This window comes from Melopsittacus undulatus, chromosome 6 (genome assembly GCF_012275295.1).
Source record: "Melopsittacus undulatus isolate bMelUnd1 chromosome 6, bMelUnd1.mat.Z, whole genome shotgun sequence".
Taxonomy (NCBI): Eukaryota; Metazoa; Chordata; class Aves; order Psittaciformes; family Psittaculidae; genus Melopsittacus; species Melopsittacus undulatus.
In genome coordinates this window covers 56,190,364-56,262,452 of record NC_047532.1, presented here as the reverse complement: position 1 = coordinate 56,262,452, position 72,089 = coordinate 56,190,364, and positions in this window count along the sequence as shown.

The window sequence follows — 72,089 nt, the reverse complement described above, 5'->3', positions numbered from 1 at the left end:
CTGGGGTGCAATTCCCTGGGTCATCCATTTTCCCCTTCTTGAAAATGGGGGTTATATTTCCCTTTTTCCAGTCATCAGGAACTTCACCTGTCTGCCATGATTTTTCAAATATGATGGCCAGTGGCTGTGCAACCTCATTCGCTAGCTCCTTCAGGACCCGCGGATGGATTTCATCAGGTCCCATGGACTTATGTACATTCAGGTTCTTAAGATGGTCTCGAACCAGATCCTCCTGTACAGTGGGCCCAAGGTCTAGGTTTTCACAGTCCCTGCGTCCGCCTTCCAAGACTTGGGTGCTGCGGTCAGAGCCTTTGCCAGTGAAGACCGTGGCAAGGAAGCCATTCAGAACCTCAGTCTTCTCCAAGTCCTGTGTAGCCAGTTCTCCCAAAAGCTTCCAGAGGGGGCTTACATTGTCCTTTGTCTGTTTTTTAGCTGCTACATACCTATAAAATTCCTTCCTATTATCTTTAACATCCCTTGCCAAGTTTAGCTCCAATTGGACCTTAGCTTTCCTAACTTGGTCCCTAACTACCCGGACAACATCCCTGTATTCATCCCAGGCCATCTGCCCTTGCTTCCACCTTTTATAAGCCTCTTTTTTCCTGTTAATTTTTCTCAGCAGCTCCTTATCCATCCAAGGAGGTCTCCTGGCCCTCCTGCTGCACTTCCTTCTAGTCGCAATGCAACACTCCTGAGCTTGTAGCAGGTGATCCTTGAATATTAACCAAGAGTCTTGGGCCCCCTTGCCCTCTAGGGCTATATCCCATGGAACCTTGCTAAGCAGGTTCCTGAAGAGGCCAAAGTCTGCTATCTTGAAGTCCAGGGCAGTGAGCTTACTGCACGCTCTTCTCACTGTCTTGAGGACCTCAAATTCGACCATCTCGTGATCACTGCATCCAAGACTTCCCTGGAGAGTCACATTTCCAACGAGCCCTTCCCTGTTGGTGAGCACGAGGTCAAGCAGGGCACCTCTCCTCGTCGGCTCCTTTATTACTTGCAGAAGGAAGTTGTCTTCCACACAATCGAGAAACCTCCTGGATTGCTTGTGCTGGGCCGTACCGTTCCCCCAACAGATGTCAGGGTGGGTGAAGTCCCCCATGAGAACAAGGGCCTGTGAGCGTGAGGCTTTTCCTATTTGTCTGTAGAGTTCTTCATCCACAGGTTCCTCTTGATCAGGCGGTCTCTAACATATCCCCACAGTAATGTGTCCCATCACCGATTTCCCCTTAACCCTGACCCACAAACTTTCTGTTAACTGATCACCTGTCCCCAGACAGAGTTCCATACTCTCCAGCCTATCCCTAACATAAAGGGCAACTCCCCCTCCCCTCCTACCGGGCCTGTCTTTTCTAAAAAGCCTATAACCCTCCATTCCAACACTCCAGTCAAAGGAGCCATCCCACCATGTTTCGGTGATGCCTGTTATATCATAGCCCCATAGAGGTGCTCACATCTCTAATTCCTCTTGTCTATTCCCCATGCTATGGGCATTTGTATAGAGGCATCTGATCCGAGCTCCAAATGAAGCCGGCTCAGTGGCTGGAGCGGCTAGAATATTACTGCATTGCTCAGAGTATTTATTATAGGTGCTGGCAACTGACTGGGTGTGTTGGGATGGAATGATGCTCCCCTCCGCCATCACAACTAGTTTAAAGCATCCTTGGCAAGTCTGGCAAGCCTCCCAGCAAAGCCACTCTTCCCTTTCTTTATCAGAGCAGTTCCACCAGCCGCCAGTAGGCCTGGCCTACAAATGTGGGCCCCATGTCCAAGACACCCAAACCCTTGACTATGACACCACCCTTTTAACCATTTATTAACCTATCCAATCCTCCTTGCCTTTGGAAGGTCCTCCCCTGTGTCTTGGAGAATTGTCAAAAAGACTATCTGAGCTCCAGAACCCCTGACCACCTCTCCCAGAGCTCTGTAGTCCTTCTTTATACTCCTCAGGCTACTACTATCTATATCCCTAGCACCCACATGTATCACTAGAAGCGGGTAATAGTCCATGGGACTTACTAGAGCAGGCAGCCTCTCTGCAACACCCCTGATCCGTGCCCCAGGTAGGCAACACACCTCCCTTGTGACCGGGTCAGGCCGACAGATGAGCGCTTCTGTCCCTTTCAAGGCAGAGTCCCCTACTACTACAACCCGCCGCTTTTTCCTGGCGGCACCAGTAGAGATCTTCTGTACCAGTGCACCAGCCGACTGTTTCTGATGCAAGTGCATTTCCTCATCAGCCCCCTGCAGAACAGCAAAGTGGTTCTGAATGGGTACAGCAGATTTAGGAGGAAGCCCCTTGCTTTTAATTGCTCTCTTCCTCCTTTGGTTGTTTTTCTTTTTTTTACTAACTCCCAGCTTCCCTGATCAACAGCTCCCTTCTTTCCTCCATGAGTTAGAGGGGAAGGTTGAGGCCCCTGTGCTGTTTGGTCCTGGAGGAAGCAGTCCTGCTTCCTCTCAGCTTTCCTGACATCTTGCAGCTTACTGACAGCATGCCGTAGCTCAGCCACCTGCTGGAGGAGGACCTCCATCAGGGAGCAGTGAGTTCAGCCCTGCTCATTCTGCACCTTTCCCTCACAAGACCAGTGCAGTCACTCTCTACACTCCAAGCTCTGCGCCGCAACCTCCCCACTTACCGGCTCTGTCTGGTTGCCTACGCTGGCCACCACTGGTGCGGCCTGGGCAGAGTTCCCAGACCGGACCCTGGTCGTATGGCGAGTGCTCACCATCCCGCTCGCCTGCCTGCGCGAGCTGCCGCGCAAACTGCCTCGACCCGCTCTGTTTTCCCGCTCTTTTCGCCGCGCTCCTAGTCGCTGCGCTCCCTGGGTAGATTTGTAACCACTCACAGTTGGTGCCACTCCTCCTGTCTCCGCCCCCGGTGAGTCACCTCCTCGCAGTAGCTGAGCTCTTTGCAAGTCCTGTCAAGGACTTGAGGCTCCCTCCTCAGTGGCTCTTGTCACTCTGTGGTGAGGCTTCTGGACGCTGATCTCCCCCGGCTCCGATGTGGTGCCACAGGCGTCCTTTCTCAAGCCACCCCCCTCAGCAAGTGACTAACAATGGCCCAATTTCAAGATCTGCGGAATTTTTCAGATATTCTAGAGAGGTTTAGCTTCTATTCAGATGAGATTAGTTTTCTCTACAATACCAAAAAGGTATCTAGAAGTTGGATTACAATTCCTTCCTACTTTCTAGTCATGGGTGCATATAATCTTATTAATATAATCTAAAAAGCAGACATTGGGGATGGTAGAAAGCCATGAATTAAAGTCACAATTAGAGGCAAGCATTTCCAGCAATTAGCTTTTTAATAAGAACATAATAAATATAGTCTTTTAAGGTTTTACAGAAGAAGCTTTGGTTTAGTCAACATTTTTAGTTCCGTAATTTAACAACATAATTAAAACTCATTCTATTTTGTAAAAAAATCTGATATGAAGACTATAGGAATATACCTGGAAGTGCTCTAATGCTTCTGAGGAGGTTTATGCCACCAAAACAAATAAACAAGAAAACCACCACCACCACCAAAAAGCCTGTCACCTGCAACTCCCCCTCCAAAAACCCCAAACAAACAAAAAAATGCCAAGGTTAAAAAGAAATAAATTTTCCTTTTAGATTCTAATGACATGACAAAACAAATCTGAGTTAAACCAAATATCCATTTGAGTCTAGTAACCCGTCTTCAGTAGTGGGCAAAAGAACAGTTTAAGCAGTTCATGTACTATTCTATGTTCACATTTTCTATAAATGCATCATGCCCAAAATTTATGCTTTCAAGCTAACTTTTATAGTATTATAGAGTTAAAAACCTATTGCTAAGCTAATGCTACTGTTTCTGTTTCCATGTGACAGGTAATACCACAACTGAATAGTGCAAAGGTACAAGTCCCTTTCCATTTCTCTCATTTTCAAAGCTATGCAAGTAGGCACCGGAGCACCATGTCTGAAGTCTTTATTTGACAACAATACCTTAAAGGAGAATTTCTGATTAATTCTTTAAGTACTATTCTTTCACTTCCATCATATTATCACTTAAAATTAATTCTAGGAAATTAATTGAATTGAAAAGAAACCTCTACTGGCTATCATTTCTCTACTTCTGGGTTTAAACCACAGCTGGTATTTGCTCTCAACTTATTTTAATCCTGAACAGCCTGTGTTGTGTATAAGGCATACAACAAGCATTTCCTTTACCCTTACTTTTGATGAACTTGTCATTCAGTTTATTTTTCAGAAAAGCAAACTGAGTATCAAGGCATGGAACAAACACATAATGTACAGGTACATTCATAGCTTATGGAGATTACGAGTGTACTCAAAAGTACTTTCCCTATAAATGTGAAGTTCTTTCAGACTTTCATTAAGAGAAAAACAATTAGCTGTATGAGAGCTACAGATCTTTTTAATCATTTCTGCTCTACATGCCTATGCCCAAGAGGAATTTTGTATTCACACAGGGAATGAAACATCAAAAGCACAGATGCAATATTCTGCAATCGAGGACATTTTACCCGAGTTTTGTGTTCCAATGTCCAAGAAATACCAATAACTTTAAATTTATCCATAAACCCAACAGGCTCAGGTTTTAGAAATGTCTTATTCACTTCTATATCATCAATATATCGTTGAAAGTCTCAGCTGATCACAGAACAGTATTTAAAACAAACCAGAAAACTGTGTTATGCCTTTCATTTTTCTACCGCAAATAAGAATTAACCCAGAAGTTCAAACACCTAACAAGAGTTCAGAAAAAGACATTGTCAAACAGGAATCAACATTTAAATTTTAAGTCTACCACTAATAGCAACAGTGAACTCCATAAGGAAAACCCTCCCAAAACAACCACCATCAAACCCAAAATAAAAATACCTAAGCAAACTATAACAGCAACATTACTGTTAAGTGTTAGGATAAGTCAAATGCTTTTCCTTCAGAAATCAAAATCCAAGTTAATGCCCCCCCTCCATAATAAGTCACCTCTATGATCCCTTAATGAAAAATTGCAGCATACGTTAAACATTTCCTATCAGGACTGCCAGGCTAGCAAAATGTAAATTGACAAAATACTAACAGAGAATCCGATAGTTTCAGGAATCTGACTTCGGTTTTATCTGTAATAAATCAAACTTCAAAATCTTGAACATCTACAATTTCCTCTTAGAGCACCATTGCTTCTTGACTTGCCATCCAACTTGAATTCACCTAGAACAGTCATTTCAACTGCTGCAAGGAAGCCCTTCTAATACCTAGTCATGGTATCCTCTAGAGTACATCTTTCCTTCATATAAGGCTAAGTCTCATTTCAAAAATAAAAAAACAGCAGCTTCCTTTAATTTAAATTCAAAAGTCTTCCCTGGATTTTATCCATTGATCATTCAATCTCATGCAGGCAATTTCCTAGAAATAAGAATTTTCTTAATAGAAGTTGCACAAATTTATGTTCAAATAGTATGACTGAGCCTTATAAGTATGACTTTCCTCAAGGTAAAACAAGAGATAAGACCCACAAACACACACACAAATATTGTCCTCTATTTCTTATATTTGCAGACCAAACTCATGGTGATTTTAACTGCTAGCAAGACCAGGGAGCTCAGCAGCTGTGTCCTGTTTTCATACCCAAGTGAAGCAATCACAGAAACTCAACACAAAAGTACAAAGTGAGCCAGGTGTGAGTCTAACAGGTGAACAGGAGGGAATGTGCTCGAAATCTTGAATATGTTATTCAGGGTTCATATCTTTGGCAAATAAATTACTTGCACGTAATTCCAAGTAACTCCCTTGACATGTGAAACTGCATGCCCAGATCTGCAGATTTTATATTGAGAATAGACATAATTGTGGGATTAACTCTGTCAAGTCAAAAGTAATTACTTTCTAGTTATGCTTTTACTATTCTTTCAATAACCAATTAAAGTATCTGTAATTGTGTTTGCAACACAACTATAATGCAATACTCAATGTTTTCTGATTTAACCTTGTGAGTAGCGTACTAGACTTAACACCCAAAGAAGCCCTACTGCTCTTCATCTTGGAAATCAGGCCAAAGATTGCTTTCATATCAGTATATTTAATAAAATCCAAGCCTTACCCTAGGTCACTGAAGATGAAGAGTAAAGACATTTCTTAAAAATACACATTCATAGAATCACTATGAGTCTTCTTAACATGTTATTTTAAAAATTTTGTTAAACATCATTATCAAATTAATTCTACAAAAAGCAACTGTTCCTGGTTGCAAAGAAAACTTCTGATTACTCAAGAATAATGTAAGTGAGATTTTTGTCTATGAAATATAAACTACTGATTAAATGACAGGTTTCCTTCCTTCAATCCAACTGTTCTGAAAACGTACTTCAACAATAAGTCCATATGTTTCAAAAAATAATAAAAATTTGGAAGCATAGAATAGTCCAACAGCATTCAGTCAGTGTATCTTCTAAACATTGATCCACAGTGAAACTGCTTAGCAACTTATGGTTTCCCAGATTGCCTACGTTGGTTAGTATACTACACGTTTTGAGACAGATTAAACAGTCAGGTATGAAAATAAATCTATTTTACAATTAGGAAACCAGTGAGGATTCTCCCCCCACCCCCCCACCCCCCCCCATACACATGAACATTTTTTATTAAAAAAAAAAACCAAAACATCACTTTGTTTCTTAACTAACTATGTTAGCCATGGCTATAGAACAGAAATAAAGAATTACACAAATAATTTGTTCTTCCAACCACTTTGTCTTTTCCACCCAAGAGGAATGCATAAGGCTCTAATCACAGACTGATTTTCTATTTCACATTAACAGATTTTAGTCCCTTTTGTTTTCACTTTTAAGCAACACTAGTCTGTTGAAATGACTGTGCGTCATCTTAAATCACTGAAAAGCATACACAGAAAGCCACACTTTTTTCTACTAATTGAGTTTATCAAGACCAACACAGGCACAGTTGCTTTTCTCCTCTCCAGTTTTCGTTTGATTTTTCAACTGCACTAGTGCTGATGAAATGGAAAATAAAAGAAACTGTGGGCCACAGGGTTGGCAATGAAAACTCATTACTGAGAAAAATCGCACTGGGGGCTCTTGATCCATTACTAAAGACTCAAATGAGAGCCCTGTCCCCTTCACTGTATGTTTATAGTCCAGCAAATCCCAGAAAACTTTTCCCTTTCCATTTTCCATAGGCTTTATTCCTCTTCAAAACAGCCTGTAACTAGTAAAGGTTTTGCTACAGCTTTAGCATTAATTTATGTTTCATTGACTATAGAACACAAGTGTTCCTAATGTGATTTCTCCTTTCACCCTATAGGCAGTATGTTAAAAAACTGACAGAAGTGATGGAAGCCTGATAGAACAGCTTTGTGGATGTTTAAAGTCACACAGTTTCCATATCTTATGAAAATGTGTCTGAACGACAGTTTGTAACTTCTGTCATTAATAACAAAGCGATGTTACAGAAATATTTTGTCACATCAAAACCTGCTGCTAACAGGATCCATAGCAAGGAATAAAATCAGGGTCTCTTTGTTCACTTCCACACTAATATTTATGTCAAAAATGTTTTACCTTCAATGACTTGGTTCCTTATCACACAACATTAATTTCTTGCCCATAATGTTTTCCTGTTCATTTCTGAATTGACAGAATCATAGAATAGCTAGGGTTGGAAAGGACTTCAAGATCATCTAGTTCCAATCCCCCTGCCCTGGGAGGGACACCTCACACTAAACAGTGTCACCCAAGGCTCTGTCCAATCTGGCCTTGAACACCACCAGGGATGGAGCATTTAAAGCTTCCTTGGGGAAGTGATGTCCTACTTGCCTTTAAGAGGAGGAATTCCATATGCCTATGATTGGGGTTGACATGTTGAACAGTCTTGTGAAAAGGAAGAAGTCGTGTTAAGCTTATAGTCATCCAGAGGTGACATGTCCTGTGAGATCATCACATCTTCCTATATAGAAGCCTGACACATCCCAGTGCGTATTTCCATCCTCCTCATCTGCCATTCTCATATAATTTTCTGTTTCCTCAACCTATTCAAAAGCCAAAGTCCTTCAGTGTCTCAGTTCTTCCCACACTCACCTTGAAGTTTCACCTCAAGTTTTCCCACGCTGCTCTACCTTTAAAACAGAGAAGTATACTCCTTGTGAATCAGGGCCAATTAGTCTTAGACAAGATTTCTGACATAGGTCAAATCTGTGGATGACATCATTTTCCTTCCCCGCATACCCCCTCATTTATCAGGTTTGAACTCTGAAATGTGATTAGATTCAACTGTAAATTCCAAGAGTTCAGATTAATCATCAATGAGAACTAGTGAAATTATGACTTTCAGAAAACTGTAGGCCGAAACATGGACCACAGTAATCTCTCCAAGTATTATGTGAACATGTGAGCTCAACAGGGCAACAGGGGTTATTGAATTGCTATTTCTTCCCTCCCTGAAATGAAAAAAAACAAACCCCAAAGCCATTTAATTTGGTGTTCATCAAAATTGGTGGGATCGAGGATACAAAATTCTTTTCCAAATAAATTAAAAAAAAAAAACAACCAAACAAAAAAAAACCATCAAAAATTACGATGGCAGGTTATGACAGTTGTGAACTGAAGGGGGTAAAACCAGCAGAAAAAAAATCCAACAAGCCAAAAAAAACACAAACAGCACCCTCCCCCCCCAACATTTCTATCCCAAATATTCCCCAAAACATAAAGAAACAAAATCCAAGGCTCACTGAGGCCATATGAATTTTCTTTACTTTTTTCTAATAGAACTTCTGCACACCATGCTACATATAAATACGCAACATGGCCATTTTTCATTACTGTTGTGTGTAGACCTGTTTCCAGGTAGCAAATATCAAATTAACCTCTCTGAAACTACGGTAGGCTTTACTGTCTGAGTTTTGTTTGGTGGGTTAATTTTTCTTGGTTGTTGTTTTGTTTGTTTTGAGGGGTGGGGGGAAGTTTATTTGGTTGGACTTTTTGTTTGTTTGTTGTGAGGGTTTTTTTTGTTTTGTTTTGTTTTTTTTTTTTAGCAGAAATGAAGGCAAAAGTTATGGTCAGAGATTGCAAGTCATAAAGATGTTAAGCATAAAATCAACGTGTCCTCAGACACACTGATACAGGCATTAACCTATTGCTCATTTTTCATTAATTTCCCACAGTAAGAAATATAATCTCCCACTCTATGTAATTAATTAGTGATATTTCATTTATGCATCAGTTGGAAATATTAGAAAAATCTTAAATTAAAACTTATGTTTCCAACAAAAGCAAGACCCTCATTTGCAAGAACTGAGGCCACCAAAATGCTAATGGGACCACACTCTGCCAGTCTGAAGCTCAAGATTTTTGCTGGCATCCAAAAAGTCAAAAGTTTAACACCTGAAGCATTTAAATCCCTGGATTCAGGTTCTGCTCAATTTTAAGTCTCACTCTTAATTAATTTTATTTAAACAAAAATAATGCCTTAGAAATACTGTAAAGCCTCTATTCTCTCTAGTAAGTTCTAATAATAGTTAACAAAAAAAGATAAGACATTTTACACTACCTTTACAGACTGTAAATTAGTTGTTTTGCTATGCAACTACATCAGGATGTAAAGCCACCAGTTCCTTGCATAAGAACAGAAAACACATTCAGTGCAAAACTGACTTGATAACTGAAGCTCATGAAACAAGTCAAAATCACATAAAAATAGTAATACTTTATTTAAAGTTCATAACGTGTGCTTAATTACTTTTGTATTTAATTATATAACATTGACAATTCCAGGCCAGATGTGGCTGAAATCTTGACATCATTATTATTACACTGCTTAAATTAAATCACTTAATCATTATTTGAGTTGGTTTTACTTAAGCAAGCTTTTGTTATATGCAGTAAGGGCATAAAGTTTCTCTATTCATCATTCTCTCTTCACAGAATCATAGAATGGTTTGGGTTGGAAGGGAATTTAAAGATCATCTGGTTTCAACGCCCCTACCATGGGCAAGGACACTTTCCACTACACCAGGGTGTTCAAAGCCCCCATCCAGCCTGGCCTTGAACACTTCTGAGAATGAACATCCACAACTTCTCCGAGTAACCTGTTCCACACTCACAGTGAAACATTTCTTTTCTGTATCTACTCTAAATCTACCCTTTTTCAGTTTAAAGCCATTCCTCCTTGTCCTGTCACTACATACCCTTCCAAAAATTCCTATCCAGACTTTCGGTGGGCCCCCTTAGGTAATAGAAGGCTGACAGACGGTATCTCAGGAGCCTTGTTTTCTCCAGGATCTTCTTTCTGTGAATGCTTTTAAGCTGAATCTTGGAATCTTGCATCTATAGAAGTTTGCTAATATGATTATAAGGACAGTTATACACCTACTCATATGTAGAAAAATAGTTATTACAGAGGCATCACAAGAGCTAACAACTTTGGAAGCCCAATTTTTTATTTTCTTCCTTGAAAGGGCATCAAAATTGCCCAGTTTTCTTATTGTTGCAATCTTCACTGAATTAGAGCTATAACTTCTACAAAAAAAAGTAATTTCTGTTCTGATCCTGCCATTTTTGCTACGGACGTGTTACAGAGTAGTTTCAAACAGATATTAGGATTTTCTGCTGAGAAGTTTTTCCTTGATGTCATGGGTTCAGCAGTAGCTCATGCTCTGCAAGGGAGGAGAGAGAGATAGGGCGCCTGGTCTGGGCTAGTCGGGGAGGTATTCCATACCACAGAACATCCTGCTCGGGGAGGGGACTGGAAGCTGGCCGGGAGGGAAGGGGTTAACACGCCGGGCTGGGCTCGGGGAGGCAACTGGAAGCTGGCAAGGAGGGGAGCAGGGAGCTCTCTGTCTCTTCCGGGGCTGGCCTCGTGGTGGCGGGTGGTATCGTATTCTCTCTCCCTGTTTGTCTCCTCTAACATTGATTTGTTATTGGTACCGTTAGTGATTTCTGTTATACCTTGACTGCTGGACTGATTTTACCTCAATCTGTAGGAGTTGTAGTCCTCTGGCTCTCCTTCCCATTCCTCCGGGAGTGGGAAGGTGAGGGGGGGGGAGGGGAAACAAAGGGGGAACTGTGCAGATTTAGTTTAAACCACGACAGATTTTGGCGCCCAACGTGGGGCACAAACCCAAGAAATAACAACAAATCTGACAGGATTTCCAGTCATTTGTCACAATGTTGTTTTATTGGCTCTCATAGTTTTTTCTCTTGATCTCACGGTTTCAGGATTTTACCAATTACTTTTCATATATATTAGCTGTGTTACTGTTTATCAAGAATAGGGTTTGGGCTAAGGTTCTCGTCTCATTGTACTTTATGTTAATGACTCGTAATACAATAGAAGCATTGATCATGAAACTGATCTGGTTTATGCTCCCAGTATGGTCACCAACTATGTATTCTGGGAGGTATATAAGTGCTTAGGAATTTCACATCTTTTTTTTCCTTCTCGGGTGGTCAACCTGTGAAGGAGACATTTTCTATCCTCCCAGTGTTCTCTCCAGATGGTCTACAACATCATTTGAGGGTTTTGAAGTTTTTGAATGGCCTTTTAATACTGTTGAGACTTGTATGATGATTGTGATGGGGATCACCATAGTAGCACGCATACAGAGTGTGTTTTGCCCACAGTTATTTCATCTGATTTCAAGAGTTAAGCGGAGTCGGGTCTGGTCCTGTATTGGGGTTAAACGACAAAATAGGAGGACCAGGAGATCTTCCCAGAGGCTGGACAGTCATGAGTGGCAGGGTGTGTGGGATAGTAGGGGCAAGCATCTAGGTCAGTGGGCCCCTCCAGTACTTTGGAATTTTACTCCCAAACAAGTAAAGAATCCAGAAGAATTAGTAAAACACCTAAGTGAGGTGTGTTGTCGTCCTGGCCATACCAGAGATGGACAAATTACGGCAACGTGCTGGGGCTTGGCCTATGCTTATAGGGCCTTGATCGACACTACCCAACCCCTTCAAAAGGAAAAAGTTGTCCCTGGAGCTGAGAGCAACACAGAAGTCAGCGCAGCTGTTCCAACTCCAAGTACAGCAGCTACACCATCCCCAATGGCAAGTTCAGTTGCTACCCAAACTTCAGCTGTGACAGACAGTGCAGCTACCCCAGTAATGAGTACAGCGGCTATTCAACCCTCGACTGCGACAGACGGTGCAGCTACCCCAGCAACAGGTACAGTTGCTACTCAAACTACAATGATAATCACTTCATCTGAACAAGAGGACCAATTTGTACCAATATCGGTTGCTCCTGTACACAAGAGAAAAACCAGAAAGGAGGCAAGAAGGAAGAGGCAGGATGAAGAAACTATGCATCCACTACCTGGTCTAGTATCTGATCAGGGGTCATCATCACACGACGAAGAAGAAGAGGTGACTTCTCGATCTCGGACCTCAACTGAGCTGCAGAATATGTGAAAAGATTTCACCCGTCAATCAGGGGAGCACATCATCACCTGGCTGCTCCGATGTTGGGATAATGGGGCCGATGGTCACGAACTAGCAGGTACAGAAGCCAAGCAGCTGGGATCACTTGCTAGAGAAGGGGGAATTAACAAAGCAATTGCAAGAGAGAAAAAGTCCCTCAGTCTTTGGAGGTGGCTTTCGGCAGCTGTGAAAGAGAGGTTCCCATACAAGGATGATGTTATGAGTCATTCGGCCAAGTGGACTACTATAGACAAAGGCATCCAGTCCCTGAGGGAATCAGCTATCGTAGAGATGATCTACCACACCAAGACGAATAATGGGAATGTACCCATAGACCCAGATGAAGTTGAATGCACACAACCCATGTGGTGAAAACTTACACGAAATGCACCGTTGTCATATGCCCATCCATTGGCAACGGTAACCTAGAATGACATAGCACCACTAACAGTGGATGAAATGGTTCATAAACTCCGAGGATTCAAAGACAATCTTACCCCTTCCATCATCTCAGCTGTGGAAAAACTGTCTCAGGATCTCAAACAGTCGAGGGATGATCTGTCTGATTTATCTAGCTCCTCACGTGTGCCAATACATGTTTCAGCTATTAACAAAAGGCGTCCTATTGTTCGAGGGAGATAATATATAAGATACACACCATGGGCCACCCTATGGTTTTACCTGCGGGATCACGGAGAAGACATGACAAAGTGGGATGGAAAACCTCCTTCAGCCTTGGAGGAACATGTGGGTGAATTGAAGAGAGGAGCAAGGGCCATGACTGATCGCCCCATGAGAGCTGCAGCTTCAGTCTCTGGTGAACAGGTTCCCAGATGGAGCGGAAGAGCTCATTTTACTCCAGCTCCTGTGATAAAGAAGAATAATCCCTTTCAACACGACTTAGGTGTCCAAGATTGTGACGACGATGACTATTAGAGGGGCCCCGCCTCCACCCAGGTGGAGGTAGGGGACAATCGTATTTACTGGACTGTGTGGATCAAATGGCCTAGCACATCGGCCCCACAGAAGTATAAGGCTCTAGTTGATACCGGTGCACAGTGTACCCTGATGCCATCGAACTGTCAAGGGGTGGAATCCATCTATATTTCTGGAGTGACAGGAGGGTCCCAAGAGTTGACTGTACTAGAGGCTGAAATTAGCCTGACTGGGAAGGAATGGCAGAAGCACCCTATTGTGACTGGTCCAGAGGCTCCATGCATCCTCGGCATGGACTACCTCAGGAGAGGGTACTTCAAAGACCCAAAAGGGTACCGGTGGGCTTTTGGAATTGCTGCTTTGGAGACTGAGGAAATTGAGCAGCTGCCCACCTTGCCTGGTCTCTCAGAGGATCCTTCTGTTGTGGGGTTGCTGAAAGTCGAAGAACAACAAGTGCCAATTGCGACCACAACAGTGCACCGGCGGCAGTATCGCACCAATCGAGACTCCCTGATTCCCATCCATAATCTGATCCGTAGACTGGAGAGGCAGGGAGTGATCAGCAGGACCTGCTCACCCTTTAATAGCCCCATATGGCCAGTGCGAAAGTCTAACGGAGAGTGGAGACTAACAGTAGAATATCGTGGCCTGAATGAAGTCACACCACCATTGAGTGCTGCCGTGCCGGACATGTTAGAGCTGCAGTATGAATTAGAGTCAAAGGCAGCCAAGTGATATGCCACGATTGATATTGCCAATGCATTTTTCTCAATTCCTTTGTCAGCAGAGTGCAAGCCACAGTTCGCTTTTACGTGGAGGGGTGTCCAGTTCACTTGGAACCGACTGCCGCAGGGGTGGAAACACAGCCCCACCATCTGCCACGGACTGATCCAGACTGCACTGGAACAGGGGCAAGCTCCAGAACACTTGCAATACATCGATGACATTATTGTGTGGGGTGATACAGCAGAAGAAGATTTTGAGAAAGGGAGGGAAATAATCCAAATCCTGCTGAAAGCCAGTTTTGCCATAAAACGGAGTAAAGTCAAGCGACCTGCACGGGAAATTCAATTTTTGGGAATAAAATGGCAAGATGGACGTAGACATATCCCTACAGAAATAATCAATAAGATAACAGTAATGTCTCCACCAACTGATAAGAAAGAAACACAAGCTTTCTTGGGTGCTGTGGGGTTCTGGAGAATGCACATTCCAAATTACAGTTCAATCGTAAGCCCTCTCTATCATGTGACGTGGAAAAAGAATGATTTCAAATGGGGTCCTGAGCAACAACAAGCCTTTGAGCAAATTAAATGCGAGATAGTTCAGGCAGTGGCCCTTGGACCAGACCGGACCGGTCCAGATGTGAAAAATGTACTGTACACCACAGCTGGGGAGAATGGTCCTACCTGGAGCCTCTGGCAGAAAACTCTAGGGGAGACTCGAGGTCGACCCCTTGGTTTTTGGAGTCGGGGATACAAATGCTCGGAGGCCAGCTATACCCCAACGGAGAAAGAGATATTGGCAGCTTATGAAGGGGTTTGAGCTGCTTCAGAGGTGATTGGCACTGATGCACAGCTCCTTTTGGCACCCCGCTTGCCAGTGCTGGGCTGGATGTTCAAAGGCAGGGTCTCCTCTCCACATCATGCAACTGATGCTACTTGGAGTAAATGGGCTGCACTAATTACACAACGAGCTCGGATAGGAAATCCCAGTCGTCCAGGCATTCTGGAAGTCATCGTGGACTGGCCAGAGGGCAAAGATTTTGGAATGTCACCAGAGGAGGAGGTGATGCGTGCCAAAGAGGCACCACCATATAATAAATTGTCAGAAAGTGAAAAGCAGTATGCCTTGTTCACTGATGGGTCCTGCCGTATTGTGGGAAAGCATTGGAGATGGAAGGCAGCTGTATGGAGTCCTCAGCGACAAGTTGCTGAAACTGCTGAAGGAGAGGGTGAATCGAGTCAGTTTGCTAAACGGTTAAAACCTCTTTGGTATGGAGGACGACGGCTGAAGTATAAATATGGGGAGGCCTGGCAAATTGACTATATCACACTCCCACCAACCCGCCAAGGCAAGTGCTATGTGCTTACCATGTTGGAAACAACCACAGGATGGCTGGAAACATATGCTGTGCCCCACGCCACTGCCCGGAACACTATCCTGGGCCTTGAGAAACAGATTTTGTGGCGACATGGCACCCCAGAGAGAACTGAGTCAGACAATGGGACTCATTTTTGGAACAACCTTATAGGCACTTGGGCCAAAGAACATGGCATTGAGTGGGTATATCACATCCCCTACCATGCACCAGCCTCTGGGAAAATTGAACGGTACAATGGGCTGTTAAAAACTACACTGAGAGCAATGGGTGGGGGAACTTTCAAGCATTGGGATACACATTTACCAAAGGCCACCTGGCTGGTCAACACCAGAGGATCTGCTAACAGGGCTGGCCCAGCCCAGTCTGAACTTTTACATATTGTAGAGGGGGAGAAGGTTCCTGTAGTGCACATGAGGAATTTGCTAGGGAAGACAGTCTGGGTTACTCCTGTTTCAGGCCAAGGCAAACCCACTTGTGGGATTGCTTTTGCTCAAGGACCCGGATATACTTGGTGGGTAATGCAGGAAGATGGGGAAGTCCGATGAATACCTCAAGGGGATTTGATTTTAGGGGAGAACAGCCAATGAACTTAATTATACGTTGTTGCTTGCTGTGTAATGTTTCTATAGTCCAGCAACTAGATATCTTCAGGTCACCAGCAACTGGCCCTGACTTCCCTCTAACCATCGTCCCAACAGAGAATGAACTTTGATAGAACCAGATGAGTTCTGCAGTAAAGGAATGATCAACATCAGCAGGCAACAATCCAGCACTGCACACAGACTCTCCTGCTACAAAAGACTATTACAAACCTAACATCATGGACCAAATTGACTCAATAGCATTATAGGGATTGGTCCATGTATTAAGAAATGATTTCTTTCTATCTGTCTGGGTGTATGCAGATGTATATATAGATATATGTATATTTATATATGATGGTATATTAAAAATGTGGGATCTGAGCATGACGTGAATGGTATGAAATAAGGGGTGGATAATGTCATGGGTTCAGCAGGAGCTCATGCTCTGCCAGGGAGGAGGGAGAGATAGGGCGCCTGGTCTGGGTTAGTCGGGGAGGTATTCCATACCACAGCATGTCCTCTTCGGGGAGGGGACTGGAAGATGGCCGGAAGGGAAGGGGTTAACACGCCGGGCTTGGCTCGGGGAGACAACTGGAAGCTGGCAAGGAGGGGAGGGGGGAGCTCTCTCTCTTCCGGGCTGGGCTCGTGGCGGCGGGTGGTATCGTATTCTCTCTCCCTGTTTGTCTCCTCTAACACTGATTTGTTATTGGTACCGGTAGTGATTTCTGTTATACCTTGATTGCTGGATTGATTTTACCTCAATCCGTGGGAGTTGTATTCCTCTGGCTCTCCTTCCCATCCCTCCAGGAGTAGGAAGGTGAGGGGGGGGGGGAGGGGAAACAAAGGGGGAACTGTGCAGATTTAGTTTAAACCACGACAACCGAATACTTCTGTTCACACTTAAAGGAAATTAGCAAGTTGAAACTAGGTCTATAAGCTCACTTACAGCAGAAGCAGAGCAAAACCTGCCCTTAAGTTCTAGACAATTGGAGTACTGTGAAGGATTGTTCATAAGTCCTACGCAGATGACCATTCCGAATTAGATGGGTAAATCCGGTATTAGGTTACATACTTTAAGTCTTGAATTTGGGAAGCTGATTCCTTGGAATGCTTCTTTTATAGCAAGGAAGTACAGTCAGTCAGAGGAGAACACTACAACCCTTAAACTGTAAAGGAAAGAGGTCTGTACTGTACCTTCTCTGAGCGCAACGCAGTATATTAATAATACTTGAATAAAGAAAATATTAAAGCTACTAAATAGCTCTAAATTATTAAATTCTGCCAATTAGAAGTATAATTAATATTGTATGAAACCAACATATGAAGTGTTTCTTGAAATTTTATCTGAAGGACTAATCAAATTTAGTGGTGACAATATGGAAATTATCACTGCTTTTTTCTCTCCTGTGAAAGATAATTAAGTGCTTCCAAAAGAGCTGTAATTAGAACAGTGAAACTTCTCCCTTCTCTTTGCAAAAGGGATTCTGCAATTGTCCATATTTCACAAAAAGTGAGTGATCAGAATGAAGACAATTTTCATGTAACTTGAGAGATGAGGCTTTTAACTCCCTCCTTATTTGCAATAATGAATGACTTTTTTGATCAGTTTATCCAAAATACATCACATTAGGATAGACAGATTACAATAAAATTCAGGGGAAGGAACTGAACTGGGAAATTCCTAGCAGTATGTAATTGATTGATTTTTAGGGCCTGACTTCACGAACGAAGATTTGGGAAGGGCTTTACGCACGCTTACTACAAGCACTGGGCTTTGCAAGTGTGAGCAAGCCCTTCAGGCCTGCACAGTTGATTTTTTAGATGAGGCACAGAGTGTGCGGAACTGGCCCCACCGTGTACACCTGAGGTTTATCTGCGATGGCCTAGCAAACTTAGATGGTAGCAGCAAAGTCCTCAGGTCATAGGTTTGGTTAGAGTATCCTTCTCTTAAATGGATGGCCTTACAAGGCTAATCGAGTTCCATCTGCCCGTGTTTGAAGTTAGAGTTGTCCTTCTCCTAAGACGGTTGCTTGAAGGCTAGTGATCCCATCCTGCCCATGAATACACTCTGTCTGACCCTTCAGTTGAGACCTCATGGGAGACCCTACTGGAGGCATATGCAACCACCAGCAGAGCTCTCAACCTCACAAGGGCATGCAAGATCTTTCCCCATGACAAGGGGGTGTCCATTAAAAGAGCAATCTGTAATAATATCCAGGCAATAGGCATCAGTTACTATTACAATAAATCAGAAGGTTGAAGAGATACTAGCCAGAGTTGTAAGTTTGTGGGGTTTTGTATTTCTGTTTGCATTACACACACCATGTGAAGAGATGTCAATCGTAGTTACCATTGACTGTGTGCACACTGGGCTGTGTTGTTGTGAACAGAGACACCACATCTCCAGCCTCCCTAGCTTTTATAAAGGCAGAATTCCCTCTCAGCTCCTAAATGCAGAAGAAAACCTGATAGCGACAAAAAGCTTTGGAATACAAAGTTAAATTGGTCACACATACCCCTCACCTCAGATGTTGGAGCAAACAAGAAAGATTAGTTCACGCTCCACCTTTCTCCTAATGACAAGTTAGTCTACCAGTTAGTCCTGATAGCCTCTTACCAACTAGCCCCATATTCAGACAGTTTTAGTGGAAGTTTAAAGTATGTTTTTATCTCTTTTCTATAGATTATATCCAGTCCAGCTTTATTATACACTAAGTACATCCCTGTCATTGCACGGTGCCTGTTCAGGAAAGTTTGTTTTCTTTTGCAGAAAAGCAATTTTTTTTTTCCATCACCTTTTACTTCTTTACAAATCCAGGGTTTTTTTAATGCTCAGGATGAATATAAGGTTGCTTTATTTCAAACTGTTATTCGCTTATGGGTAATTGAAGAGCACATCACAGCATTATGTATACCATGTGGCCCTTCTATAAAAATTAACTTTAGGAATATAATACTCAAGAAGACTTGGTGGCAATATGTTCCATGTAATTAACAAAAGAATATGATCAGTGATGTGGGAGAAAGGTTAAGACTAATTTAGAACATTAAGCAGTCTAACAAAGGCCAGAAAATTTATATATTTGTGTGCATATATATACCTATTGTCTGGATGCTTTGGTTGAGCACTGAAGGCACTTTAAGCACACTATTTTCCTGTTTGATAACTTAAAAGGTATCTTCTAGTATGTTAGCTGGAAGCTAAGAGGAATGCTATAGAAGCTAAATAAACCAAATAGCCATCAAAGAATAGTACATACATCCCAGGGAAGCACTTCGCAAAATCAGCTGCCTTCCCGTCCTAAGACAGATGCTTTAGAGCAACCAGGGGAATAGAGTATATTTTTGAATTATTTATTAATAGCAAAAGTGAAGGTGTGGAAATGATTTAAAACCACCTCTTGCAGTGTGTCCTGCTCAGACTTGCAGAATGCACATGCAGAACAGAATGTGTACTTATAGAATCATAGAATAGGATTGGAAAGGACCCCAATATCATCTAGTTCCAACCCCCCTGCCATGGGCAGGGACACCCCACACTAAACCATATCACCCAAGGCTTCATCCAACCTGGTCTTGAACACTGCCAGGGATGGAGCATTCACAGCCTCCCTGGGCAACCCATTCCAGTACCTCACCACCCTAACAGTAAAGAATTTCTTCCTTATATCAAGTCTAAACCTCTGCTGTTTAAGTTTCAACCCGTTACCCCTTGTCCTATCACTACAGTCCCTAATTAATAGTCCCTCTCCACCATCCCTGTAGTCGTCCTTCAGATACTGGAAGGATGCTAGGAGGTCTGCACGCAGCCTTCTCTTCTTCAGGCTGAAGAGCTCCAACTTTCTCAGCCTGTCTTCATATGGGAGGTGCTCCAGTCCTCTGATCATCCTCGTGGCCCTCCTCTGGACTTGCTCCAAGAGTTCCATGTCCTTTTTATGTTGAGGATGCCAGAACTGCACACAGTACTCCAAGTGAGGTCTCACGAGAGCAGAGTAGAAGGGCAGGATCACCTCTTTCGACCTGCTGGTCACACTCCTTTTGATGCAGCCCAGGATATGGTTGGCTTTCTGGGCTGCAAGCGCACACTGAAGCCGGCTCATGTTCATTTGCTCATTGACTAACACCCCCAAGTCCTTCTCCGTAAGGCTGCTCTGTATTTCCTTTTTGCCCAACCTGTAGCTGTGCCTGGGATTGCTCCCACCCAGGTGTAGGACCTTGCACTTGTCATAGTTAAACTTCATGAGGTTGGCATCAGCCCACCTCACAAGTGAGTCAAGGTCCCTCTGAATGGCATTCCTTCCCTCTAGCGTATCAGCAGAACCACACAGCTTGGTGTCAGCGGCAAACTTGCTGAGGGCACACTCAATTCCATTGTCCAGTTCAGCGACAAAAATATTAAACAAGACCAGTCCCAACACCAATCCCTGAGGGACACCACTTGTTACTGATCTCCAGCCGGACATTGAACTGTTGACCACAACTCTTTGAGTGTGACCATCCAGCCAGTTCTTTATCCACCGAGTGGTCCACCTATCAAATTGACATCTCTCCAATTTAGAGAGAAGGATGTCATGTGGGACAGTGTCGAACGCTTTGCACAAGTCCAGGTAGATGACGTCAACTGCTCCACCCCTGTCCATCACTATTGTAGCCCCGTCATTGAAGTACACCAAATTGGTCAGGCAGGATTTTCCTCTAGTAGAGCCATGCTGGCTGTCACCAAGCACATTTCTCTTTTTCATGTGCCCTAGCATGCCTTCCAAGAGAACCTGCTCCCAGATTTTGCCAGGCACAGAGGTGAGACTGACTGGGGTGCAATTCCCTGGGTCATCCATTTTCCCCTTCTTGAAAATGGGGGTTATATTTCCCTTTTTCCAGTCATCAGGAACTTCACCTGTCTGCCTTTCTACTTGTAGAATGGCTAACTTGTAGAATGGCTAACTGCATCTCAACAGCTTGGGCCATGGGGCAATACATTGAGAATAGAGTTCAGTCACATGGAATAAAACACTTAGAGCTCTGGGCTGAATAAAGGTAAAATGTATTAATATAATATACACACAGAGAAATGCTGAAATGCTGCAGAGTCCAAGTCCCATTCTATTCCCCGCCCTCCCCCAAAAAAATCTAAAGTTCTCAAGAGGAAAACAGGCCATGTATCATTTCACTAGGGTGTTCATACATTGTCTTTGCCTCAAGATACCTATTATCTAAAAATACACCTTGGCTTCAGGCTGCATTCAATATAGATCACCCTAAATGCCTGTTGTAAGATATTAACCAAAGGATATAAATCCGAAGTCCAAAATAGGGGAAGGAAAAAAAAACAAAACCACCCCTCCAAGAAACAAACCACACCACAAAAAAACCGAACAAACAACAAAACAAAAAAATCAACTGCTTCCTGTCATCATGGACAAAAAGCTACCTTAATGTAATTGACTAACTTAGTAACTTCAGTATCTTATTCTCTTCTAAAGAAATTAATTGCCATGAATAAATTCAGGGTTTGGGAACCTGTCTTTCAGAGGTAGAGTCTTGCTCTTTGCAAATTCAGTTCCAGAATATTCATATATAAAAACAAACAAACAAAATTAGTAAAGTCCAGAGGTCTAGTCTTTTAATGAATCACCTCACATAAGCACAAAGTTTATACAAGGGACAAGAAGTTCTTACAAGCTACCAAATTACATCTATGGTAGTTCAACTGAACAGAAATCAAGGTCATGCCTTCATATTATCTTCTGTGACAGAAATAGAGACAGCAGAGCTGAACATGCCCCAGTGTGGTCATATACTCCCTGTGTTATTTTGGATAGCCTAACAAGAAGTGCAGCAATTTAAAACACTCAAAAATACATTGAAATACACATTAACATGAATCTTGTCAAGCAAAGTTTTCATCTATTTAGAAAGTAGTGTGGCTCAGTGTACCTGTAGAAAAAAAAAAACAACCAAACACCAAAACTCTTAGCTCTGAGGTTTTGATGCATCTCGGTTGTGTTTTCCACAGTTTTTGCTCACTGAACCAGTTCTTGCTCTTGGAGTGTATTCAGTCTCCATGTGGAATGGATCAGCCACCTTAAATGGTTCATTTGTAAAGATTTACAAAATTCACAAAAATTTACTTATAAAGAATCACTTATCCAAACCCTTGTTAATATTAATAAATATTTTGAAGAATCAATTAATAAAATGTTGAGCCTAATAAACACTTCCAAGAATATGCTTTCTAATTCTTAGTGCTCTGGAGAAAGGTATAACATTTGGGATTTGGGGAAATACATGTTATTTCTAGATGTGTCACAGGCCTTTGGAGTTAGATAATAGCGGCCTATTTTTCCCAACCTTACCTTCAGATCCTACAGATATTATGATAGACAAAAGATCCTTTAATAGACGTACCTAGTATCACATGATGTTAAGAAAACCATATTAGTATAGAAATGCACTACTAGGAAATGTATTTCTGAAACCCAACTGAAGAGCAAGAAAGTAGTATTCCTGAGTAAATTCTAAATGCTATAACCAAAAGGAAAAATATTCACATTAATCAAAACAGTGATTACAGAAACATGACCATCCTTAAAGAATATTTTAAATTGAAGTTCACTTTAATAGTGAAAAGATGATGTATTTGTGTTTACTACAAGAAAACAGGCAACGCAAGCAATGAGGAAATTTTATTTAAGATGAATACGTGTTTCTTGGGCATGTTTTTTGATACTTTGCAACCTGTTATGTATAACCTGAAGCTTACTTACTGAAGAAGTATTTCCAACGAGGTAATTAACCTTGAGCAAAATACATTGCTAATACTAGCCTTGTCTTAAATGAAGAATTACAGTTTTAAATAAAGTGTTGCTAATACAAAACAAAGGTTGAGTGAACTTTGTTTCACTTTCTAATACAGAACACTAGCAGGATTACTATCAGATATTTACAAAGCACAGATTCAACTCCCTCACTAACTGGGTGAAATATCCACTTATATTTTCAAGTTTCTTTTTACAAAAATACCACTAAAAATATTCACAGTATACATGGATACTTGAGATGGTGTTCTCTAATTTCACTTCCAGAATGAAACATAAAATCCTCTATTAAAAAAGGACAGGAAAGCTTTTGGCTTATTATCAACAGTTTCTGTAAGCAGCAAGCAGCTTTCTGCAAACAGAGGATGAGTAGCCTGAAACACCTCTTTCAAATGCAAAATGGTGAATGGTCACTTAAAATGCAAAGGTTCCACCAATCAAATGACAAATGAAAAAAAAAAATATTCAAATAGAGGGACAAACTTTTAAAGCTATGTTTTAAACTAAGCTTGTCCTATCATTTATGAAACATCAAATACAGTCCAAGGAGCTGAATCGGAGACAGATTCACAGCAATTTCATTCCAGTTTCCAAAAATGTTCATGTTGTGCTTCTCCCACCCTCTATCATCCCCCTAAAAGACAGAATACAAAGGAGTATTTCAGAAAGCTGGAAATTGTAGTGTGACAGGAATTCCTTATCACAGTTCAGTCCAAAACAGAGTGTGTTAAAGTGATGGATGAGAATTCACTTTCTGCATTTTCTCTGTGACCATTCACCACATTTCCTATCAGAATTTAAACACACGCAGCTGTGCTTGCTTTGATTGAAAAAGGACTAAATTGAAGACAATCCCATGGTAATTGCACACTTTATTTAAAATAAATACATCTGCATTCATGTACTCACACTTTTAAAGCTTCTATAGTGTATTTAAAACAATAGAGGATTTGATCCCCTGGCATTTTTTCCCCTAAAGAACATACTTTTAAATGTTATAGTTGGTCATTTTGCTTTTTTTTGTAAAAAAAGAAAAAGCAATCTAGTTTATCCTTGTTGAAACCTGAAGAACAGTAGTCCATCTACCATAGTGAAAATGAAGAACAGTATGTGCTGAAGCACCAGTGGATTTCCATGTCGTTTCTATGAAAATGCTAGACCTTCTTACAGTTTTCTGGTAGTTCTGTACCACACTGATTTCATCTAGTTGATTTTTCTCACACACACATATTAATGCTAAGCTTCTCTATCCATCTTTAACAAGATGACCTTGTGTCTACATTCCCCAAAAATTCTAGGCCATGTTTGATAACCACATACCCATCACATTGAAATTCCATGTAATGTCTGAGTAATTTATCAGCTAGCTGCTGCCAAAAGTATAAAACCACAAAAAAAAAAAAATCAAGAGTGCTCACCAAGTATAGTTCTACTCTGCTCACTATTTGCTCCAAAGCACCAGAAGCAGTTCAAGGAAAAGGCCTCATTGTAGTAACAAAACCACCCTCTTTCCTTTGGCTGCCGATAGGTTTTGAAATGATGCAGCTTCCCAAAATAAATTTTCAGCATTATCAAGTGACTTAAAGTAGCTCTACTTTTCCCTCTGTAATGGAATGGTATGCATTTCTGCCTTTAATATAATTCATTGGAGGGACTGCAGCTTTCTTTTGCACCTCTGTGGAGCCTCTCAGATTTTACTTGACCAATTCAGTATCATACTGAAACCTGCTGGGTTTAGTTTGCTACTACTCTTCCTATCCCAGGGATCATGACTTAGACTGTTTGACAGCTGCTCTCCCTTAGTCTTCCTTCAACCTTGACACTGATAAACTTTTCTTCTTACCAGTCATAATTAAATCTTCAAAAGCCGATGCCTAATTGCATTCTACTTTGTATGAAAATACTCTCCGAGCACATTTAAGCACTGTGCTCTGTTTCATCTCCTCACCAACAGATCTCTGGGCAGCTAATCTCCTACATCCATCAAGTCATGCATTTCAAATCAGCAAAAAAAACCCACAAAAAACTCAAACTGCACACTCACCTATCTTACTACCTATATTTTTTTGAAGAGAAGGTAAAAGTTATTTAATAATTTCTAAGCCTTCTTTAAATTAATGATGCTTTCAACTGCACAACAAAACTCAGCAGTACGCAAAAACTTTACCATGCTATTTTTCCTTTCACAAAACTGAGGGAAAAAAATAGTTTTATTCATCTTGATTTTGACTTTTGACCAACGTGCTGGTCTCTAAACGTACTGCAGCCTCACTAAGTACACAGACAGACTTTACTTATTGCAACAGAAAATTTGGAAGCAGGGAGCACTGTAAATTTCCTCAGTGGAAACCTCCAAAAGAATTATCCAGAAAATAAAGTAGGCAATTGTTTTAACACAGAAAATGAACTGGGGTTTGTGTGCTTTGGAACAAGCAAAACCATGGGTATCAATACTTGTATCCTACAGGCCTCCCAGTAACACATAAACCATCAAAAAGTTTCTATGGTAATACTGTACGCTTTCATACCTTCCTCATTATGCTAGGGAAATCATCTAAGATAACACCACTTCTGATGGAAGTCCAAAATATTTAGGCATTGAAGAGTTTAATATTTAATTAGACTTCATTAGGAAAGAAATCAGACCATTATCCTAACGTTAATTTATGCAAGGCTGAATTAACTCTCACAATAAACATTTGTATTCAGAGTCTAAATTGATTAGACAAACACACACTGTTACACAAGGTTCTGCTTCGTATAATGCTAGAGACCTACAGTTAAACTTGCTAAAGAGCTAATCTAAAACGGCATTAAATGACACTGTTAACATTTCTTAATTTTCAAAATGCTTAACTATCCAACATTATTGCCTTTCTTTTAAAAACAATATATTAAACACAACAGCTATCACACTCTAGCCTAGTCTCTGCTGTGTTAATTTTTCCTGGCTCGTCTATTGGAACACTAAGGTCTATCAACACTTCCAGCAATTAAGAATTATTTATGAGTATTCTCACAACATGGTGAGAGCATCTCAAAAAGAAATTGCATCTGCTCTGAGGATTTTACTAGGAAAGAGAAATGTAGAAACACAGTCAAGGAATGCTAATGACAAACAGGGTTTTGGTTTTTTGTTATTTTCCCCTAGAACTTCATAGTATACTGTATCCACAAGCACACTAAAAGAGGACAATAGAGTCACACCTTGCCTCTTGAATACTATGATAAGGCAGGAAAAACAACCATAGGGATACTAACTAGTGGTTGGATAAATAAACAACTTCTAATATGCCTCAAGAAATAGGATGGGAAACTGTTTCTATAAGGAAATATGACACATCCCTTTATACAATAAATTGACATGTTATTTCAGACTTTTCAAAACATTTCATGTAAAGTTGCAACATTAATTTACAACCTAACTTTTTCTCCTATTCTTTTCTGCTAACCTGAAGAATTTTTTATACTATTATTTAAAAGGTATTCAGTGTAATCTAGTATTCAAGTAGTGAAAGTTTTATTTTAAGATGATGGGCTTCCACAAGAATCATAGTCTTATACAACTTTTAAGTTGAAGCCACACTCACTGTAGATGAATTACTCTAATGGAAGATATATTTGCTGGTGCAAGAATGTGTCATAAATGTATCATGAATATAAGTACAGATATGTATGTGTACTCATGACGTGGCAAGAAAACTATTGCCAACTTGCTTCAGACAACTTTATCACAGGAGTCAAAGTACAAAGGAAAAGATGAAGAAAATGTGAAAACAATGATCTACACGTGTTTACAGCTGTCAGCATAGTTTTCAAATAGTCCCGTAATGGGACTTCTCAGTTTGAAAAGTACAATCTGTCTGACTTGCAAGTTTGGCACTGAACAAAAATTTGTTAATGCCAGGAAAGGAAAGTGTGGGAATTGAAAGTCACTCATTGTATCATTTTACCACAGACTAAACAGAGATAAAAGATTCTGTATGGGCTATAGTTTCCAGTATACCAGCCTTTCTATTAACTTCTCATATTTGAACTTACAAGATGCTTACATATAAAATTATAATTTCCTATTCTGAGGGAACAATCTACAAGATTTTCCAAGTTATTTTTACCCTTGAGTAATGATATTCTAATTCCATCCCAAGAATATCATTAGCAAAGCACTGTTACCCTCTACAAAGATTTTAGTATAGGTTTATGTAGTTTTACATTTATGTTTTTTTTAGATAGTTTTATTGGCATCTCGGAAACATGGTGGGATGGCTCCTGTAACTGGAGTGTTGGAATGGAAAGTTAGAGGCTCTTTAGGAAAGACAGGTCAGGCAGACAGGAAGGGGAGTAGCTCCAACTTGGAGCAGATTCCCCTGGAAAACATGCTAAGGCAAATGAAAAACCACAAGGTAGTTGGTGACAGTCAGCATGGCTTCACTAAGGGGAAATCATGTCTGACTTATTTGGTGGACTTCTATGATGGGGCTACCGATGTGATGGATAGGGGAAGCTAGTTGACATCACCTACCTGGACTTGTGCAACGCATTTGACACTGTCCCACACGACATCCTTGTCTCTAAATTGGAGAGACATAAATGCGGGTGGATCACTTGGTGGCAAAATTATATAGTATAGGTATTTCACACAATTCATGTACACAAGACATTTGATGACATTCAGTAACATTCCTCCTCTTAGAAATCAAACATGTAATGATTTTCCTTAATATTAACAGCTTCCATATTATCCAGAATTGATCCTGAGTCAGGATAATGGTGAAGACCACTAATTTTAGTAGTTTAAGAGCAGTTATTCTATAACCTGTCTACCCACAACCCTTATGATTATATAGCATACTGACACTGAGCCATGTTTTAGTGGAACATCAGAAAACATATATCCTGAGTTTTAAGCATCTTGTTTTACTGCAAGCATGAAAACTTTGGGGTTTTAAATCTGTATGTGCCTGTTCATGTTTAAGACTGTGAATAATTATCTACAGAAAAATGGTTCTGCAATGAACACCTGCGTGACTCACCTCTTTCCATAGAACGAGGCATTATTGGAACAGGAAAGAATTAGCTCATCTTTTCACTTCTCTGAAGTACTTTAGAATGTAATTTAGGCTAATTCTTATGCCGACATTGACAAAATGCTCATATAGATGATAATGTCAGCAGAAACAAATTCAGTGTTCAGATTAACTAAAGGTTTTTATTTTCTGACATTTCATATCACCAATTCAAATATTCTCATCCCTAAAGCAGCATCACAGTTATAGCCCTTCATGAAAATTCAGAAATCTACACACTCTGCTTGAAACAAAGGTCATCATGTGGAGGGAAAAAATGTGTCATAATGCAAGAAAACACAATTTTTAAAGTATATTGTTGCCTTTTTTATATTTTTCTGTAAATTGCAGAATCTAGTTTGAAATAGGAAATGGACAACAGGTGATTCTGAATTGGTGTAAAAAAATAAGTAATTTCCTTCTTTATTTATCCAAGTTTTAGGTGGGGAAAAAGTCAGCGTATTCAAAGGCAAGTAAGTCTAACATTTGATTTTCTCATTTAATAGCAAAGTTGCAGACACTTTGAAAGCACCAATTTTTGTCGAAGTTGCTTATATTGCTTTTGAGAACAAAATTTAAAGTCTTCATTCACCTAAAAAGTCAATTTATTTACTGCCATACCTGATTTTGATTTCCACCACATAACAAAAGAATTCGTTCCCTTCCAATTCTATTGATTTATTTCAAAACAAATTAAAACCTTAGGCTCTTTTTGGCTTCACCAAAGAACTTAATTAGCACACACTTAAAACATGCATATCTATGGAAATTCAGCAAACATTTTGCTGCAGTTCATCTGTTTATTCCTCTGTACTTTTTCCATGATGCTCCCTACTGACATTTTATCCCCAAAGAATGGGGTCACCCATAGTCTGCAATCTTAATAATATCTCAGGCAACTATAAACATCTTTGGACCTAAGCTTTTCTTCACCCATTTCCAATGGTTACAAATCATCAAACATCAGTATCTAAGTAAATAATTCACTTCCTGCAGAGTTACACCAATCTTGAGAAAAAAAAAAAAAAAGAAAAGAAAAAATAGAATTAAGAATCATCTGTATCATCTACACATATTTTGGCTGATTTTCCAAGAAAAGAGCATTCAGAGTTTCAGGTAATAGAATATATTAGTTACAAACAGGAAAGACAAGAGCAATGCTTGTTTAGCTATAAATGAAACAGAGCAGGCATTAAACTGGTAACAGAGCTTTTCCCTACATGCCTAAGAACACACTGGCTTTGCATCTCTTTTTTTACAAAAAAGAGCTTTAAGGAATGCTGAAGTCTGAAAGCATATGGTAAGCCAGTCAAGAACTAAAGCATGTTATGAATCACTGCACTTTCAAGTTCAGGTCACCCAGCTGTTGTACCTTAAACATAACATTTTTCAGAAAAGATTAAAACACCCAGTTCTATTCCTCAATAGTCTTTGAAACATGTAATTCTCCTCTAAGACTGGGAGAACAAAATTCACTTAACAGTGCTCACACAGCACAAGAATTGAAACTGCAATTTCAGGGAGAATTATTTTACTCTCTTTAGCTCTTCTCAGATAGCAATAGCTGTTTGACTGTCTTTACTAGCAATTGAGTGGATCTCCCACATAATTTCACAACAAAATAAGAAGTACAATTAAAGATAACAGAGCTGTAACAAGGAAATCTACATATCACCTAGCTTGCAAACAAGAACATAAACACTGAATCATCAGACAATGACAATGCTAGCAATTGTAATGATAGCCCCAGACCTTTATTTTCAGATTTTCTTTCTTTCCTTCAGGACATATAACACTTAAATACGAATAAATCATTACCTTCCCCCTTACTTCTGATGCTATTTTGTGTATCTACATCGACCTTCATAGTGAAATAGCAGTGATTTGTAACCTTTAGAAACACAAGTACACATATATATTAATTTCCTCTGAAGTCACTGTAACATTTCACCATAGGTAGCTTTACAAGAACAGTTCCACTTGTTTAATAGTCCCTGGGAGTTAATAAACATACCTTTAATGTTCAGTGACTATATTACATAACTAGTAATTAAACTGACCTTGCAATAACCACAGTTAAACCACATTTATTTAAGACAATAGGAAATTAGAACAGGTCTGGGAATTTACATTACTACTTTCAAACTGAGAAAATTCAAACTTTTTTTGGTTATGGTAAGTATGCTGCAGAAATACTAAGTTACTGATCAGTTTTGATAGCAATATTATGCCACATATTCTGTATCATTGCTCCTATTACCACTTCCTCTCACTTCAGCTGCCCACCACTGTCCCAACACTTCAGCCAGCAGGTTGTAGGAGATTAAGTTTCTTTTAAAGGTAACACAGTACATGACAGCAATTTAAGAAATCTGCAACTATGTGCACTATGCAACTGTGTCTAGAGCCTCACTTTTCTGCTTCTTCTCAGCACTGGGGCCAAGCAGCAGGCCACAAAAGTAAACAAAGCTTCTCCCTTCATGCATTTAAAAAGATCAACGGGTGGAGATTTTCTGCATGCATTAAAGTAGCATGAAAAACATTCTGTCTCATCAAGTGTAACATTACTAGAACAACTTCAAAGTAGTCATTTGGTATCTTACTCAAAATTCTCATAAAAAAAAAATCAGTGATTTTAAATCCTACATATGCACAAAATGAAACTGCACAAAGATTAAGTTTCAGGTTTTTCATTTCTTCAATCTAAAAAAAGGGCACCAATATTGTGCAAGAATTTTTAAACTAAGATAACATTCTCAACAGTATCAATTACATTCTCAATTAACTACCACCAAGAATTGGGTTAAAAGGAAAAATCACATTCAAAAGATAAACCACCATGACTATCAACAAAAGGTTTCTATTAATACTCCATTTTATTCAAGCTATTGTAATTCCAGAATGAGAATGTCTTGATGAATTTTCAATGGAACAGTATATTTTTCAAGATCAGCTACTTCCATATACAGGTAGTGTGATTAATATTTAAAACTATGTTTGGTATTTTTATGGTAGTCCCCACCAGTGTTATGATCTATTGTACTCTAGATGGCTGTGATATAGCTAGCAAATGTCAGTGGCTGACAGCAGTATCAATGGCAGTGATGAACTCGTATCAGAAGAGTTACTGAGTTTCTATATTCCAAGACTAAGAAATGCTCAGGTTTTCTAGCCCTAGACTTAGGTTTTTATCTCTACATTGCTTTCCAGATATATTAAAAAATAAACACACACATCTTCTTAAAGTTCCTGGAATAAAAGGAAACTACATAAGAATCACTTAGCAGCAATCTAAATTTGAACCCTGAAGGACATAGCTTTTATTTTGTTTTATAACAGGATGCAAACTCTAACAGACTTTATTAGCATTAAGCATTATGAACTCCAAAAATGAGCAGCCTAACACCCAGACAAAGCAGGCTTTGAAAGTGTTTTGAATTATTCTAGTGGGATGCTCCGGACTTAACCAGACTACATGAGATCAACACAGTCTTTTTGTTTATATTTTTCTTTTAAAGGCCTGCAATCCCAGTTCTCTCAGTTGTCTGATGGGAGAAGTTTCACAAAACAGGTGTTTTGGTAGCTTTGCCAATGTAAGAATGGTCTTCTCCTACCTGCAGTTACAGACTCTGTGGCATTGTCCCTCCTTATCTTGTGCCAATAAAACTGTTTGTAAGGCTGAAGTGAGAATCAGACAAGAGGCCTGGTTAAAATAAAGAGACTATTCTTCACCCTCATAGATGTCCTAATTCAGTCCCTGCCAGTTCTGCACAAAACACTTGTTTTAGTACACCTGTAAAACAGCACACTGTATAACAGAGGCAGGAGCAAAGAGGCGAAGATGGGAACTCTGTAAACCAGAACTGCTGTGTGACAAAACAGCATCCTTGCTATATTAGCTTCCCTTGCCATGGCTAACTATCTAGTAATGAACTGTTCAAGAAGGAATGAAAAGGCTTTATGCTAAATTCTTCTCTAATTAGAATACAATGAAGGGAAATTAACGATCAGTGTTTAAAGGCTTTATGAGTCTTAAAAGAATTGCTGTCAATGGCTGCTCATTACCAGGATTAAAATTCATCTCTAAAATTTAATAGTTACATGATCAGTTGTCACAGAACAGTTTCCTCACCCAAAAGACAACTGTAAAATTTACTTCATAAATGGGGACAGACTAAATGTCTAAATTACAGCAATTACCATACCACAGCAAAGGTTTTGTGCTGATCCAGGACTGGAGATGGCAACCAGTTACATACATACAGGCATGCTCAATGTAAAGATGAAGGATATAAAGCTATAAATTTCAAGCTAATAAGCAGCCAAGCAAAGAATAAGGCTTTTTATTTCACCTGTGGCAATGAAATAGTAATTTGTTACAGCAAAATATTGCATCCAGATCTTTCCCTCATGTCTTGGTAGTTCTCTCTCCTCATGATCAGATTATTTAAAAAAGCATAATCAAAAGACAAATGCTTATTCTACAGTAGCAGTAAGGCAAGATAGTCTGCAAAATGAAACAATGGCATACCAATACAGTCAAGAAAGCAAGTTACATTTTTAAACATAAGTTTTTGCTGATGATTTTTTCCCCACATCAGAACTTATTCTTGATAGACCATAAAAGTAATGTCAGCTAGGGGATGGTATTATTCAAAAGCAGAATTCTTCATTTTTACAAGTTAAGACAGTTGAAGAGCATATAATGAATCTACAGTATTGAATCACTCTGAGAAAGTCTAGGGCCTCTTAACAAGTTCCTAATTCTGTCTGTGACTTAACACATACAAGGTTGATGGCAACTGAATTGCATAAACAACGATCTGTGAAAGGATGTTTTAGGACAAAGTAAATCAGTGCTATGCTAGGTTGAACTTTGGTTATATACAAGAAAAGTTGTAATAACCACTATCTCCTCATGCAATGCATGAAGGCAGATAAAAGAAATGAGCAGCAGTAAGGACTCACTGAGCAGCCTGAGTAGGAAAGTCAAAGCAGGTTACTTGGACTTAGTAGGACTATAACTGGTTCAGCGCCAATGGAATAAAAGTGCTACATGAAATCACAAAACATAGTAAAACCAGAAAAGATAAGATTTATCTTATTTTCTGACTGAAATGTTCAGGTCAGGAATGGAAAAGGGGGAAGGGTTGTGTTTATCTCCCCAGAAGCATCAGAGACTAAGAGAACAGACAATTAACCATCTCCAAGACTAGACTGGGAGATCAAAGATGGAATGGAAAAGAGTAAAGGATAACCCAAGAGCTGTACCAAAAGCCATTATATGGAACAGGGTCCAACTGCTCACAGCTCACATTGGCTCCCACACTTTTAAAGTTAAATGAGTTTTCTCTCTCTTTTTCTGAGTGATAATAATCTGAAAACCAAGCTAAAAACCAACTTCATGTTTTCTTACTTTATTTTTTCACAGTGCTTGTCATATGTCTTGATAGCAGTCCACAGCAGTTATTTCATGACACAGAAATTGTATCCAGTACTGGTACAATGAATAGAGGCAGAAGGAAATTCACCGAAGTAGACTGATGATAGAACCCTCAGGCAAACACAAGCTGCTACTAAAAAAAGTTGTACTAATGGCTGCACAGAGCTTTTCTTGCAATGCAACTGTGCACATCTGACTAGAAGCAATGGTATGTATCTCAGCTAGTAGGAGAAAGTAAAACAGTAAGTAGGAGGAATAAGTAATCAATGCTGTTTATTCAAGCACTGATTATACCATTCACATCTATAGAGGCAAAAATCTGACATAAAAGAGAATCCCCATCCCTATCCTGCCTCTACAAATAAATAGCAACATTTAAGAAGGCTCAGTTTTCTTTACAGATTTTAAAATGATCTCTCTCTGCATTAATACAAGTGTACAAATAAATGTTCTGATTCTGTAGTTTGCAGTCAGCATCTCCCAGAGTTTATAAGCCTCCTGCAAGACAATACTGACTCTCTTGGCTATAGAACCAGTCATAGCATTAAAACCTCAAAATCTTTATTTAAAAAAAAAAAAACAAACAAACAAACCACAACTTTGTTTTTTCTTTTAATTTAAAAAGATTTTTCAGTGCAAAAACAAGTTAGGTTGACATAAGTGCATTACTCACATTAAAAAAGCAAACTATAACATGATCTATGTGCCACCAGTAATCTCTATTTTTCTTCACTTGTTGCTGGACAATGTTGTTAGACACACTACAAATCATAGAACAAGCGTATACTGCTGAAGAGCAGCAGGAATACAACTAGAGCAGCTCAAGAATCAGCTAGGAAACAAGCTGTGAAACTTTTTAAAATTTCAGATGTCAAACCACCAGCGTTTTCTCAGTTAACTGCAAGTATACCTTCAACCCAAAACAAGTAAAAGATTACAAACTCTATAACTGCTCTGTGGCTCATTTCAGGTTTTTTTTCCTCATTCTTAAAGACAGAAATAGGTATCAATATGTCTAAGACATGAACAGTACCCTCTTATGGAAATAGTGCTTTATACTACATAAACTGGAAGACTAAAGGGAAAGAATGAAGATTCCATCTGCTATCATCTGGAGAATCAGCTTCCAATCTCAAATCATATTTGCCTGACTCCTAATATTTATTGCTTTTTGCCATAGTCCAGAGCCCATTTCTTTGACAATAAATCATTTTCTTGCAATGTATTACTCAAACTAGATGATCTAATGATAACCTCTGCCCTGAAACATAAAAAGTAAGTCCATGAAAGGGATCTGACATTTCTTATAAATAGTATTTTCGTTGAATGTTGAAACAGGAAGTTTTAAATTAAGTATTAATTTTCCAGTTGGAAGACTGGACAAGAAAGTATTTATCTACCTTTTTCAGAGACCCTGAATTTACATGCAGGCAAATTATTACGAAGGGAGATTTTAATAAAAAAAATCAACTGAAGAATTTATGGAAAAGTAGCTTTGTTCAAGTAACATTTTGGGTAAATGAAAATATTCTTATTTCATAATTAAAGACATATAAAGGTACAAATGCAGGAGTGTAGGGGCAGACTAAAACTACTAGCAGCCTTACTACTTATCACAGAATCACAGAATCCCAAGGGTTGGAAGGGACCTCAAAAGATCATCTAGTCCAACACCCCTGCAAGAGCAGGGTAACCTAGAGTACATCACACAGGAACTTGTCCAGGTGGGCCTTGAATATCTCCAACGTAGGAGACTCCACAACCTCCCTGGGCAACGTGTTCCAGTGCTCTGTCACTCTCACTGTAAAGAAGTTCTTCCTGATGTTCACATGGAACCTCCTATGCTCCAGCTTACACCCATTGCCCCTTCTCCTATCACTGGATATCACTGAAAAAAGCATAGCTCCATCATCCTGACACCCACCCTTTACATATTTGTAAACACTGATGAGGTCACCCCTCAGTCTCCTCCAAGCTAAAGAGACCCAGCTCCTTCAGCCTCTCCTCATAAGGGAGGTGTTCCACTCCCGTCATCATCTTTGTGGCTCTGCGCTGGACTCTTTCAAGCAATTCCCTGTCCTTCTTGAACAGAGGGGCCCAGAACTGGACACAATATTCCAGATGCGGCCTCACCAAGGCAGAGTAGAGGGGGAGGAGAACCTCTCTTGCCCTACTAACCACACCCTTTCTAATGCACCCAAGGATGCCATTTGCCTTCTTGGCCACAAGGGCACATTGCTGGCTCATGGTCATCCTCCTGTCCACCAGGACCCCCAGGTCCCTTTCCCCTTCACTACTTTCCAGCAGGTCAACCCCCAACCTGTACTGGTACATGGGGTTGTTCTTCCCCAGATGCAAGACTCTACACTTGCCCTTGTTGAATTTCATCAAGTTTCTTCCCACCCAACTCTCCAGCCTGTCCAGGTCTCGCTGAATGGCAACACAGCCTTCTGGCGTATCAGCCACTCCTCCCAGTTTAGTGTCATCAGTGAACTTGCTGAGGGTACACTCAGCTCCCTCATTCAGGTCGTTGATGAAAATATTAAAGAGCGCTGGTCCCAGCACCAACCCCTGAGGGACTCCACTAGTCACAGACCTCCAGCTAGATTCTGCCCCACTGACCACAACTCTCTGCCTTCTTCCTTTCAACCAGTTCTTGATCCACCTCACTACCTGATCATCAAGCCCAGACTTCCTTAGCTTATCTATGAGAATGCTGTGGGAGACAATATCAAATGCCTTACTGAAATCAAGAAAAAACACATCTACCGCTCTACCATCATCCCTCCACCTAGTTACTTCCTCATAGAAGGCTGTAAGGTTGGTCAAACATGACTTCCCCCTGGTAAAGCCATGTTGGCTGTTCTTAATGACTCTCTCATCCTTGATATGTCTAGAGATGGTGCCAAGAATAAGTTGTTCCATCACCTTTCCAGGGATGGAGGTAAGGCTGATCAGTCTATAATTACCCGGGTCCTCCTTCTTGCCCTTCTTATAGTCTGGTGTGACATTTGCCATCTTTCAATTCTCAGACACCTCTCCCATTTCCCACGACTTACCAAAGATGATGGAGAGTGGCCTAGCCATGACCTCCGCCAGCTCCCTCAGCACCCATGGGTGTATTCCATCCAGACCCATCGATTTATAGATGTCCAGATTGCATAGCTGATCCCTAACCCAATCCTCATTTACCAAAGCAAACTCCTCCTTTGTCCTGACTCTAATTTTCCAAATAATTTCCTTATGGAGGTGATCACAGAAGCCTTTTAATTAAACAGCCAGAATATATCTGAAAAGATTCACAAAGATTATTTTGTTACTTAGATTAGGGCCTATTGGAATGTTAAGGGAACATTTTTTGGCTTTCATTGCCCAAAGACTATGTCGATTGTTACTACATAACACAAAGAGCACTAAGACATACCACCTTTTACTGAATTCTTGTGCTCTTCCCCTCTGCCAATTTTCAATTTATCAAGCACTTAGCAATTAAAGGTCAACACTTTATAGATTTTATCTAAAGGTCATATAAAGGTCATAACACTTTTTGTGTGTGTGTGAATACTTGCTAGAGAAGTTCCTTCCTCAAAATGGCTTTCAAGTTTTTCCTTCAAAATGATAAAGGCTAGTATTTCCATTAAGATATTCCTCTGTTACATAGAGCTCAACTGGTATAAATTTGCATATTTCTACTCACATGCTCCACTCTTTACTACAGTTTATATTAGATCTAAAAATTAAATTCCCTGTGCATACATAAAAATACAAAGCACCACTTAGCACACTGGCAATGACAATGATTAAATACTAGAGGGATATATAACAGAACTCCTATTGTTGTGGAATATGCCTCCTCAATTACCCTAGTAGCACTGTCGTGGTTTAAACTAAATCTGCACAGTTCCCCCTTTTTTTCCCCTTCCCCCCCCCCCTCACCTTCCCACTCCTGGAGGGATGGGAAGGAGAGCCAGAGGAATACAACTCCCACAGATTGAGGTAAAATCAGTCCAGCAATCAAGGTATAACAGAAGTCACTACCGGTACCAATAACAAATCAATGTTAGAGGAGACAAACAGGGAGAGAGAATACGATACCACCCACCGCCACGAGGCCAGCCCGGAAGAGAGAGCTCACCGCCCCCCCTCCTGGCCAGCTTCCAGTTCCCTCTCCGAGCCCAGCCCAGAGGAGAGAGCTAACCCCTCCCCTCCTGGCCAGCTTCCAGTCCCCTCCCCGAGCAGGATGTGCTGTGGTATGGAATACCTCCCCGACCAGCCCAGACCAGGCGCCCTATCTCTCCCTCCTCCCTGGCAGAGCATGAGCTACTGCTGAACCCATGACAAGCACCAATCTTTGACAGGAGTATGCAGGCTGTCAACAGTTATTACCTATAGCACTATATATACTAATTCTTTTTAGATACATAAGAGCTATGTATTCTTTCCCAATTTCATACTGAATAAACAAGTTAAAACTATTTAGTGAAGTCATGAGTTCAACAAATGTTCTCATTGCTGATCATGCTAATTGGGTGTTCACAAATGGAAGAATATTTGTTTCAACACATTAACAAAAATTAAATCTAATCTAGCATTGACCAAGGAATTTTCATGGGATTCAGTGTTAATGAGTCCAGACTTATGATTGGTCTACTTTTTTGTGTATGTATTCGAACAGACATGGTACACTACAAAGAGACAGCAGGCAGACACTGGCAGAGACAGAAAGTAACAAAGTGATATCAGTCAACCCACAGCAGAGGTATCAGCATTCCACTTATACAAAAAAAACCCAAAAACCAAAACCAACAAACAACCCAGAAATCAGTCTGCTGAAGAAAACAGCAAGTTAACAACAAAATTACAGGAGCTTTATACCCTTGGAATACGTGGGTAGTAGATTAACAAAAGCAAAATAAAGGTTCTCAAGAACAGACAGTTGAATAATTCTATGATTTGCATAGCATAAAAACTACATAGCAGCTATAAATGTACACAGATGAGCATATGTAGATAATGTTTTGGCACATAGAAGTTTCTGTAAAATTTAGCTGACATAAACCAACATTACAGAAAGAATAAAATAAATTTATACATTTCTTTGTGCAATTTGTTATATAGGAGTTTGACAAGAGGGTTTTTTAGGTTTTTAAATATAGATGGGTAGTTCCTGAAGCCTGGAAAATCTTGAGTTTATTGACCACAGGCCATAACAGTTGCTCTTTCCCCAGGTGGTCATAACTTGCTTGGTTTCTACTCAAACTAACTCAAGAGCAACAAAGAAATTTTTATTTTTTTTTTCCTAAAAGAAGTTTTCCAAAGCTAGAGGTTATTGCCGGCAACATCATTGTCAGGCTTTAATTGCTCCCTAAACATTATTAAATCAAGCTTGTTTTCTGCAACAGTTGTTCCTGTCTCCAGAGTAGAAGGCAGTGGGTTATTTCAAAAAATGTGACTGGAATAGCTATATAAAAACATCCTTAAAATCTCTCATCAAGCATCATGAGTATGTCAGATTTGTTTGCCAGACACCATCACATAGTTATAGAAACCTCGTTTTAGCCATGGTCTGATCCAATTATTTTATTGTAATTGATCAATATTGAAAGGCAATAAGCAAGCAGTGCTGGGTGCGCCAGGGAGTCTCCACTCCACCTCAGATGCACACCGGGGTCTTTAGGATCTAGTCTCTTATACTTCTTGGTCCTGAGTCTCAGCCAATCTCTTCTTTCCTCTTTTCCCGGATGCCGAGGTGGCCCCTTCTCATGGTTGTTTTCTTGTTGCTAAGGTCTTTCTGTTGGTGTAGAAATCTCATAGCATAGGTTGCTTAACTTATTGGTAACATATTAACAGGATACCGTTTGTTACAAGCTTAATCACAGCTTTAGCACAAGCTTAACCACAGCTTTAGCACTGTTGGTTCCATGCCTTATATGTCTACTCATGCCCAGGTTTCACAATATTCGGCTTTCTTTCCCTTCTGAATACAATGACCACAAGGTTTTCCAGAACTTTGACATGAATCATTTTTATACATCTCACAACATGTTCATTTTATTTTAACCAAACCATAAGTAAATCCAGGATTTACATTCCAATCCCTCATTCAGGAGGACAGACCTTTTTAAAGGTCTACATATTTCTCCAAAATACCCAGCACTTTTGTATGTAGGAATCTAATTTTTTTGCTCAAGTTTGAGCACCTTTCAGACATTTGAATATTTTGTTCCAATAGTCTTAGAACTATTATATAACATTCAAAAAAGTTATTGGATGCTGTGCTGTCTATACTAAGGATAAGCAGCCCAGTTTTGATCTAGAACATCTTTTCCACAATGAGGCTATTGCTTTTTTGACCATAACCTACAGAAATGAGCAGAGCAAAACCTGAAACATAAATACAGCCTATTTCTATATCCCTAACTCCCAAAGAGACGTAACTAAATACTGTTCATTCAGTGCAAGTTCAAAGACATTCACACTGAGCATCTTTTTTTTTTTCTGAAAATTGAGAATGAACAAGTACTACATTTTACTCCATAAGGTCAGTGAACAGGATCAAGTAACTTACAGTATAGTTAAACAGCGCAAAGAATACAAATGCAATGTATAGACAAGAAATAGAACTCTTTTTAGGAACTAGTAACATTTCTAGAAATCAGCTGCTTTTCTGAAAATTTATTCAAGCTGCCCTCCTTAATAAAATCTTCCATTATGGCTAGGTGTTGTGGTTTAAACCCTGTTGTCAAGTTAGCCAGGCAGTCCAATCCCCCCGGCTATTTCTCCCCCCTTCCCCCTCTCCCTGAGGGATGGGGAGGAGAATTGAAAGAATATAACTCCCACAGGTTGAGATAAGAACAGTCCAGTAACTAAGGTATAACACAAATCACTACTGCTACTACCAATAATAATAATGATAAGGGATATAACAAGGGAAGAGAATATAACACCCACTGACGGAGCCCGACTGAGAAGTGAGTGCCCTTCCAGGTGACTCCCAGTTACATCCCAGGCATGGCATGCTGTGGTATGAAATACCTCTTTGGCTAGTTTGGGTCAGGTGTCCTGTCTCTGCTTCTTCCCAACTTCTCCTCCTCCCTTCCAGAGCATGACACTCAGAAAGTCCTTGATCAGACTAAACATTTGAGTAGTAACTAAAAACATCGGTGTTATCAGCACTGTTCCCAGGTTGAAAGTCAAAAACACAGCACTGCACCAGCTACTACGAAGGAGAAAAAATTACTGCTGCTTCTGAACCCAGGACACTAGGTCAAAGGATTACAGTAAAGAGGGACACTAGTTTTGCTGTATATGCTTTCTGCTCTTGCACACACTGCACAAATGCAAGCATACCCATATTAGGATGCAGTAGTCATCCAGACTTCGCCTTCATAGCTGATGTTAAAGTCAATAGCAGCACAGATATATCTAAAACATCTAGTTGTCATATCTGTACATCTGTCTCCTTTTGTCATTGCTAATAACAGAGGAAAGATTACACAAACACATCATGACAAGAAAACACGGAAGTAATGAAAGCAACACAATTACCTTCTCTATTGAATACTGAAAAACAATAACCTGAATAAAGGTTATCAAGCTTGGGGAAAAAAAGAAGCCTTTGATAATACAGTTAGAGGCTGTTCTATAACATATGCAGCATCTATTATGCATAGGCAATAGCCATGAATTCCTGTCCTGTATAACTAGACTATCACCTTATTGTGATTCTAAAACATGCAACCATGTGGAACCTATATAACTATCTCGGATAAAAATACAATGCTACTCACAGAGAATATGTATCTGCTCTACAGAACGTATGAAATGCATAGGATCTTATTTTGGGAGCAGCCTCACTTAGGTAATTATACCACTGGAAGTCAATTTTGTTACAGAAAAATAGAACAGTAGACAAGCTCTTTGAGAAACAGAATGCCAAATAGTTTTTGAAACAGATTCTCTACTTGCCTTTTCTGTTTTGCCCACATTCTTGGTCATCTGGAACAGAAATCTACCCATGCAGCAACTTCACATCTGCTCACAGAGCTCCGAAAGCACTCAACATCGTGAACAATTCCATTAAATTAATGAAATGGTCAATATGCTTAAAATTAAGCCCATGCTTCAAGTGTTCTGATGAGCTGGATCTTCATCCAAAGCCCATAAAATCCAACGAGAGTTTTCACTTTCATTCCAGCAAGCATGGGCTTCAAAATGCTTTGGATTTTAAATGCTCTTGTCAACTAGTTTTGAATCTTTCCTGACAACACAGATGTACATTGTATTTTTGTTCATGTTTCTTGATTTAGCTTTTGTTTACCAAAAATTTCAGGTTGAATAATTACATTCAACATTTATGGCAGGAATTCCCACTGGAAATGTAAAGTTAAATACCTGATAGAGGTTTGTTTTCTTTCTATAAATAAAATAAACAAAACAAAAAAAGCCCCATACCAACCCTGAAATACAGTATCGTCATCATCTCTGAACTGGAAAACACTCAAGCTTAACATCACCCAATTTAATATTGGACCTCTTTGTACATGATAAATTCAAGCCACTCTCCCTCAAACAGACCTCCTGCATATTGAAAATTGCCTGTCAGATGTTTAAAGATTACAGTCTGTTGCATTAACTCTTAACAGTAATATTAACCATTTTTTCCAGCTCTTTCTGAAGACTAATGATGCTTTCCTTGAAAATAGGGATTGCTTTAACATTTCTTTCCTTATGTTGGTTTTAAAACTGCTGCTTGAGTCCAATAAAGACAAAAAGGGACAAAGCACCTCCCCCTGTTTTCACTTCTCTGCTCTGAATGGGATACTGAAACACCAATCCTGAATCAAACCATTTTTGATATTCTTGCAATTAAAGAAAATGAATCTGTCATACTAGCTTGTCTTGCAAATAGAGTCCTAATTAGATAAAAGCTCTTTACCAGTACAGGAGTACCCTTTATAAGCTGATTGGCAATTGATTCTCATATTTATGATGCTCTTAGAATCATAGAATAGTTAGGGTTGGAAAGGACCTTAAGATTATCTAGTTCCAACCCCCCTGCCATGGGCAGGGACATCTCCCACTAAACCATATCACCAAGGCTCCGCCCAACCTGGCCTTGAACACCGCCAGTGATGGAGCATTAACAACTTCCTTGGGCAATATTTAACACCATAAAAAAAAAGCTTTCTAGTATATAACATCCTATGCTTTTCAAGATACATATAGCCTTTTCTCCTGATTAAGTGTCCACCATTACACTATCTGTAAGTAACATCAAAAGAACCCAATTGTTTATTACATGTTGTCAATATAAACTCCTAAGTCACAAAATCTAAAAAAAAAGAAAAAAAAAAGAAAAAAAATCAGATCATGTCCATTGTATTACTATTCAGAATAAGCATTCTTTTCCAAGGAGACTGTTTTTCAGATACCATGGCACTTAATATTATTCTATCAAAAGACTCTGATGGGGATGACAGACTCAGATATATTAATGTAAATTTATAAAGATAATAGATTGTATAAAATAATAGATAAGTATAAATTTAAAATATATAAAACAAACATAAAAATACAGAATGCACATAAAACAGATTCAATACATAATTGCATAAAATCATAATGGAAATAGATAAACGATAAAGATAGGTTTCTGACCATTTGTACTCAAATCTCATAGTGCCTTTAAGAGCAGTTTTGGTCTCAGTCTACAAGAATGCTGTCAAATGCAACACAGGTAATTAAGTTCTTTCCAAAGTTCCCCTTTCATTCAGCTAGTCAAACTGATTTTTATTTCCTTTACATTTCTAGTATTGCTGAAACAAGATTGATGCTTCCTTCCACCTGTGTCATGTTTAATTTCTATGGTCATGTATCTATACTTGCACCACAGATTGCAAGCCTTCTGCAGATATGGAAAGCCTGCTAATTGCAAATAATGATCAGTCTCTTACTTCTACCTGAATAAATGAACAAGTCTAAGTGCATCTCTGTGACAGACATGTGGTTCACCATTTGGATGAAGCCTGGATTTGAGGCTCCCCGCACCACATTTTTTCCACTGTTCCCGTTCATGCTTTGGATACCCTTATTTCTGCCACTAAAGCCACAACTGTTAATTTTTTACCTCATTGTTCTTTCTTATTAAATCAGAGCTTATGGAAAAAACATTTAACAGCCTCATCATCTATGCTGCCCTGCAAAAATAAGGCAACCACGTAAGTCCACTCAATATTGCTAATAACACATACATATTTTAAGAGGATTAAATATAAACAAGGTTGCAGGCTGGGTCTGCTGATTTTCTGGACCACAACTTTTAAACAGAAGAGTTAACATTGCTCCTTATAAATAAAATCCTACAATGACACACCAGAGAAATGAAAAAGCAGCCATGTTCCTTTTGAATGTGAAGAAGTTTGAGACACAAATCTTATTTTCAAAGTCTCACTAGAAATCATACAGTCACAGTCAAGTGTTTTGTACCCATTTAAGTCACATTTTGTCAAATGATACTGTAGCATTCCTATATGCTAAGCAGAACATCATAATTCCTTCTACAGACATATGCTTAAATAAGATCTACTTATTTAGTAAAACCTGTAAAAGCCCAACAGTTTTTCTATGGAAACACTAAATTTTCCACATGACCACAGCTGAAATCCTCTCTGTGTAAATTCTGCAGCTCTGTGGAACTTATCCACAAGACCAATCAAGATTAAAAAAAAAAAAATCCTCCCATGTGTGTTTACAATGTTTTAATATTACTTATGCTGAAAGGAGAAATTTTTTTAATGATAACCTAAAAACGTCAATTCTAACTTTGTCATTTTTGTTTCGACAGTTCTACAGTAATGCCTTTTCTAAAATGTTTATTCCTGTTAAAGTAAATAGTAAAATTCTAAATGACATCACTGGGACAAGGATCAGATTTGATACACGGTTCAAAACAGTGAAAGAAAGGATGAGACTCTGCTTGGAAGAAACAGGAAAAATATAGTATGTCTGAAATACAAAAATTTGTTTCATATAGTGGCAATGTCAAGGCTCATTCTTATTTACATGTTTCAAGCTCTTCCTGCTATTAAAAATTTATTTTAATGTGTAAAACACTTTCAAATAGCACAGTTGTTTCCAAAACTCAGAATTTCAGCAAAGTGCAGGGATTTGTAAGGAGTTGCTAGTATACATAAAGAATATAATGCATCTCCCATGTCATTAATATTACAAATGATCCAACTCAGACACGTGTGAAACATTCCAATTCTGAAATGTCAAGTCTGCTTTCCACGCGATTATGCTGCCCAGTGGCCTTTTAATGAACATCTAATATTTCATAGACTTAGCAAATGAATGCGATTGGTTCTTTGTTGTGATCTTTGTGGGAGAGTGTTAATTCCTGTCATCTTTAATAACTCTTTTATGATTATACAGAAGATCCAGACTGCTCAGAGTACAATACCAAAACTTGAAAAAGCTGCCTTTTGTGAAGGTTGCAGTTCTGTTCACAAGTTTAAGATAGTTGAGATTTTATGTAGCATGCACTAGCAAAATGCCTTTAATCTGTCTACATTCGTTGATCATTGTTTCTCTGAAAGCTACAGGTCAATAACTTGGTAATGCCTTAACTGCTAACATAAATACTATGACTTTTAAGCTTCATCTACGACAAACGTTATTTGCAAAAAAAAAATACATACCAGAACTAAAATTTAAAGATGGGGGGGAGGTGGGGGGGGGGGGGGGGAAAGAGTGTGAGTGACGGAATTGTTCAGTAGCACTACATGGACATGGATTTCACTAGCCATGCTCTATTTATTTCATTTATTTCACTATCAGTGCCCTATTAAGTGCCACTTTGATCACTGTCAGTAGGAATATAATAAATGTGACTTTAATGGAGTTACTGATTCAAATAAGTTAGGATCTCATATTTGAATTCTATTTCCTTTATCCCAAAGAGGGATTGAAATCCCCAACCATTACAAGCACTGAGCCATGAAATGTATACTCTATTTTCCACCAGTAATAAAATTTCTCAGTTATCTAGAACAGTTAGAAAATGCCTCTAAGCCTCCAATTTCCAGATCAGCAAACCAGCATTGTCCAGACTGCCAATGGGTGCAATTCAAACAACTGGCATCCTGACACAGTAACATATAGGTTTATGATTGACATAGTGGCAGGACTGTTTAGTGCAGGACAAATTATCAGCTCACGAGCTCATTCTCTACAGAATCCTACCATCTAATTATCAGTCTCCTGGGAGATTACTCTCAAGATAATTTCCTTTCCTAGCAAGGAAAAACAAAAGCAAAAAAGCCAAAACCCACACACAAAAGAGAACCCACATGCAAGAAGCATGAGCCAAGGACCAAAGGACAAAAATCAACAGAATGGGAAGAACTGTTCTCAGATTATTGCAAAACACAGTCAAAGGACGTCATAAGCAGATAATTTACTGTAATAACCCATGAATGTTTTAATACATATATTTAATATATATAAATTTGAGCCCTACTTCTGTTATTTTAAGCAACAAAGAGCTAGAGCATCCTTTTACATTACCAAAACAATGGTTACACTAGTTAAGTAATGTATATATACACACTGTCATTTTGGTTATAAAAATCTTTAACATGAAGCTTAACTTGCATTCAGCTTTCACACCAGTGTAAATCTGAAGTTAAGCCATTAATTTCAGCAATATTTGTCTATATTTATAGCTGCATAAGACACTATATCTGTATTCACAGAGGTTTTAATTTGCTTGACCATTTGAAGAAACTAAATGCTAAAAAATTATTAAAAACCTGTCATACTGCTACAAGTTACAATACTTTTAGCCCGATTTCAATGACATCTTTTTTCTCACCTGCAATTATCTTTCTAAAATCTACACATCAGCAAGACAGTTCTGTAACCTAGACCAAGTCAATACAAGCCCTCCTAAATACTGTAATTAAGGCAAAACTGCTATGAATTTAACAGTCAAGATTCAAACTTAGAGCACACGCGCATAAAGAGACATTATTTAGCGACAAGTTGCCACCAGTCACCAAGAGAAGCACAATAACACTTTAGAGGCAAATAGGTACAAAAGGCAAGTTTCCATTCCCAACATTAATCTCCCCACATATTTTAATCAGTATATAAATAAGACTCTTGCTTCCAGCAACGGGCAAGACCAAATTCTAACTTCCAAGGGTATTAGTGAGTATTTAAAATTGGAACAACCGAATCAGGAATAAAGTTTAAAATCTTCAGTATTTTGACTATGCATGGGAACATACACATTTAGAACATCTACCTATTTTCAGTTTGAGTACCCTCTCTGATTTTCATTATCTATATTCTTGACTGAAAGGCTACAGTTTGCTGTTCTTCCTCTTTGCTTTGCTCATGACCAATAATCAGTTTTGCCATTTAAAATGCTGGTTTTCATTACTTCAGCTGCTTAATTCTGGAACACACAGATGTATTCATAACCTGTTAACACACTGATAGGTTGTTTTCCATTGATATCACTAATGAAGGTAGTGATAATGCTCTTAGAAGAGCAATAATATGAGCGCAGACATCTTAAATAACCTCTTCTGCTTCACATGAAATAACAGAACAATACATAATGTTGCATGTCAAACATACTGCCAGGCAGTCAAACTGCAAGAGACATCAACATATAATTTCAATGTCATTACTCCTGTGTTAACATGAATTTAATGTACAATCTCACATAACTCACCCATTTGTATGTTCTACAAATATCACAAAGCTATTAGTAAGAGCCAAAATAATCATGCCTAGCTAGATAAGTTTAAATTACTCCGGTTTATTTCTTCCATTTTGAAGCATCTCTTACTATTGCTCCTGATTCAAAGTCATCATTCACGCCAGGTTTTGTTTGCTAACAAGAGCAGACTCTGAACTCAGAGTTTCTACTGAATAGAAGTAATCCTACAACATGATCCAAAAAAAAAGACAGGCAAAAACTACCCAGTAATAACTAGTGTATCAAATGCAGCACACCAAGACTCTGCTGAGCACTACACAACTTTTCTCAATGGACAGCTATGTACAGAGCAGCATATAGCACTACCTGAGAAAGCCAGAATAGGCCTCAGGAAGGACTAACTAGGTTGGGCCATAATCTTACTAATACAGCTGTGCTGCTTCTCTTCCCCAAACCAGCTTCTACAAGCTATTCTGTATTCCATTCATTTGTTACCCAACTGTTTTAAGAAAAAAAATAACAGCAAAAAAATCAGCAGGCACTGCTGCAAAATATTTGGAACAATTCACAGTAAACCAAATAGTATTAAATTATTAATGTTTTAACTTTAGGAGAATACTATTATAGGAAGATGAAAACAGTAATGCAAGGATTTTTTTTTTTTTACATTTTCTTTTTTTTCCTTTACAGATAGAAAAGTGATCTTTTAAATTACTACATTTTCACTCAAAGAAGCTTCTGGAAAGCTGGATGAGCACAATCACAAAAAGTACTTGGTTTAAGTAGAGGTGTGGTAGAGAATCTAAAGATAAGACAGCTATGTCTTTCCTTAAGGAAGTACTAGGTAGAAATACTGTTATACTTTCGCTGAAGTTCTGATCAGTTTCTTAAGCAGCTATACTTCACGCATTTTTATTCTTAGTAACCTTTTGTCTTGTTCGGTGTATCTTAAACATGAGATTTTAGGATCTCAAAAAATGTTACAAATTCCTACCCCACCTTTTAACAGAGTTCCTATGTGCACATACAATAAATAATGCTTTATGTGACACATGCATTACATTACAGCAACTTAAGAGTGCTCAGTAAACCCCTGTCTTTTATATAGACAAAGTTTAATTTCAATGTTAGGCAGCACATGAAGTAAACAGAAAATGTGTAAATATATGCAAATATACACTTACATACTCGTTTTACAGCATATTGTACATAACAGATATCATGCATACACAAAGGTTCCAAGCTTAGGTAGAGAAAACAGTCTTCATCAAGATATACAAATAAAATTCATTTCAACACTAAACACATGTAAAGGCATATGTGGACATATATTCAAAATTATACCAAAACAGAATTTTTATTTCTTATTTTTAATTATTTGGCCCAAGGCTATGGCTACAACTCCTAGCCATCAAATTCTGCAACTTGCTAATTCTGTACATACGAAATAAAATAAGATCCCAGCTACACATGTGGTCCTTTTAGTGAGTAAATGATGAACATTTGTCCTCATAAGGCTTTGCCTGTATCACTACAAACCTTCATTGCCATAAATTCCCTAAGGTCTATTTTATAAATACTAAATCCATCTGGTTCACTGTTTTGAGACAGTTATGAAACAGAGGGACCAGCTGTCCAAACAACCCATCCCAGAGCCTGACTGTCTCAGTGGTTCTTGCAAGAAAAATAAGACTGCAAGGTCTGCCTCCCCAAACATACGCTTGAGAGGATCTGTCAGAGGTTTATGCCAGTTTTTGTAACAACCACCCATCATAAGAAGTAAAAGTTTTAAACTTGTCCCTTTCTTAAATTCTCAATTGGAAAAAAAAAAGTGGTATATGAGCAAAAATTACTAAGTAACAGCTGGCATCTCAGGACACTGGCCTGAATATTCCAGCTAAAACTGAAATCAGATATAGTTTTTCACTTTGGAATGTGAGCTGTAGCTAAATACACATTTAATCTTTTTAGTCAGCATTTAACACATCTGGGTCCCTACACCATTCCTAGACACTAGTCTTAGCAACAGTGGATAAATATATTCCAGAAACCCTTTCAAGTTTCCTTTCCCACTCTTAGGAATGACTCTCATATTGAGAAGATGACTTAACCCTCTCTAACGTGGTCCACTGTATTGCATTTGGATACACTACTCCAAATTTGAGACTGTAGCAACCTACTCCACTCACAGCAGCAATTTGTCGTCTAAACTGTGAGTACACTACACTGCACTTCAGTAAGCTACAGTAATTTCTCATCTTCTTAAAAATTAAGCTGCAACTCATGAAAAGATAGTTGTTGACCTCACTCTCATAACACAAGTATTAACAATCTGTTTCAAGGACGCTTGTAGATAAGTTCCATAGTTTTATTTCTCAAAATTTCACAGCTCAACATCACAAATTCTCCACTCCAAAACTACACCCTATATTCCTTGACTGCACAGAAGAGACGCACCTCTGAAGTCATCTACCTGGCCTTGTGCAAACCATTAGACACTGTCCCACATGACATCCTTGTCTCTAAATTGGAGAGACATCAATTTGATAGGTAGACCACTCGGTGGATAAAGAACTGGCTGGACGGCCTCAGGCAAAGAGTTGTGGTCAATGGCTCAATGTCCATCTGGAAACCAGTAACAAGTGGTGTCCCTCAGGGATCAGAGTTGGGACCGGTCTTGTTCAATGTCTTTGTAGGTGACATGGACAGTGGGATTGAGTGTGCCCTCAGCAAGTTTGCCGATGACACCAAGCTGTGAGGTTCTGTTGATATGCTGGAGGGAAGGAATGCTGTCCAGAGGGACCTTGACATGCTTGTGAGGTGGGCTTATGAAGTTTAACCATGCCGAGTGCAAGGTCCTACACCTGGGTTGGAGCAATCCCAGGCACAGCTACAGGTTGGGCAGAGAAGAGGTTCAGAGCAGCCCTGCGGAGAAGGACTTGGGGGTGTCAGTCAATGAGAAAATGAACATGAGCCAGCTTCAGTGTACACTCACAGCCCAGAAAGCCAACCGTATTCTGGGCTGCATCAAAATGAGCGTGACCAGCAGGTCGAAGGAGGTGATCCTGCCCCTCTACTCTGCTCTTCTGAGACCTCACTTGGAGTACTGTGTGCAGTTCTGGTGTCCTCAACATAAAAAGGACATGGAACTCTTGGAGCAAGTCCAGAGGAGGGCCACGAGGATGATCAGGGTACTGGAGCACCTCCCGTATGCAGACAGGCTGAGAAAGTTGGGGCTGCTCAGCCTGGAGAAGAGAAGGCTGTGTGGAGACCTCATAGCAGTATCTGAAGGGGGGCTATAGGGATACTGGGGATGGAGTATTAATTGGGGACTGTAATGACAGGACAAGAGGTAATGGGTTAAAACTCAAACAGGGGAAGTTTAGATTGGATATAAGGAAGGAATTTTTTACTGTTAGGGTGGTGAGGCACTGGAATGGATTGCCCAGTGAGGCTGTGAATGCTCCATCCCTGTCAGTGTTCAAGTCCAGGTTGGACAGAGACTTGGGCGACATGGTTTAGTGTGAGGCGTCCCTGTCCATGTCAGTGGGGTTGGAACTAGATGATCTTAAGGTCCTTTCCAGCCCTAACTATTCCAAGATTCAAAGCTTGGATTATGAAATAATTATCAATAACTCTCTTAGTCAAAACCACAAATTTTGATACAGAAAAAGTGTTTTCCTTCTCAGAACATTCCAGTTCTGCAAGAAGAGTCAATGTTTTTTTACATAAACTAAGATTAACAACCATTCTACCTAACAGCTAACTAGGTATGTTCAGATATTAGCTTAAATTGATAAACTCATGGGCAGCACATGAGTTTTCAAGCTAAACTTTAACTCATTGTTTACTACAACCTGCAAATAAAACTTTTAACATAAGAAAGAGTTGTAGTTTTTTTCCCCAAGTAAGCATAACATTAACTTCATAGACTCAATTCTTGTTAACAAAAGGGAAAAACATTACATGAAAGCATCAAGTGTTAGCATATAATGTTAAATGTTACAACAGGAAGTTCTTAAAATGTACTTTGCCATAATGTTCCAATCCCCATGAGCAAGTAGAGCAGACTCCACTCTGCCAAAGTGTTTGTCTTTTTTATCTGAAAAAGATACTTTTGACTTCCTAACTTGTACCAAAATGGCTCATACTGAAGTAACTTGTCAACATTAGGCTTTAAATGTGTTTATAGGAAGTAGTGCAACTTGCTTATTTCCTTGTTCTTTTCTCGATAACAGAATCTGGAAAGGACACCAATTTAAACTTATCACCTGTGTATGTATATGTTCAAAACCAGTTTATATGCGTTTTTCAAGCTTAAATTTTGAAACATGAATAACAGGAATTTTCATTTAAAAATACCATTGACATTATAACAACAGTCGCCAAATAACTGTGCTTTTAGCTTCTTTTTTTTGGAAAGGTTATTTTTGTTTGATTGGTTGTTATGCTTCAAGGAGTTGTTTTTATAAGTCTTCACTATGCACATCCTTGGCCTGACAGTTTTTCCATAAATTAAAGGACATATTTTTAGCTGCAAATAAAGTTATTATTGCTTTATTTTGAAGGTGCATTTGCTTTCAATTAGAGCATGCATATGTTTGCTTTGGCAAATTGAAGTTGATAAGAATATATGTAATCTTTTTTAATTTAGCACATCAATGAAAAATCCATCAACTCTTAAGTAATAAGTAATCCCAGTCCTGCCAAAAACAGAAATTAAACACAATAAAAATGCTGCGACTTGCTTTATATCTTAACTAGATTTCTTTTATGAACATTATTTCTGACATGCAGAGCTGTGACCTAATTAATTGCACACAATTCAACAGAGTCACAAATATGGTGTGGCTGCTGACTGCAAATACTAAGAGCCTTCAGGTGATGAAAGGTTTTAAAAACTTAATTTGTTCAGGCTTCGTGAGTTTTCTGGCAATGAAATGTCAAGTGTCCTAATCTACATGTTGAGCAGCAATAGTACACAATGGAAGATTTACTCTAAAATGTTCCACTTCTAGGATGCAAATGTATACGTAACTAACCTAAAAAAATTCTCATAATTGCTTAGTTAAAATTATTATGTGACAGACAAAAACTACTGTAAAACTACTCTAGAAGAGAGATGCAACCAAATTCCTAAAAGCTGTTCTTGCAAATGGTACTTATAGTCATCTTAGCTGGCAATACAACTGACAAGCTAACCATGGAAAGGTTCATCTATAAAATTATCCTGGAACTTTGTGTTTGCATCCACAAGTTTGTTTTAAAAATAACTAATGTTGGTTAGGAAACATAAGGCTTTTAAGAAAGCAACAAAGCCATCACAGTTTCAGTCTGCCAGTATGAACTCCACAACACTAATATTAAAAACTTGGCCATGTTGACTATAAATAAATTCTATCTATTTAGAATTTTTTTACCTCTCCTGAAGATCAAGAAACCAACCCACAACGAGAAATACACTACATTTCTCAACAGTGCACATCTTCCATAAAAAGAAAATCATATATGGTAGTAGCTTTAATCAGGCATTCAATTTCCTGAAGTCTTCAGAACATAAACAATTATTTTTGCTCTGAAAGTAACATAAAATATAACAGAGCCAACACAAGCCTGACACTACTGTGATTAATTGTTCTGCAATAAGCACAAACAGTCCAGACTACAAATAGTTTAATGCAGACACAGTACTGTAAGTCATCACTAATTCTCACCTGCACAACAGAAAAAAAAAAAAAGTTAAAAAAAAATAAAATAAAAATAGATTGACATCTACTGGTCAGACTGAATTCTGATTTAGAGCAACACTGCAGGTAGGCATAAATGTAATATTTTCATTGGTATCATCTCATACATTAATGGCTGCAATAAATGAATAATAAAGCAAGTGAGAATAAAGCCCATATTTTCTCTCAGACAGTAAAGCAGAATAACCTTTGTCTCAAAGTGGTTTCACTTCTTAGTGAAAAAACAAACAAACAAAACCAAAAAAACAACACAAAACCCAAAAATTGCAACTTCTTGTTTTTAACAGTGTTACTTGCTTTAAGTGTTGAATTTTAAGAAGCTGATCTGAGCTCTTTACTAAGGAACTACTGTACCACCCTTGAACACACTGGAGTAGGTACAAACAAGAATTTGTCAGATGGGAAAAAAAGGGAACAGATAAAGTATAAAGAAAAATTTAGGTGACTGATACACATATAGAAAGTTATTCTGTTTCCTCACCTGCCTTGTGCTTCTGACTGAAACAAGATTGAAAAAATACAGTAAATATTTGTGCTTGGTATTGGTTAGCAAAAAAAATAATTAGTTTTGGAAAGATAAAAGCTCACACAAAGCAGGTAGAAGTAGCAAAAATACTGCTTATTTTGAAAAAAAATAACTTGTGTAATTTAACATAAGCCTTTACTAATTTCTCAAGTGAGAGTTAATCATTGATACAATGTACAGATTTAGCTATCATATAACCAAGGTTCTATAAGCCTTAATTTCAACACAGGCATGTATCTTCTGTGTGCTAGCAAAATTTTATTTAAAATATTTTAAGCTGCTACACAAAAAAAAAAAAAACAGACAAAACCATTTCAGACACACATTTTCTGCTTTTCTTGCAACAAGTGAGCAATGCAGCCTTACAGATAGGGGCTAAATTCACTTGACAGCATTTTGATTATTCCTTTGCAATTGACTTTTCTTAGATCATCATGCTTATAAAACAGAAAGCAGAAATCAGAATCTTTTTGACCAGAAACACACTTTAAGTTTACTAACGAATCATTTAAAAATTCTTTTCTCATGATCTTGAGTTCTCCCAATTTAAAGAAACATTTAAACAAACTGGAAAAGTAATTTTCCATTGTGTCACATTTGAAATACAGCTATGTTTTCATATCATATATTTAGATATTAATTTGTGTGTACTTGGGAACATGGAGGATTCCCAACAGGAAAAAACTGACTGCTTGAAAAAATGTTAGGGCTACTCATATACAAAATACAACAAACACTAACAGTAGAAAATGTGGAAGCTCAGATTCTGGTAGCTCAATGTCTGGTAGCAGTCCAGCCAAGACTCAGCTGAGCTTTGGAATTTCATCTGCCTCAAAGCAATTTCTATATACATGAGATTACATGTCTTCTGAAAACTCAAGGCATGTTTAAAGTTTCAGAAGTTAGTAAGGTGCAGAACACAGAGTAAGAGGACAAATGAACGTACAACTTCTATCAACAGAAATTTAATACCCAGGTTTTAAAAGTTGCAGGTGTAAAAAACCAGGCATTGCTACTTTAAACATCTACCACTGACATGATTGATTTACACAGCCTCACTATTTCTCTCAGCTCAGACAGCATCCAGTTGAAAGTAATAAAGGCAGTCTAGGAATCAGTGGCTTCACCATTTCAATCCCTACTGAAAATTCCAGCCCTATGGTCCTGACTGGTAAGCACCACCTCCACGCGCTACTGAGGGGCAAAATGTGCTTCAGTGATACAGTGCTATATGAGTTTGTTAAAACAAGTAATAACACAAATTCAATTCTCAAACTTAACTGGATAAAGACATGATTAAAAACTGAGCCACATCTGACATATACAAAGTTACAACTAACTCATTTGCAGAACGGAAAGCTACAAATACACTAGCTCCCTTGCTAGGAAGGAGCTGAAGGTCTGAAGGAGCTAAGACAAAGAAAAGCCAGGTGAGAATACATTGACAAAAACAATGTTTGCTTTTCCAAGAATTAAAACATACAAGCTTCAAGAGGGATAGCAATAAGTCACTGGAATCAGAGACACAGCATGATGTGCCAGCACACTCTGGAGAACGCCCAAATGAGATCAGATATTAGCATCCCACAAACGAAAAACCACCAGAGACATCAAAAGTATTCACACAGAAACCAGAGGGTGGGGGACAGAGCAGCAAGAGGTAAAGGGGCAGGGGTGAGATGCCCTCAACTCTCACAGGGGCACAGGCGGCCAGCAATGCACGGTACTGCACTTGCTGTCCCATGGGGGCCCACTGCAGCAGGAGGCCCGTTACCACCCACTGCTCCTATTGGTGGAGCTCCCATCCCCAGGGTTCACATGCCAAGGAAATGCTCATGAGGCACCATGTGAGGTTCCATGAGGCTCCTGGATTTCCACTTGCCTCCATTTTCAAAAATACAAACTCACTGTGTTCGAGATATTGTGTGAAAAATGTGTATTTCTTTTCACTGTTAGGTGAAAAAAACCTAACATTTCTACAATACCATGCTAAACTTCCTCAGCAACATGGAGAACCAGAAAAAACTCAGGTATATGCTGAGGAAGTTTTAAATTCCTCAGACACCCTATAGTTGCAAAACTTACAAAGGCCCAAATTTCTTTCTCTCTTACCTCAGGGACAGCAGACTGAGGCATCAAGCTGGGAGCCACAGCATCCAAAGTGAGGAAGCAATCATCGATGAATGCCAAGAGCCCTGAGGACAGCACGAGGCCTGTGCTGCTCAAGACACCGTGTCGGAGGCAGTGGGTACAGAGGGCCAGAGAGCAATACGGGGCTGCTCACAGAGCACGAGTGAGACCTCAGGCATATGCTTCCTCAGAATGGCTGGCGGACCCGAGAGCAGGGGAAACTGTGCCACTGCACATGGGGCATGGCTTGGCACCCCTGGACCATCTCCCCACTGCTCACCAGCCAAGGGGTCTGTGATGGGCAGGGTTGAGAGGGGACAGGCACCTGCCCTGGGTAGCCAGTGGGAGGAGTGAGCAAGGTGACGGGGCAGTCACATGCATGCAGCTTCACACCTTCCTCAGAGCTTGGCTGCACAGCTCTCAAAACGTGTATTTGCCAATTCGCTCTGGTCACAGGCTGCGGTTCACCCACTGAGTACACCGTTATTCCGGCTGGGACAAACGTTAAACTCGCCCTTGCATGGATCCAGTAACGTATTTGAAAAACACCGCCACCCGGAAAGAGTGTGAACAGCTGTCAGAGGGCACTGATGGGCCTTAATTGCCTGAGCACCCTCACCTGGGCCTACAACACACCTGGTCTGGCCCTCTTAAGTGCAGACTGGCTTAATGTATTGTTCAGGATACGTCAAAATTGATCAAGATACAGCAAAGATCTGTGTGTTTCAGTAGATCATTTTAAATGCAGCTTTTCCTCTGTGAGTTATGAAATGAAACTTTTGTTAAATATCAGTAATCATACTTGTAACTTTATGAAAAAAACATGTGTGCATCTGCATGTGTGGAAAACCTTATCCAGCTCCAACAGTTCTTGCACTGGGTCATGAAAAGGTTTCTGGTTTGTTCTCAGAGGTGGAAGTAAGCAACAAAGATAATTTAAGATGCTGCCATATTAGGAAGCATCATAATTACCTTAATCAGCCTAGACAGATGCTAGGAATTTTAATTATTATTTAGTAAGATCATGGAGTAGTTATTAGTGTGTTATGGCAACAGTTTGAGAAAGGGTAACTGAAATTCTCAAAGTACTCAGTAGTTCTGCTTTCCTAAGTCTTCATTATCTCTAAGTGAATTTCACAAGCATGATTCTGGGCACAAAGCATGGATAATAATGAACTGCCATCTTAATCTATCTGAAATCTAAAAAAAGCATCTGTTCTGGAAGCATTCCTAATTTAATATGTATTTACTCAGGAAAGATTGACGGTAGTTAGTTTCTAATATTCCTAGTTATCCAGTGAAATAATTTTGAACCCATTGGAGTTCTATGTCTGTCTTCAATGGAAAATGCATTTCATTGTTAGTATTGCAAATAATTGTGAAATTTTGAGCAATGATATTGTGCTTAGGCACCAAAAAAAGCACCTAGAACCTTTAACTCACCTTCAGAGCTATTCTTTAAACCTGGGCATTGCACATAAGCAAGGCAATACAGAAATCTATTTGGTAACAAGAAGTGACAAAATACAATGCACTTTTTAACTAAACCGATACACAGTCTCAAGGAAGTTAACTATAACACTAATTTTGTCCAACAAGGATTGTATGGGAAATGTTACAAGAACTTTCAGCAGTGCTGTCTAGGAGGTTTCTAACTAGCCTTACTGTCATGAGGCAGGAGGGGAGCATCACCATTTTTCCTACAATGCTTGTCAGCTTGCCACTGTCATCAAAGGAACGTCATTCACAAGTTTACTGAGCTAGTATTGCAAACACATGAATTATCCAATTTCCCATTAAAAACAGAGCGTCACAGATAAGCCTAACTATTCAAACACCCAATATTTGCCCAATGCTAAGCACTGTTAAATATAGACATCATATACTAAGTGTTGATTTGACCTGCACTTCAAAACATTTTTGTCAGCATTTCCCTCCTCACCTCATGTCATTCCATTTCTATGTGAATAATGTAAATGTTTCCCATTGCAATGTGCTTTAATAGCATTTTTAAAACCTTCTATAAAAAGAAATAATTGAGGTTCCATTCTTGAGCATAAAAGAGATGGATGGAAATTAGATGAGTAATTATATCTGACATTAACAAATAAACTTGCACTATATTCACTGGAGGGGGTTATCATATGATTATTATAATTTTATATCAAATTATTCAGCAAAATTCTAGATTTAACTGAGTTTTAATCGAAGTATAGCTACAGAATTGCTAAATCTAGCCTATAGGCAATAGATAACAATCCTGCTCAAATTCATATTCCTGTATGAAACTATAATACATCAAAGAAATAGAAGTATCAGTGCAGTTTTTCTTTTTCCTTTTGCCCTCCTTAAATCATGTAATGTAGTGTTTGTGAAACAGATTTAACAGTCCATGCAGTGTGATGCTTCCAAGCAGCCACAAAACTATTAGAAGAAAGCAAAGTAACACCCCCATAACAACGTAATTCAATACAGTCTTGAATTAGATAAATATGCTGCTCCTTGCATGAAGCAGATTAAAGAAATAACTAACAAAGCTGATAGAAACTTGGAATTTTTCTTCTATGGAAATGAGAAATTAAGATAAAGGAAAATTATTCTGCCTTAGAATGTAAAACAGATGTGTCCTAGTTTTGCCTGCACAACAAATTCTATCTTCCTTTCAGGAAGGATGAGTTGCTCTACCGTGTGCAGACTTGAGTGAGATAAGTTTAAGACACATCCCTGTGCTTTCTGTCAATCATCTTGCTCTAGGCAGTTCTGTAATTTGTGTCCTGCTATTAGAGAAAACCCCCATTTACAGTGACAGCTGTTCTGTAACTTCACAGTCACACATGCATCATCTAAGCATAATGTAAGCATCTAGTACACAATATGAGACACCACAGTGAGCCCCAAATCCTTGTGCTAAGGGTATCAGTATCTCAGATGTTATTGCTGTCCCATACCCAGAACTCTTTGAGACCTGTCCCAAAACATCTTTGAGTTATGAATTATTCTCATATATAGACTGGGACAAGTATCTCTTGAGGAGCAGGAGATTATAAAACAATTAAACAGCACAGGTTTTAAAGAAAAAAAAATATATAAGTGTAAACTTCTTTAAAAAAATCCATTTGTTTTGCTTAGCTCCACATTATGCCTGTACTGAAGACATAAAAAAGAGGCTGGGTATATGTATATATATATATATATATACACACTCATTTATATACTCTCTCAATACTGATAAGCCCAACTTTTTCTCTTAAAGTGGTGGATGATATGTAAGAAGTCAAACCGAAGAAAAATTTTATGGTGACATGTTAGAAACACCCTGTATATCAAAAGAAGGAAATTTCAGATTCGTTATTAAATGCCAGTGTTGGATCCTGAAATACACACTTTAAAATAACACTAAACCACTATAGCTTGTTTATGCTATCAACTATTTGAGAAAATCTGTTTTGTTTCACAGAATGTAGGCCACAATTTCCACTTCTATTTTAAAGTCCTTATTTAAGAATAAAATTATTTATAAGGTCTGCTTTATTAGTACATCTTATAAATAAAAGGACGAACAATAACAGATGCTATACGATACTTCAGAGGAAAAACAAAGAGGCTGCTAAGCCTCTAAAAATGGGACAAAATTGATTTGAGATACTTTCAAGGAAGAAGTATATTTGTACTTTTATAACTTGTGTGGGCTTTTTTCCATATATCACTGTCGTGGTTTAAACCAAGTCCCCCAACTCCCGGAGAGTTAGGAAGGAAAATCCAAAGAATGTAGCCCCCACGGATTGAGATAAGAACGGTTTAATTGCTAAGGCATAACACAAAACCCCTACTGCCATTTACTACTACAAATAATAATGATACAGCAAACAGCAAGTGAAAAGAATACAACACCCCACCAGCCACCAACCCATAACTCACTCCACCCTGCCTGGCCGAGCACCATGTGCTCCCTCCTCCATTTTCCTCAAGAGCTCTACCTCCAGCCTTCTCCTTCCCAGTATGCATCCTGGGCATCACGTGCTATGGTATGGAATACCTCATTGACTAGCCTGGGTCAGGTGTCCTGTCTCTCCTTCCTCCCGGACTCCCCCTGGCTGGAAAAAAACCTTGAACGTGGCCGTGGACGTGGCCGTGGACTTGGACTTGTACCAGGCCATCCTGCTGCTCTTCGCCATCCTTGTCCTTATCCTCATCGTCGTCTGCGTGAGGCTGCGTGAAGCCAGGAAGGAGCGGCCCCGGGAGCTGCCGGCAGCTGAGGCTGCCAGGGAGAGCGGCACGGGGAGCCAAACGGCTGTGGCAGAGCAGTGGGAGCAGGCGGGGGAGGAGCGGAGCAGGGCGGTAGCTGAGCAGCGGGATAAGGCAGAATGGGGGGTGAGTCCTGCGGCCGTTAGCGACCCTCCGACGGCCGAGAGTGTCCCCCGGAAGTCGCCCGCCGAGCCCCAGCAGGATGCAGGAGACTACGCAGCACTTCCCAGCAAGGCAGTGGAGGAACCGAGTCCTGCCGCCGTTCCGAACCCCGCAGCGGCCGAGAAAATTCCCCAGAAGTCACCCGCCGAGCCCCAGCAGGAGGCAGGAGACCACGCAGCATTTCCCAGCAAGGCAGAGGAGGAAGATCCAGACTTGGCAGAAGAGAAGCTGGTGGTGGGAGGACTGGCAAGCACGGCAGCTACATCAGCCCCAGTGACAAGTGTAGCAGCATCATCTGAGAGTTCTGATGGTTTTGAATGGCTTTTGGGTGCCCTTGGGACCTGCCTGCTGATTGTGATGGTGGTCAGCATGTTGGCACACACACAGAGTGTGTTCTACCCACGGCCATTTTGTCTGATCCCAAAAGTTAAGCAGAGTCAGGTCTGGGTCTTGTCTAGGGTTAGACAAGGATATAGGAGCACCAGGAGACTGTCCCCAAGGCTAGACAGTCATGAGTGGCAGGGCATGTGGGACAGTATGGCCAAGTATCTGATCCACTGGGCCCCTCCAGTGCTTTGGAAGCATTGGAAGTGGAAGGCAGCTGTATGGAGTCCCCAGCAGCAAGCTGTAGAACTGCTGAAGGGGACAGTGAATGATTTTGAGCCTGGTGGGCCCAGATACTTCAGGCCATCAGTCCAGAGATGCAACACAGAGATGTCTCATGATCGAGGGGTGGACTTAAGAGTGATTGCGTATTGGAAATGGGAGATCTGGGCATGACGTGAATGGTATGGAATAAGGGGTGGATAATGTCATGGTTTGAGCATGTTTTGAGGGTGTTTTTGTTCAAGGTTTTTTCCAGCCAGGTGGAGGAGGGGAGTCCGGGAGGAAGGAGAGACAGGACACCTGACCCAGGCTAGTCAATGAGGTATTCCATACCATAGCACGTGATGCCCAGGATGCATACTGGGAAGGAGAAGGCTGGAGGTAGAGCTCTTGAGGAAAATGGAGGAGGGAGCACATGGTGCTTGGCCAGGCAGGGTGGAGTGAGTTATGGGTTGGTGGCTGGTGGGGTGTTGTATTCTTTTCACTTGCTGTTTGCTGTATCATTATTATTTGTAGTAGTAAATGGCAGTAGGGGTTTTGTGTTATGCCTTAGCAATTAAACCGTTCTTATCTCAATCCGTGGGGGCTACATTCTTTGGATTTTCCTTCCTAACTCTCCGGGAGTTGGGGGACTTGGTTTAAACCACGACACTGTCCTCTTCAAAATGTATTTCAAAGTCATCTGGTGTCACTATACTCTGAGGTTTTTAAAAGCCTTTTATTCTCTCTCATGCTTTAGCTCATTTTCTTCCTTCCTTGTCATCCTCTGCCACACTACCTGCCTTCTAAACATTTTTAGCAGACAGTTGTTTGAACAAACTGGCATTCAAATAGCTGTGGATAAGGGGATCTGTGTATGTTAGCAATGTCTGCACAGCTAATTGCCGTATCCTTTGTGCACATCAAGCTGCACATGCAACTATCACCTCCAAAATTCAATTTTTAGAATTAGCAACTTCTGTACTCCTATCAATAAAGAAATATGGTTCAGATATACTGTTAAGAACTGTGGGAGGCACTCAGTCCAAGGCTGCTTTTATCACTTGTCACTCTGAAATTATAATAGTAGCAAGAAAGTAAAAGCTCTTTCATCTTCCTGGAGAGCTAAAATAGGATTTCAGTGCTACTTTTGGATCACTCAGATGCAAGTTTCTGGGTCTTTTCAGCCTTGCTGCGAGACAGATTTCCTGTACAACACAAGAACACACTACTTTCCATTACTTGAGATCTACACTGAGAAGAGAAAATCATTCTGCCAGATACTCTGCCAGGAAGGAACTCTGAGACCCAGTACTTAAAGGAAGATAAGACAGACAGAAATAAAGATATGAAAAACACTTTTTCTACAATAATAGCTTATCTTTACATGGTCAAAAACTGTGACACTGCAATAGGTTGTTTATATGGACTCAAAGTCAAGTATTTTCTGTGGGCTTTTTACAACATTTGAATAAACTTCATAAAAGTTGCAAGAGAAAAACAGATATGACTGATGTTACAGCATCAAAACAAAGTATTCTTTTATAACCTATATTTACATTACAAAAAACTGTGCTTGAGACTGTGAGTAGGTTCAGAGGTAAATTGAAAATAGTACAATTGACAAGTCGCAAAAGACCATAGAGAGAAAAACTAACAAATGACTGGTTTGCAAAGTAACATTTCCCAAGTACTGTTTCACAAGATGTTCAGGTACTGAAAAATTCCAGATTCTTCTTTATGTTTTGCGTTTGAATGACAAGATTTTGCTCAGTGGATGGAGAGAGGTATTTGTATGGTAAATTTCCTGGTCCTAGCTCATAAGAAAGGTTTCTTCAGTTTAAAGTAGTAAGACTTCATTGAACTTTTCTTACATAACTTCTCTAAACCCACTAGCTGCCATTGAAAAAATGATGAGTAAAAGTCATCTCCAAAGAAAGAGAAAAAATTAACTGATCTGAATTACATTTACTTAGATTGGTGCATCTGACTGCCCACTAAATCAAAAGGATTAGGAAAATATTACGTTCTCAGCCACACAGGCTTGAATTTACACTGCATTCAGGAGGTAGAACCATAAAAACTAAAGGAGAGGTCATGATGCTCAGAAAAAAATCAAAGAGAAATACTAATATAGGCAAGAAGGGGCAGGCACATTCTTCATCTGACAAGTGTTAAGATGATACAGAAGCTAGCATATCTCTGGCTAAGCACCTGTCATAAGAGATGCTATCTTTTGATACCAAAGTGAAATCTAGCAGAGAGCAAAAGCAGAAGTATTTAAGGCTCAAGCATTCCTTCTTTTTCCCTTCCCTCAGAAATATCACAGGACCATATTATAAACCATACTTCTTGTGCTTCACCATGGTATGCATTTTTTCCCAAGTGAAATGTCCTTCCTCCTAAATTAGTACATTTATCCTTAACATTTTCTACAATGAAAATCTATGTCACAGTCATCTTATAAATAATCTTTAATATGTTTCATCATTTTAAAACTCAAGTATAAATCACCTGCATAAATTAACTTCTAAAGGTATCTTTTAGAGCAGTCTGGATTTCAATGCAGATTTGTAGATCTGTCTCCTATGTTCTTTATACAAATGTGCCTTAATTATTAATCAGTTTCTTTGTGACTGAATTCTTGCTTTTTTCCTATAACCTACATTCTCTCATCTCAGTCATTTTTGTTTCCTTTCAAGATCTCTCACTGACAACATCTCATTGTGTTCATTTATTTACTTAATTGGCACTCTAACTTTGAATAACATGATCTGTTAATGTTATTGATTTTTGCTAGGCTGAGTGCTGTATCTGTTATAAACATTGATTTGAAAACCTGGATACAACCTTGAAAAGTTTCAATTTACAGACTGAACTACCACCTCCAACTCCCTCCTGCGTTTTCTTCCCACTAACTATGAAGATCCACATTTCAGTTTAATAAAAAGAAAACAATGTCACAAAACAAACACATTTTCTGTTTTCTCCACAATGTTAGCATTCTGATACCTATGAATACATGTATTTTGCATACATTCTATCAAATGTTATTTTATTGCTTTTTTGCACAACAGTATTTTTTTCTACTCTGACTCACATCAAATAGTACCTCACTCCTTGAAAAAAAAAAAACCAAATCCCCCAAAACCAGTGAATTGGGCCTTCATCTGTCTTTTATGTGTCTATAGTCACCAAAATAACAGGAAAACTATATGGTATGACAAGTGACCCTTTTGCCCTCTCCAGACATGAATGATATTGATACTTTTCCATCAAGTCCATGTCCATAGAAAAATGATATATAGCTACTACAGGTTCATTAGAGATCATGAAACTAATAGCAGGTTATCAGCTAGTATTATCAAAGTGCAATTCTTACTCTGAAAACTGATATAAAGAATAAGGTTATGGTCTTATGTAACAGAATTATTTGTCTGCACCTGTTAAATTTCATGTCTGGTATTTCTAATTTTTTTTTAATGAATTCTCTTAAACCAGATTAGAATCGTAAACTAGATTCGAATTAGAGTAAATCTGCAAACAAACTGAAGGACCAGGGAAGTAGAGATGCCACCACTGATGTAATTTGATCAAGAAAGTTCTCCATATTAGAACCTTCTTTGTTCTGAGAACCTGCATTTAGGAAAAGCTGCCTTTTACACTCAATTTCACAGAACATTAAAACTCAACAAAATTTTCATTGTGAAAAGGTAAATATAAAAATCTCTAGTGCCATTTTAGATATATGCCAGAAAAGAGAATGACAATTTAAATGAAATGGCAAGACCAAGGCAGGAAAAAAATCTATGTTCCTTGCAAGGCTGAAAAAAGCTATTACCTTGTTACAATGTGTCTGCTAAAATAACACACATTCTACTTAAGTGCACAACACAACCTAATATAAAATGAGAGTACTCTTTTTCCCCAGTGTGATGTAAGGCAAACGGAGCAAGTAACACTGAGAGAGAGAAACCTTCACAAGCTATATACTCTCATATAAATCTCCTTTACGCCACTAGGCTGTCCTTTGTATTCTGCCTCTCATGACCCCACAACATAGGTTTCCACACAATTTTCCATTCACTGAATCAGAAATGGGAAATCCCACAGTAAGCTTTTTTTTCTGGGGGGAGGGGGGATGAAAACCCAGCATGAGCATGGAGAAGGTGCACACAGACTTCCCCATCCTACACCAACATATGCTAAAATAAAATAACAAAAACTAGACAAGAAAATATAAAAATCTTAGGCTGTACAGAAGAAAAAAGAGGAAGTTCAGCTTTGTCTCTGAATAAATGCATATGCTTTCAGCATATTCACAAATCTACAGTTCATTTCTTGCTGCAGACCACACTGTATTGCCTCAGGGACATGTTATCTGAAGATTATTCTCTAGTTGTCTTTGTTCTTGCCAAAAGGCCTCAAAGAATGAAAAGGTGCTTTTGAATGATAGAAAAGGTATTTTGAAAGGGCATCACAGGCTCACTGGCCATTTACTGTTATTCTTTTTCTCTTTGCATTAGGTTTTACAGCACCGCTCACAAAGCTGCATGTGAAAGTATTTTTAGAGAAATACTAAATGTACTCATGATAGTTTTGTTTTATAGAAGTGAAGGCAAGATGAAAATAAAGAGTTATTTGGGGGTTGCTTATCATAGCTGTATGACTGTGACCTTAACCTAAACCTGGAACTCTTCACATCAGTTTCAATGGATTTTGAATTAAACCTCATGAAAACATTGGTTTCATTAGTGAGTGAATAATAGACATACATTTTAAAAGATATACTGGTTCCTCTTACACAGTTCAAAGACTCAGATTCTACTACCCACTTCTGTTGTTCTGTAACAGTAAGAATACTAACTTTGGCATGTATTCCAAGGAAAGTGTCATAAGATTATAAACTCATTCTAACTCAAATAATATACAAAGCAATTAATTATTAAAAAAATCCATTAGCATGTAATATACAAAGTGAAACAGTAGCACTTTTGCAGTGATTAAGGGAGGGCTAGAAACTTTGTCTAATGAGTTTTCATGTGATAAGTTTCATGTGCTAATAAATTCCATCGAAGTCTCTTTGGTAAAAATCACTGTACCTATAAAACAACCCAAACCCACAAACATAAACTATTTTATATGCTTAAGGGACTTATTTGTGAATAAACAAACTCTAATCTCAGGGTGGTGGTAGAGGAAAGGGTGGGTAGGAAAGGTGTTTTAATATTTCTATTTTTCATTCTCAATATACAAATCATTTACATCACAATTTTTTTTTCCCAAGCAAAGTCTGTTTTGCCCAACAACAGTAACTGGTGAGCCATCTCCCTGTCTTAATCTTGACCCATGAGCTTTCTCATACTGTTTTCTACCCCAATCCCAGTGGGTGAGGTGGGTTTGTGAGTATCTGGCTGGCTGTTACATGAGGCTGATTCACTACAACTCCCAATACTGATACAGATATACCTCAGAAGGTATTATTCTCTCAACATATTGGTCCCATGTTGGGTGAAAGTGATGTTGCACAATCTGAGTTTGGGTTAATGCAAGGAGTCTAAGAAAGCCTGTATAACTTCAGCTCTTTATACGCAATTATAGGTTCAAGAAAGATATTCAATTCACTAAAGTTAGACTTGGTAGTCCAGACCTCTGCTCGCAAATTAATAAGTGAAAGAAACATGTCTAAATGAGTCTTCCAAACAGGAAAAGTTACCTTCAGTAGCTTATCCCAAAAGAATGTCATTTTAAAGGGATGAGATGGGTTAAAAAAAATAAAATATATATATTAAAAAATACCCCCAAAATAAAAGTTTTAAACTTCACGTACAGTTTCAAATGGAGAAGGTGAACATAAGTTAACAGTTCTAATGACCTGCCTCAGTTATGGGCACGGTTTTATAAGAATATCTAACACTGAGTCACCGAGAGACAGTTTCACAAAAATGAGGCACCACAGTCTGCTGAGCTTGTCTGAGCTCTGCCAGAGGTTACAAAAGCTAAAAGGCAAACTAAGATTTATCAAGGTGCCAAAAGACTTTTTTTCACCTATTTAAAACTTCTCAGAGAAGAACCAGTAAGACAGTGAATCATGCAAAAGATCAACACCCCCATTATACATTCTAGATTCTCACTAGTAACAAGGAAAATAGCCCAAGAGGGCATTGCCACAGATCCTGAAGTCATGGAACAAACTACTTGCAGAAACTCATTAACCAGCTGTTTCTCAATGCCATGGCTATATATCCTGCAAGAGATACATAAAGTCAGAGTGGTACCTGCTCACTGAAAAGGGTCCCACCTACAAGGGTCAGGTGAAAAAGAGCAGGATTTTGCTGCTTTGGCTGTAGACCAAGTAAAGGAAGAATGGAATATTTATGTTGACTGCTAATTATTCTCAAGGTGAACAGCTGAGTAGAAAGGGTACTTCTTTACAGTCTTGGTCAACCAAAAATCTCTCTTCAGAAAAAGCCCAAGTCATGTCAACTTTGTTATTAAAATATTGGCACATTCAAACTAGCAAGAGACTAGAGCTAAGTTTAAAGTGAGCTTCAAATTCCAATTCAACAATTTAGCTTGTTACTTAAGCTGCTGCTGTTCATTATAAACAATTGTAGTAGTGACTGTGGAAAAAAAGTTACAGAATACTCTTGCTGGCACAATGTTAATATAATGGAAATGTGCTTGTTCTCTGAGGAGCTGACTTGCAGAATTTGGCCAAATTACTATTTTTTTTCACTAATTATTCTGAAACCACTATTGTAGTGTGCTTATATAATGTTCTTACTATAATGGAAATCAACATCAATGACAACTCTTTCATTCCAAAATTATTTTTAACCTTACAATTACAGAGATAAAAAAGCAATATAATTCTAGATCCTTCTTCCCAAGGCACCTATGCAATAAATGAATGATTCTTACCACAGTGCTGGAAAAATGAAAAGTAAAATAGAAATAGAAGTGGGTATCACAAACTCCAATTCTGTTACAACTATGCTAGCCATGTTCATTCCTTCTTTATTAAGTAAAAATAGAATCAGGTCACTTAAGATCTCATACAGAAGACAGAAAATCTGGCTATACCTTTGTTTCACTGGGCTTAAATTAGATCTTTATACATGATATTCTACAATAGAGTGATTCATTGAACACTTGGACATAAATCTGGGAGGAGGGTGTAGGAAACCTTGAGATGCCAATTAGTTTCTCTGTATTCCACTGAGGTCATTGGAAATGCAGTGTAGGCTTACTTTCAGATTGGCCTGGCTCAGCTGTTATTTGTTATCTTCACCAATTCTCCTCTTCTACATCTCCGTAGAAGTTTGCCAGCTGCTGCATATACAGCTATTGTACAACATAAGCTGGTATAGTACATAGGACAATTATTCATTTAAATAGGTCTATTAATCATTATCGTTTGTCATCTGGCACATAAAATAGGCCTGTATTCATTTTTTTCTGTGTGAAGTAGGCATTTAAAAATCTTTCACTGTCAAACAGGCCTGTTACACAGCCAGTGCAATCTGTAATGCTGTTTATTTATCAAACTTAATGTAATAGGATCCCTTGACATGGTACACTGATGAAGAAGTGAGGTTCATTTTCAGAATGCTGAACTAAAGTAAATGTCTAATAGCTGATATTCTTCACACTTTCTGTAATGCACAAATATATACTGTCTCAACATGCAATAGTTTCTACAGCAACCCCCAGATTTCGTAAGATGGAATGAAAAAAAATGCTGTAAGACATGTTAATCACTACAAAGTGATATTGCACCCTACAGCTGTGGTCCAGTGACTCACAAATGTGGTTATAAAGTACTGACACCAGATTCTTAGTTGCTGCCATATAAGAAGAATTAGCAACTCCTGGATTTAGGTAAAATGGTATATATCATAACTAACAGACTGGTTTGTGAAAACAATTTCTTCTTGTAATGATATGTAACTGCTCATAGTCTCCAGAGGAAAGATCTTCAGTTCCTACTGCAATAAAAAACAAACCAACTATAACTTTAAAGACTTCTTTTTTTCAGATAAAGAATAAAAAGCATTACAAATCTCTGTTATCAATACAGCAAAACTTAAAATGTTCTATGTGACAAATGCTTGCTCTTGGTTGAATATGTATGAGATCTGAAACTGTACTATTTGTCAGACATAATTACTGTCCTGGCTTCAGCAATAGCAGTCAGTTTTAGTCCTTCTTAGTACCTGGTGTTACTAGAGCACAAAGACAATATACATTTACCCAATGTTAATGACACTACTTTTGACAATCAAAAATAAAATGGCTGTCCAACCTGTTCTTTCCCAAGCCCAACCTGAGACTTATAAGCTGAGACTGTAGTTATATGAGATGCAAAGTCCTCAAGTAAAATTCCATAGCTTAATCAACAGACATATTTAATAAAAAGAAAGGAATGTAATATTAGCATTCTGTATATACACTCACACAAAATTTGTGATAATTCTCAAATGTTATTTTTAAAAAGCAAAATTGCAGTGTTTATTATTGCTTTGGTGACTTTTGTAAGAACAGCTGTCGTGGTTTAAAACCCCACCTCAGTCTCCCGCAGTGTACCACACACTCCTTTGTTTCCCCCCCCCCTCCCCAACTTCCCACTCCCAGAGGGATGGGGAGGAGAGCCAGAGGAATACAACTCCCATGGATTGAGGTAAAATCAGTCCAGCAATTAAGGTATAACACAAATCACTACTGCTACCACCAACAAATCAATGTTGGAGGAAATAAACAAGGAGAGAGAATACGATACCACCCGCCAAAACGAGCCCAGCCCAGAAGAGAGCTACCCCCTCCCCTCCTGGCCAGCTTACAGTTGCCTACCTGAGCCCAGCCCGGAAGAGTGCTAACACCTCCCCTTCCAACCAGCTTCCAGTCCCCTCCCCGAGCAGGACGTGCTGTGGTATGGAATACCTCCCCGACTAACCCAGACCAGGCACCCTATCTCTCCCTCCTCCCTGGCAGAGCGTGAGCTACTGCTGAACCCATGACATTATCCACCCCTTATTTCATACCATTCACATCATGCTCAGATCCCACATTTTCAATATACCATCATATAGATAAATATATATATATCTGCATACACCCAGACAGAAAGAAATCATTTCTTAATACATGGACCAATCCCTATAATGCTATTGAGTCAATTTGGTCCATGATGTTAGGTTTGTAATAGTCTTTTGTAGCAGGAGAGTCTGTGTGCAGTGCTGGATTGTTGCCTGCTGATGTTGATCATTCCTTTACTGCAGAACTCATCTGGTTCTATCAAAGTTCATTCTCTGTTGGGACGATGGTTAGAGGGAAGTCAGGGCCAGTTGCTGGTGACCTGAAGACATCTAGTTGATGGACTATAAAAATATTACACAGCAAGCAACAACGTATAATTAAGTTCATTGGCTGTTCTCCCCTAAAATCAAATCCCCTTGAGGTATTCATCGGACTTCCCCATCTTCCTGCATTACCCACCAAGTATAGCTGGGTCCTTGAGCAAAAGCAATCCCACAAGTGGGTTTGCCTTGGCCTGAAACAGGAGTAACCCAGACTGTCTTCCCTAGCAAATTCCTCATGTGCACTACAGGAACCTTCTCCCCCTCTACAATATGTAAAAGTTCAGACTGGGCTGGGCCAGCCCTGTTAGCAGATCCTCTGGTGTTGACCAACCAGGTAGCTTTTGGTAAATGTGTATCCCAATGCTTGAAAGTTCCCCCACCCATTGCTCTCAGTGTAGTTTTTAACAGCCCATTGTACCGTTCAATTTTCCCAGAGGCTGGTGCATGGTAGGGGATGTGATATACCCACTCAATGCCATGTTCTTTGGCCCAAGTGCCTATGAGGTTGTTCCAAAAATGAGTCCCATTGTCTGACTCAATTCTCTCTGGGGTGCCATGTCGCCACAAAATCTGGTTCTCAAGGCCCAGGATAGTGTTCCGGGCAGTGGCGTGGGGCACAGCATATGTTTCCAGCCATCCTGTGGTTGTTTCCACCATGGTAAGCACATAGCACTTGCCTTGGCGGGTTGGGGGGAGTGTGATATAGTCAGTTTGCCAGGCCTCCCCATATTTATACTTCAGCCATCGTCCTCCATACCAAAGAGGTTTTAACCGTTTAGCTTGTTTAATTGCAGCACATGTCTCACACTCATGAATAACCTGGGCGATAGTGTCCATTGTTAAGTCCACCCCTCGATCACAAGCCCATATGTACGTTGCGTCTCTGCCCTGATGGCCTGAAGTGTCATGGGCACACCGGGCCAAAAATAGTTCGCCTTTATGTTGCCAATCTAAGTCCATCTGAGCCACTTCAATCTTAGCAGCTTTATCCACTTGTTGGTTATTGTGGTGTTCCTCAGTGGCCCGACTCTTAGGTATGTGGGCATCTACATGGTGTACCCTCACCACCAGCTTCTGCACCCGAGCAGCGATATCTTGCCATAATGCAGCAGCCCAGATGGGTTTACCTCTGCGTTGCCAGTTGCTCTGCTTCCATTGCTGCAACCACCCCCACAGGGCATTTGCCACCATCCATGAGTCAGTATAAAGGTAGAGTACTGGCCACCTTTCTCGCTCAGCAATGTCCAGGGCCAGCTGGATGGCTTTCACCTCAGCAAACAGACTCGATTCACCCTCTCCTTCAGCAGTTTCAGCAACTTGTCGCTGAGGACTCCATACAGCTGCCTTCCATCTCCGATGCTTTCTCACAATACGGCAGGACCCATCAGTGAACAAGGCATACTGCTTTTCACTTTCTGACAATTTATTATATGGTGGTGCCTCTTCGGCACGCATCACCTCCTTCTCTGGTGACATTCCAAAATCTTTGCCCTCTGGCCAGTCCATGATGACTTCCAGAATGCCTGGACGACTGGGATTTCCTATCCGAGCTCGTTGTGTAATTAGTGCAGCCCATTTACTCCAAGTAGCATCAGTTGCATAATGTGGAGAGGAGACCCTGCCTTTGAACATCCAGCCCAGCACTGGCAAGCGAGGTGCTAAAAGGAGCTGTGCTTCAGTGCCAATCACCTCCGAAGCAGCTCAAACCCCTTCATAAGCTGCCAATATCTCTTTCTCCGCTGGGGTATAGCTGGCCTCCGAGCATTTGTATCCCTGACTCCAAAAACCAAGGGGTCGACCTCGAGTCTCCTCTGGAGTTTTCTGCCAGAGGCTCCAGGTAGGACCATTCTCCCCAGCTGTGGTGTACAGTACATTTTTCACATCTGGACCGGTCGAGGGCTTGTTGTTGCTCAGGACCCCATTTGAAATCATTCTTTTTCCGCGTCACATGATAGAGAGGGCTTACAATTGAACTGTAATTTGGAATGTACATTCTCCAGAACCCCACAGCACCCAAGAAAGCTTGTGTTTCTTTCTTGTCAGTTGGTGGAGACATTGCTGTTATCTTATTGATTACTTCTGTAGGGATATGTCTACGTCCATCTTGCCATTTTTTTCCCAAAAATTGAATTTGCCATGCAGGTCCCTTGACTTTACTCCGTTTTATGGCAAAACCGGCTTTCAGCAGGATTTGGATTATTTCCCTCCCTTTCTCAAAAACTTCTTCTGC